At 31.4% G+C, this 53,746-nt stretch overlaps 2 protein-coding genes and 1 pseudogene across 5 annotated transcripts; 2 read left to right on the top strand and 1 right to left on the bottom strand.

Annotated features, from left to right (window-relative positions):
• The first annotated feature begins 3,714 nt into the window (after positions 1-3,714).
• LOC114758074 (ABC transporter B family member 2) lies at positions 3,715-12,415 on the top strand. Of its 2 annotated transcripts, XM_028947091.1 has the most exons (12): positions 3,715-4,025; positions 4,122-4,176; positions 4,279-4,454; positions 6,315-6,515; positions 6,670-6,929; positions 7,798-8,338; positions 8,810-9,189; positions 9,497-9,906; positions 10,217-10,458; positions 10,544-10,791; positions 10,889-11,301; positions 11,714-12,415. In XM_028947091.1, the coding sequence occupies exons 1-12, from the start codon at positions 3,765-3,767 to the stop codon at positions 12,250-12,252; spliced, it is 3,726 nt and encodes a 1,241-aa protein (XP_028802924.1). In that variant the 5' UTR covers positions 3,715-3,764; the 3' UTR covers positions 12,253-12,415. The 2 variants fall into 2 exon arrangements, with proteins under 2 accessions (XP_028802924.1, XP_028802926.1); XM_028947093.1 differs by lacking the exon at positions 4,122-4,176 and having other exon boundaries at positions 3,792-4,025.
• A 14,091-nt stretch (positions 12,416-26,506) lies between these two features.
• Positions 26,507-28,776, top strand: LOC114758083 (transcription factor MYB39-like; annotated as a pseudogene).
• A 3,802-nt stretch (positions 28,777-32,578) lies between these two features.
• Positions 32,579-37,216, bottom strand: LOC114758072 (inositol-tetrakisphosphate 1-kinase 1-like). Of its 3 annotated transcripts, XM_028947088.1 has the most exons (3): positions 35,681-37,216; positions 33,904-34,261; positions 32,579-33,033 (listed from the first exon to the last, which is right to left on the bottom strand). In XM_028947088.1, the coding sequence occupies exon 1, from the start codon at positions 37,001-37,003 to the stop codon at positions 35,894-35,896; it is 1,110 nt and encodes a 369-aa protein (XP_028802921.1). In that variant the 5' UTR covers positions 37,004-37,216; the 3' UTR covers positions 32,579-33,033; positions 33,904-34,261; positions 35,681-35,893. The 3 variants fall into 3 exon arrangements, with proteins under 3 accessions (XP_028802921.1, XP_028802920.1, XP_028802922.1); XM_028947087.1 differs by having other exon boundaries at positions 32,579-34,261; XM_028947089.1 differs by lacking the exon at positions 33,904-34,261.
• Positions 37,217-53,746: the final 16,530 nt, after the last annotated feature.

The raw sequence follows: 53,746 nt of genomic DNA, 5'->3' as shown, positions 1-53,746 counted from the left end.
GAAAAAATAATGAATTAAGATTCGAATCCCAAAAAAATACTCATATTTAGTGTTTAAAAATGCTTCAAACAAATAAACAAATATGGTATGAAAAAACTTTCATTTAGTAGCTCAAAAATATAAGGAGGAAAAAAAAAAAAATTTTCTTGCTTCAAAGGAAGGGGCATAGACGGATGTTTCGGCGGAGTCTACCATAAAGGTTGAGAACTGCTTATGGAACAAAGGAAATTTGAATATTTGGGTGATTTAGGTGGAAACAAATAATTAGTTTATCAAGAATAATGCAACAAAGAGCTTAAATTTTTTTAAAGAAAATTTTAGTTCTTTCATTATTGGATATTAAAAAAAAAAAAAGCATATATACTGCATTTGTCTTTTTTGAATTTAGGGTTTACTTAGGTAGGTTTTATTGCAAAAAAAAAAATCTGTATTCCTCTCTACCTTATTTATAACAACTTACTTTCTTTGGTTTATATGCTAACCCATTTTTTGGGAAATCATGTTGAATTGGTACCACACAAATTAATGTAAATATATAAATATTCAAAGCATATTTAACTTAATGACACACTTGACGTTTGTTCTTCGTACTCGTGACAGCTTTTTGAGAGTTATCAACCAAAACACGTGGGGATGCCTATTACTGTGTTAGTCGGTGGGTACTTGTTTTTCAAATGTATCGTCCCTACTCATCCATCGCATTAATGGGTTATGATTTTTTGTTTAAAGATTTTATTGGTCATAAAGATTTGAGCGGAAATACTAGTTTTTTTTTTTTGTGGGATGAAGTCCCATATAATACTGGTATTTTATGTGTATAAAAATAAGACTAATAACATTTTTATTTTTTTAAATTTGATTTCATTTTGAAATTCCTAAAATTTTAAACCAACAGTTTTAGTTCATAAAATTTGACTTTATTTTGGTCTGATTTTAGATTTTTGGTCTTTGAAACAAAAAATAAAATCAAAATGAAAATAAATTTCAGGGATTAAAATCATTGATTTCAAATTTTAGAGATCAGAAATTAAAGATATTATTAACTCATAAAAATCTATTAAATTCTTTTTACTGATAAACTTTTCATTGATTTCCCCTTTTAATATATAGCTTGAAATTCCATGCCCCTCCATGATAATTGATCCAGAGATAAATTAATAAAAAAATAAATTATATTATTCATGTATCACTAAAAGGTGTTTAATCTTCTTAAATTAAGAAAAGACAAGCATATTAAATACATATACTCATACAAGATACCTTTTCATCTCATTATAAAGAAAAACTTTTACAGGGCTATGGGGTTATGCCACGGGACTTTTTTTTTTTTTGGGGGTGTAAATATGCTGTTAGCTTTTAATTATGAGGAAAACAGATTTTATATTTTATATTATTACCTATTATCTGGAAGCCCAACTAATCATTTAAATATCATTCCGAAGTGGCTACACTAATCTGAACATGATCCTAAAATGTGGAGTATCATAAATGACCGGGGCAATGATATTCTTTTTTTTTCTGGATATAGAAAAAGTTTAGATGAGTTGAGTCCTAAAAGCTTACTAAGACCAACATATACTTCCAAATTAAAAAAATGCTAATAAAAATACTTACAGCTGGGCAAGTGATATTTAGGTCTTGAAAAATAAATTTAGCGACAACCATATTGTAAGCTACTAAGCTGTCAAGAATAAAAGTTTCAGTTGGGAATCTATAAAAATAACCTGTCAAACTTAGAAATGTGTGCTTTATAATTGAGATTGCTGTGTAAATGGATGTTTAAAATTCATTTTTTATAAAAATTATTAAAAACCATTATTATTATTAAATTATGCTCTCCTAGTATCTAACAGAAGAGCTGATAATTAATTTGTAGATACTAAAAAATTAATTAAATTAATTATTTTCTTAAAAATCTGAGTTAATCTTCTTAAAATATTTTTTAATTAGTTGCGTTAAAATTATTATTCAATAAAACTCCTTAATATATCCAATCAATGTGAATAGTTTGAAAAAGATATAAATTGGAGATACAAAATAAGTTGAGATTTTATTATATTTAAAAAGAAAAGAAATCATTGAAGTAATTTTTTACATTTAGGTCGAGAGAATATACAAAATAGCCACTCTAGTTCCTATTATAAGTCACATTAACAATTAAGCCATTAACGGTCTTAACTTGATAAAATTTGTCAAATTTGTATTTACTAAAAAGGTCTCTGTCTATTTTTTTTTTAAAAAATCAAATTCACTTCTTTCTATCCAATAGAACTTGAATAGGAATAAAATGAAAAAAATAATTAATAACCATCCAAATAACTTATATTGGATATTAAAATTTTTGCCCAGTGACTTATAGCAGCTGCCGGGGTGGTAAACAATGAAATGTGTATTTTCGGTTTTTACTAAAAGAATTTCAGAAGAATTTGTAAAATTTAAATGGGAAAACTAATTTGGAGGTTCTTATAATTTTCATTGATTTTGAATTAGATCCTTGGGTTTTTTTATCTTTTTATTGGATCCTTAAACTTTTCACTGTTAAATCCCCTGCTGTTAAATAAGTAGTAACACTGTTATAAGTTTTTGTTAAGAAGCAGTGATAGACCTCTAAAATATCCCCTCCCCTTCTGTTCATGCCACTACGCCTCAACCCTTCCGCTCATGTTGGAACTTAATTAGAGACAGAAGGACCCAACCCCAACATCTCTGTGTGTGAGGAGTGAGATAAAAAAAAGTGACAAAAGTATGAGAGCCTCCTTTGTTTTAATACTAAAAAAACAGAGTAAGCTGAACCGCCCACTAGCAAAACAAGGCTACTGCTAATGATCTAACTACTATTGCAATCTCCCACACCTTCAAGAATTAATTAATATTTCCTGAAATCTTCACTATATATATGAATGTATATATAATATTATATTATGTGATTGTGAAATTTGTCATTTCCATCGAACCATTAACGTGCATATGGCTAGAGTACTCAATGGTGGACCTGAGCTTGCTTTTGATTTCCCAATAGCAATTATATATATTAAAAGCTCAAGTAGGCTTCTCAACATTTTTCATGCTTCGCCTAGGAAATCAATAAACACTGTACATACTCTAATTAAGTTCCACTATGGTGGAATGCTAGGGTCGAGTTGCAGTGAAAGGGCCGAGTCACAGTTGCAGGAACTGATGAGTGTGGGGATGTTGTTAGAAAACTTTTGTGGGTGACCCTCATTGTGTCACCTGGGCAAGGGATGACTCAAGCATCAAAATGCACCAAACAAGGTCAAGCTGAATGGTGAGGGAGATGTTTCGGAGTTGTATCGCTGCACTTTAAACGGAAATTTTTAACAAAGTTAATTCTTATTTAACGGCAAGGGCTAACAGATTTGACAATTAAAAGTTTAAAGACTCAATAAAAAGAAAAAAAGTTGAAGGAATTAAATCAAAATCAATAAAAACTACAAGGACTTCTAAATTAGTTTTTCCAATTTAAATTGGTTTTGTAAGTAACAGGGCAATCAAACTTGGATGCCTCGTTGACACGCACACCTGTGTTAATAAATACTCCCATCTCCTTTTCCGAGCTCAATGTGACATGTCAACCTCATTCTTGTGAGTTGTGACATGTCCACGTCACATGCTAAACTTCCTTCAACACAATCATAAAACCCGCCTCTGATCTTCTTCTTCGTCTCATCAAAATCACTCCTCCATCTCTATCCTGCATTAAAGTTTTGTCCTTCTTTTCTCTCCCATTCTCAGGCCAAAAGAAAATGTCAGACCGGACCACATTATCCGGTGTCTCACCGGAGGGAAAGAAGAACGAAGGAGGGAAAACGGAGAGAAAAGTTCCCCTGTTTAAGTTGTTCTCTTTCGCTGACTCCTATGATTATGTTTTAATGGCCATTGGATCTGTCGGTGCATGTGTTCATGGCGCTTCTGTTCCTGTTTTCTTCGTCTTCTTCGGAAAGATGATCAATATCATAGGTCTGGCTTACCTCTTTCCTCGACAAGCTTCTCATCAAGTTGCCAAGGTTTGATTATCTGAAAGCATTCTTTTCTCCGTACTTTCTCTGTTCCTCTCTAGCTTCTGCAAGTTTTAATAACTGTAGTAACCTGAAATTCTGCAGTACTCCTTGGATTTTGTTTATCTGAGTATAGCAATCTTGTTTTCGTCTTGGACAGGTAAATTAAACGAACTTGATTTATGTGATCTTAAATGAAAAACCCTCTTGAAAATTATTGTTTGATTCAGTTAAAAATCTCATCCTCTGTTTGTATATACAGAGGTGGCATGTTGGATGCACACTGGAGAACGACAAACAGCGAAGATGAGAATGGCTTATTTAAGATCAATGTTGAATCAAGATATAAGTTTATTTGATACAGAGGCGTCAACCGGGGAGGTTATTTCTGCAATTTCCGGTGAGATCCTCGTTGTTCAAGATGCTCTGTCTGAGAAGGTATCACTTGCATTAATGGCTTCCTCTTCCTTCTGCATTAAAACAGGGGAAAGAAAATATCGGAACACTAATGAACAAAGGCGATGGTTTTCTTTTTTTTCCCCGTCTTCTTCTGCTCCACTTTCAACAGTTGACCTCGTGTTTTTTTAATGAAAGCTTCGTTTTCAAAGGATTAATGGTTGCTTTCTGGGCGAGTTTCACAAGAAAAGAACTGTGTTTCTCTGACGCAAACTTTATGTCTCCTGTGTTAATGGAGCAGTGTGAATTCAATGCAATGGCAGTGACAGTATTGTTGGTTGGTTTTTAAGGTTCAGCTTTCAAGTCCAGCTGGATCACATGGCCTTAGACTCAGATATTTAAATTCACAAACTTCACTTGGTTTAATTTTGATCCAAGCATATTCTGAAATATCGTATATTCTTTTTTTGGCCAATGAAATATGGCATATTCAAGTGTTTGTAATAAAAATATTACTCCATCCTATCCTAAATTTAAAACCCATATTTTAGTATAAATTACACTATAAAATAAGTATTACATTAAAGACTATGAGAGTATTTGGTTAAGCATCTAAAACCTAAAAATAATGTTCAGCAAAAAAAAAAAAAAGCCTAAGAATATTGTCCTAAAACTTTTGAGCGATTCAAATTGTTGAGTTCTCATGCTCATACATTGTGATGAATAAACTACCATATTACTTTTCCAATTCTTAACATAAAACTTAATTGGTGAGATATTGATCTTATATGTAAAACTTATTTTATATGTTATCAGTTTTTTTCAAATTAATTCCATTGATATTTTCTTAACAATAATCAAGTAGAAGAAGGAGAAAAGAAATTAAAAAAGATACTTAGGGTGTTTTAGAAAAACATATCATGTTAATTAATTTAACTAATATCCTTAATATACTCAGATTAGTTAATTATATCTTAAATTAAAAACGAAAGGAGTGCTAGTTTTGAAACACATTACTCCTCCCCTATTAAGGTGCTAATTAAAAAGTTAGTTTTATTCTAAATATAATATTTTATTTATTTTATTTATCATATTTATTTTTTAAAAGTAATTTATTAAATTGTAAATTAATATATGATAAAATTACACATGAGTTTTTTTTTTAAAAAGATTAGTTTGTATTTGTTAAAATTAAGTAATTTATTTAACTTATTTAATTTATCTAAATTGATTTAGTGATTATTATTGATAAGATCAAATGCCTATCGGCATAGTCCTTAAGTTATTTTTTATTAATTTATTCTTAAAATTTTTAGTATTTTTTTTACCTGAAAAATTTGTAGCATCATTAATCAATTTCATATAGATCATATTCAAAATTAATAGAAGATATTTTTTTAAAAAAATTAAACCAGCTTGCTCACAAAAAAAAAATTTAAAAGCTAAATTATTCACTTTTTTAATTATTTGTGGGGACTATTATGCAATACTACCTCTAATCTAAATTTAAGACTAGTTGACAGTCCATATAAGACTATTGTACAATTTACTTTCTCTTTTAAATTTATAAAGTGTTCTAAAAAAATATTTTTATTGATTATAAAATATTTCTACTTAAATGTAGTTTTAATGTACATGATTGAATAAGGGTAGTTTAACAAAGTCAACACACATATTTGTTATCAATAATTAATTTAACTAATTTCTTTAATATTTTTTAATTTATTATTCAGCTTTTATTTTAAAGACCGAAATTAGTATTATATTAACAATTTTATCAAAAGCACCCTCACTCATCCTGGTTTGGTCCTCTCTCTCTCTCTCTCTCTCTGGCGGTTAATAACTGCCATTTCAAAGGCGCGAAAAAGAAACCTTTGACGGTTTGCGTCGTTTTTATGGCAGGTAGGAAATTTCTTGCACTACATAAGCCGATTCGTGGTGGGATTTATCATTGGGTTTGTCAGAATATGGCAGATCAGTCTAGTCACACTTGCGATTGTTCCCTTGATTGCCATCGCCGGAGGCCTTTATGCTTATGTTACCGTCGGACTTATTGCCGAAGTCCGAAAAGCCTACGTTAGGGCTGGTGAAATCGCCGAAGAGGTTTATTCTCAAAAACCTCCACAAAATTACGTATCTCGTTATTGTGGCCTGTTCAAATCCAAAGTGAATTGTATGAAAGGATTAGTACGTAGCTTCTTTTGGGGCGAAGTAGGAGTCCAGTCAATTTAATTTACTTTGTTTTTGTGGGTTTCAGGTGATAGGAAATGTCAGAATGGTTCAGGCGTTTGCGGGAGAAGAGAGAGCGGTGAGATCATACAAAGCGGCACTTGTGAACACTTATAAGAATGGCCGAAAAGCAGGTTTGGCAAAGGGTCTTGGACTAGGTTCCATGCACTGTGTCCTGTTTCTGTCATGGGCCCTGCTTATTTGGTTCACTAGTGTTATTGTTCACAAGAACATCGCCAACGGAGGCGAGTCTTTTACTACCATGCTCAATGTTGTCATCTCTGGACTGTAAGCATTTTACCTTCTGTTTCATGGAGACCCAGCCATCTCATTTTCTTCCAATGTGCATAATAATCTAATGGACAGTACTTTTATCTTCTGTCCTTTTGATTTAATTTGACCTAAGTATAAATGCCACTCTTTGTCGACACAACCGACATGGACGGAGTTACATTGGAGGATCAAAATTTGGACTTTCGTCTTCAGTCTACCCCTAATTATCTATTTATTTGGCTCCCCGAATCATCATAGTTTCTTCTTAAATACACTGATCACTTCAATTTTCTCTCAAGTACTATTCAGGTCTACCGGCCCCTGCCAGGGTTTTTGAAGTGGTCTATGTTACTCAATAGAGCTGTAATTGTTTTACGTAGATCATACAGCGATGCATTTTATTTTGCTTTTGGCCAAGCAAAAGCTTTCTACTGTGTTTGTCATAGTATTGATGAGTTACTTGCAACCAAGGTTCATTGTCATTGCAGTTGAGTTAAGTACGTCCAAAATTTGCAACTGAAAATGTAGCAGATGAGTAGTTCTTGAAGTACTTGAACTATATTATTCCTATGATTCAACTTCCAACGATGTCATATTCCTTCCATTGTTAATTAATGCAGGACCTCCTGCTTTATTACATTATGCATTATTTGCTTGTTAAGAAGTACAACTCATTATATATTTTCTTTGATCAATATGTTGCTAGCAATTATCCTGCAAATATTAATTTATCCAACCTATAATTGACATTATATCCGTGTTTGTTGTAATGAGAGTTTCAGACAGTTCCTATCATTACATAGTCTTGCAATAGCCTCAATATGCTATGTAGCTGTTAAATTAGCTTGAATTCTTGTTTATAGGTCATGGTTTTGCTTCTTAGGTCGCTTGGGCAGGCAGCACCAGATATATCTGCATTCATCCGAGCTAAGGCAGCGGCTTATCCCATTTTTGAGATGATAGAAAGGGAAACAGTAAGCAAAATCAGCTCAAAAACTGGTCGCAAATCAAGTAAATTGGATGGTCACATCCAACTTAAAGATGTCTGTTTCAGTTATCCATCTCGTCCTGATATAGTTATTTTCAACAAACTCTGTCTTGACATTCCACCTGCCAAAATTTTAGCTTTAGTAGGAGGAAGTGGGTCAGGAAAGAGCACTATTATATCACTGATTGAGCGCTTCTATGAACCCCTTTCTGGACAAATACTATTAGATGGGAATGATATTCGGGAACTCGATCTTAAATGGCTAAGAAGCCAAATTGGGCTGGTTAATCAAGAACCTGCCCTTTTTACCACTAGCATTAGAGAAAATATACTGTATGGAAAAAATGATGCTACTCTTGAAGAACTTCAACATGCCGTGAAGCTTTCAGATGCTGAGTCTTTCATTAACAATCTTCCTGAAAGGTTGGAAACTCAGGTAAGATTGATCATATAATTTATACATCCTTAACGTTTTAATGTTAAATAACATTTAGAAGTTTTTTTTGGTCCATAACGTAATGCCATATCGCCCGGCGTAGTTCTTGGTTCATCAGCATTTCTTCTTTCGAGGCATGTGGCCTTGAAGGAAGAGGGAACTAAAGGAATTTATTTTATTGAAATTTGAAAATCAAGTTGGTATATTAAAAGATTTAGGAATCTATTCGATGTCTATAGCATCTATTTGGAGAAATCTGAAGTGATTAATATTTCAGTTCGATGAAAGAAATTGCAGGGTGCAGACTGGAAAATATAAATGAACGTCAAAACTACAGATTGATGTGTAATAAGCGTAGATAATGCTTAAATTGTTAAACAAGTTTAAAGAATGGTCTTCATGACTCTAAAATTGTGAAACTTGATGGATGCGTTACTTCAAGAGGTAAGACTAAATAAGTGTATTTGGCAGGTTGGTGAGAGAGGGATACAACTTTCAGGTGGACAAAAACAAAGGATTGCAATATCTCGTGCCATTTTGAAGAACCCATCAATCCTTTTATTGGATGAAGCTACCAGTGCTCTGGATGCGGAATCTGAGAAGAGTGTACAAGAAGCTCTTGATCGCGTCATGGTTGGTAGAACAACTGTCATAGTGGCACACAGACTTTCTACAATTAGGAATGCAGATATGATTGCTGTTGTTCAGGGAGGGAGAATTGTAGAAATTGGTAACCATGAGGAGCTTATTTCTAACCCAAATGGCGCTTACGCATCTCTTGTTCAACTCCAGGAGAAAGCTTCTTCGCAAGGTCACCAGCCAGAGGGTTCTGCTCCCAATGTGGCAGCAAGGTACGTTATTCCCACTGGGGCACTTAAAAAGTTTGCATCTACCACAATTGCAATTAACATAATTGACGTATCTTTATCTTATCAACATGATTCAGCATATGATCTATGATTTATTGGCATCCTTCTATTTAAAGGTTATTGGCTTAATGTTATGCTTATTTGTGACAAGAATTGATTGATCCCAAAAATTTAAGCTCTTGAGAATTCACACACATTCCCTTCCACCACTTTCTACATGATCTATTACAGTTACAAATCCTCTAGCATCTAATTTATGACTATAAACTTCTCATCCTCATTGCATAAGGTACTCAAGAGAATTCTCGTGTACAACGAGCCTTAGCGGTAGTTTTCGGTCAGATGAAGAATCTTTAGGTCGCGTTTGTGCTGATGAAGTGGAAAGTGAAGACAAGTCAAGTCATGTTTCTGTAAAAAGGCTGTATTCAATGGTTGCACCTGACTGGTTTTATGGGGTTTTTGGCACCTTCGGTGCATTTATTGCTGGAGCTCAAATGCCACTTTTTGCTCTTGGAATCTCTCATGCTCTTGTGTCATACTATATGGACTGGGATACAACACGTCACGAGGTTAAAAAAATCACTTTCCTATTCTGTGGGGCAGCAATAGTGACTGTTATTGCCCATGCCATTGAGCATCTTTCTTTTGGAATCATGGGCGAGCGACTTACTCTTCGTGTACGAGAAATGATATTTTCTGGTAATGTGATTGACTGATGATCATTTGTCCCATCCATCGTCAACTTGTCTTAATTTAAAATGTTTCCTTTGAACTTCCATATGATGTTACAAAGCATTTGACCATAGCAGAGAATTTGCCGGGAATGATTTGTTAAACATTCTGATGTTTTATATATCTTAAGGCTTGGCTTGAACAGTGTTCATGACCAAACTCGATGATGAATTTGTTTTCTTTAAATTTCAAGTCTTAAAATTCCACATAGCTTTCGCAGATTCAAATTCAGTGGTCTCCTTATTTCATCTAACTCCATCCATTTATCTGGCTGCAGCTATTTTGAAAAATGAAATTGGCTGGTTTGATGACACAAACAACACAAGTTCTATGCTATCATCTCGTTTAGAGGCAGATGCAACTTTATTCCGAACTATAGTTGTTGACCGGTCTACAATTCTCTTACAGAATGTTGGTCTGGTTGTTGCCTCGTTTATTATTGCCTTCATGTTGAACTGGAGATTAACACTAGTTGTCTTGGCCACATACCCTTTGATCATTAGTGGTCACATCAGCGAGGTTTTCTCTTGTACCCAGTTTTCAAGGTTATGTCAGAAGAAACTAGCACATGTGTTTTGAGTCTTGATAACTTCCATTATTTCAGAAACTTTTTATGAAAGGCTATGGTGGCAACTTGAGCACTGCATATCTGAAAGCCAACAGGCTGGCTGGGGAAGCTGTCAGTAACATGCGTACTGTTACTGCATTTTGTTCTGAAGAAAAGGTCCTAAAACTTTATGCTGATGAGCTCGTCCAGCCTTCTAAGCTTTCATTTAAACGGGGACAAATTGCTGGCATATTCTATGGCATTTCGCAGTTCTTCATTTTCTCTTCTTATGGCCTTGCCTTGTGGTATATACTTTAGCATCATTCTTTCTTCGCTATGTTGTTAGATGATTTATTGAATGGTGGTTACTTTTGTGCTGAAGTTGACTTCCACTTTCATCAGGTATGGTTCAGTTTTGATGGAAAAGGAGCTGTCTAGCTTCAAATCCGTCATGAAGTCATTTATGGTTCTAATCGTAACTGCATTGGGCATGGGGGAGACATTGGCGTTGGCTCCGGACCTTTTGAAAGGGAACCAAATGGTCACCTCAGTTTTTGAAGTGATGGATAGAAAGTCAGGAATAGTGGCCGATGCCGGAGAAGAGCTTAAGATAGTTGAGGGAACAATCGAGCTAAAAAGCATCCATTTCAGTTACCCTTCAAGGCCTGATGTAGTAATTTTTGAAGATTTTAATCTGAAAGTGCCTTCAGGCAAGAGTATTGCCTTAGTGGGACAAAGCGGTTCTGGGAAAAGCTCTATCATCTCCCTTATACTCAGATTTTATGATCCATCGTCTGGGAGAGTGATGATTGATGGTAAGATTTTTGGCCAGGCCAGGCTTTATTGATTCTTAAATTTATTGCCTATAGGGGAAGGAAAAATTAAAATGAGAAAGAGTAAAATGGTCAAGGCCTATCACGCATTTGGGAAGTGGAGCATGCACAATTATATTCTATTAATCAAGAGAAGCACTTGATTACATTTTCAATATTGTCTTGATAGTCGAAATGGAGATGCAATTTTTAAATTATATTGCTTTCTCAGAAATTGTTTGGTAGACTATGGGCTCTCAAAAAATTAGTAAACCTATTATCACTAAGAGACAATTAGACATATAATCACATCAGCATATGTTTCAGTGTTATCTCCCTACAACTACATTTGTTCATTAGGTTCACATAAAAATTTCACTCGCGATCTAGGCTAACAACATATCAAATTCTGCAGGAAAAGACATCAGGAGACTCCATTTGAAGTCTTTAAGGAAGCATATTGGTCTGGTGCAACAAGAACCCGCTCTTTTTGCAACATCAATCTATGAAAACATTCTCTATGGAAAGGAAGGAGCTTCTGACTCAGAGGTAATTGAAGCAGCTAAGCTTGCCAATGCGCACAGTTTCATCAGTTCTCTTCCGGATGGTTACACTACCAAAGTTGGCGAACGAGGCGTACAACTCTCTGGTGGCCAGAGACAAAGGGTAGCCATAGCCAGAGCTATTCTAAAGAACCCAGAAATCTTGCTACTAGATGAAGCCACTAGTGCACTTGATGTGGAATCTGAGCGTGTGGTGCAACAAGCTCTGGACAGATTGATGCAGAACAGGACAACAATTATGGTGGCACACAGGCTATCCACAATAAGAAATGCAGATGAAATCTCAGTTTTGCAGAACGGGAAGATAATAGAGCAAGGGACTCATTCAAGTCTTATAGAGAACAAAAATGGAGCATATTTTAAATTAATCAATCTGCAACAATGCCAGTGACTATAAAATATTAAAAATATACAACAGAATGGCCTACAAAAGCTTTACTGTAATTTTGCATTATTTCCTGTCCTCATAAAGATGGGTATCTGTCTCTGTATGTAGGAGATAAATGTTAGAAGTTTTAAAAATATAAAAGGGCTATTTATGTTTCAGTTCTTCACTCCTTCCTTCCCTGTATTACCTCTGGTAATAGTAAAAGAAAATAGGAGAAATTAGGAACTAAGTGCACAAGGGATTAATTGAAGAGGGCTTGATTTTCACTCTTTATAAGCTAATGACATGCAAAGCAAATGGTATCAGTTGGGTTTTGATTGTGTTATTGGAAGGAAAATTGCCTAGGCGAACACGCATTATATGGTTAGATATTGCCTGTTTGAATTTTAGATTTTTTTTTTACCTTCTTTTAAAATAAAGAAATAGGTCTTTTTTCTTTTTCTTTTTCTTTTTTGAGATATCTTAATCTAGACATGGATGAATGATCTTTAAGGGACTGGGCAAGTAAAATAATTGAGATTCATGTAAGCTGATATTGCAATATCAAATTAGATGAGAGTATGTAAAAAAACATAAATCCAAATTGGTCCCTTCTGATAATAAACGTCTTGCATTATACATTTATACCTCATAAAATTATATTAACTACGCTGTATGTGTTCTCATGTTTATCGTAAAATATTTTGCTTAAACAAAATTATGGTTTAAAATACTCCTCCAGTCCTTAATATATAACATATTTCTTATATTTATCAATTCTTTTTCTAAACTACTCCTATTAAATAATTAAATACCACAATAATACTTATTACTCATTAATAATACACATATATATTTTATAAAGTGAGTAAGTATTTATTACTCATTAATTCCACATATACATCAATTCTACTGCATTATATTTTTAATAAAATAATTTAAAACATTTTTAAATGAATATTTTCGTACAAATACCCATTCAAGGTGATTGGATTTTTTTACGTCGGAAGATTAGCATAATAAAATATTAATCATATTATCTATTTTCTTTGTAACTAGAAAAACATAATCTTCTATTTATATTTTGCCCACTCAAACAGACAAAAACTCCTACCGAAAGAAAAACGGAAAAATTAATTCTTTTTTTCATAAATAGGGAAATTAAAAACGAACAACGGAATAGAAGCAAAACATTAAACTAAGTTACACCCTTTCTCACTAACCAAAAAAAAAAAAATTAAAGAAGTTAGACTGAGGCTGTGTTTGGGTGACACTCCAAACATCTACCCAAAAACCAAAACCATGGTTTTGGAAAAAAACAAAAAAAATTTGCTTTTGGAGAAAAAAAGAAGAGTGTGAGAGCCTATAGGATATGTATCTTGTTATTTTTTTTATAAACATATTTTTTATAAACATATTTAATCTTATATTTTATAAATATATATACATATTAATTATTTATTAATTATATTATCTTATGTATTATTAATTATGTTAATAAAAAAATATATTATTAACAATTTTATTCCTTCAAATTAAAATATATCATAAAATCTATTTTTTCTGTAATTATCATATTAACTTATGTCTTTTTTTTAGTAATTTGTATATATAAAAAATGCTTCTGATAACAACTATCAAAACACTCTCATTTCTCAAAATCACTTTTTCATAAAATCTATTCTTCCAGAATCTATTCTCCAGAATCACTTTTCCAAACCACGGTTTGGTTTCATCCAAACACACCCTCAGCAGATTTTTAACCACGTTGGACTAGAACGTTGGAGGCGAATTAATCAGAGTCTAAATTTTTTTGAAATATCAGTTTTTTAAAGAAGTTTTAACTGAGAGTATTTTGAAAAACATATACCATATTTATGATTATTATCTAACTTAACTAATTTTTTTAATTTAATTAAAATAGTTAAATACCTCCTATATTAAAGACCAAATGTGAATTACTAGTACTCGTAGATTTTATCTTGTATTCAAAATGTATCATTTATCTAAATAGATTCATGAATGGATTCGCCTCGTTGAAGAAACCAAAAAACTAGCTACTAGAATGTTCTTCAGTTTCCAATATGATATCCAGTTCTAAATTTTTGACAAAGTAACTATCAAAACTTCTGAATTTGAGGCGTAGATTTAGTTAGTGTAGTGTGTGATAAGTTATTTCAATCTTATTGGTTGAGCGTCTTCAACTTAATTATTTGATATTATTTTAGATGGTAGTTGACTGTACATTGTAGCTAATTAATCCCGTTTCATCAGGCTATTCCATGGGGCTTTTTGTGGGATAATTATTCCAAGGCTTTTTAAATACTCCTCTAGTCATATTTATAGGATAGAGAGAGAATCAATTTTTTTGTCTTATTTACAGGGTAGAGAGAGAATTTTCATATAAATATATAGTTTTACTCTTTATTTAATATTGTGTTGACTTTATTATAATAAGGTATAATGTATACTAAATAAAGATAAAATCAAAAGGTTGTTAAATTTTAAATGAGAATTAATAAAATTTAAGGTTATTATAGTAAGACATGTTCGAAATGACTTATGCATATAACAAGAGTAGTATATACTCCTCACAGTTCTAAATATAAGAGTTAGTTAATAGCTTTAAATATAAGATTTTAATCTATTTTATCTCTTAAATTCATAATGTGTTTTCAAAAATATCTTTATTAACTGTATGGTATTTCCATCTAAATATAGTTTTATTGTACACAATTGAATGAGGATAATTTAAGAAAATCAACAATATTTGTTCGAATAATTTTTTTAATCTCTTAAAATTAGTTATCTAGCTCTTACAGAGGAGCTAGTATTCCACAGTCAATTGCGCCTAATCCACAGTCGCCTAAACAATATATATAGTGCCTGGCGGCTATGTTGATGATTAAACATGAGATAATATTAATTGAAAATTACGTTCGAATTAGATTTTCTTCGATTTCCGTACGATGAACTACCCCTGGAATCTGTCACAATAAGCATATACATGTTTGCCATAAACCCCACAAAGATTATACTATTTGAAAACAAACAAGTAGAGTATCCCATCAGTCCATTAATTAATTAGATAATGCTCATCCTATTTTAAATATAAAACTTATTTTATAGTGTAACTAAATAAAAAACTCACTTTATAGTGTAGATTATACTATAAATAAATTTTATATTTAGGACCGGAAGAATATTTTTTGAGAGATTTTTTGAGTAGATTTTATTCTGTCCGTAAATTTTTCGGAATGTAATGATTAATTTAATTCGTTTGTTAGACTAATCTCATTCGAATGATGTAATCCATGTCTTATGAAAGTCAAAGGAGGCAGGCGAGATGAAAAAGAGAATTTTTCGAAGTCTGAAATTGACCTAATTGAGACTAAAATGAAGGTATCAGTGTACAAATTTAAAGATGCAAAGTTTATAATCAAGAAAATTAGCTATTGCTGCATATTATGGCTGACGGGCTCCTTCAAAAAAAAAAAAATTGTTTGCTATGTATTGAGTATCTTTCTATTGAAGATAATCTTATTTAAGCTACCAGTACTAAATGTAAGCATATCTCCAAACAAGATTTAAATATTGATTCGTCATGGTATAAGTGACTATGTCCTTTCGCTAGACCCAATTCTATTAATGCATAAGATCAAAGTTGCTTCCAAACCATGTTAATGCTACCTCCTATTCTTAATATAAAAGTTAATTAAGTAATTTGAGTAAATTAAAAAAGTTATTAAGTTAGTTACTTGTTATAAATAGGTATTATCTTTCTTAAAATGTCCTTGCTAATCATATATATTAGCTAGCTAGAATTATAATTTAATGAAACATTTAACATGTGTAATTATTACAATGACTACCTTAAAAAAATGGATAAATATAAAAAAAAAAGTGAATTAGAGTCTCATATTTAGGACTAACTTAAAAATCAAACTAGCTCTTATATTAAGTACTATAGATAATATTATTTAGCCCATTCATACTCCATAAACAAGCGGCTATCCGTTTCAACATTATCTTTACAAACAAAACATACTCCTCCGGTCCTAAATATAAGACTCTTTCTGTAGTGTAATTTACACTACAGAAAGGGTCTTATATTACACTACAAAAGGGGTCTTATATTTTGGACTAAAAAAAAAATACTATCTCCATTCATCAATATAAGAGTTAGTTGAAGATTTATTTTGGTTTTAAATATAAAACTTCAAATCACTTTGTATCCAATATTTATCTATTTTGCCCCTAACTAATCTTATAGTGATTACATATATTAAGAAGTTTTCATCAATGGATATAGTTTTCAAAGCATATTATTGATAATGATATTTTAAGAAAAACATCATTTATTTATTATAAATAATTAACTTAACTAATTTTTTTAATATCTACATATTAATTATTTAATTCTTATATTAAGCAGTAAAATAGTATAACACTTTGGATTTTGTAGATTTAATATTTATTCAATAATTCCTTTAAAATGAAAGTCAAAAGTAACAATTAGGTTAGGTTTTGTTTGGTTCAGAGGAGGGGAGGGGAGGTCAATTGAAAGAAGGGGAGAGAAGGGGAAGGAAGGGGTTTTGTTTGGTTGGAAGGGAGAGGAGGAGAGGGGAGATTTCTTGTTTGGTTTATAAGAGGAGGGAAGGGAAGGTAATTATAAATTGATAAATATGTCCTTATCTCTATATTTAGACTACTTTATTCTTTTATTACAATATTTATATCAAAATTATTATTTCTTAATTTATCAATTTCAAAAAAATCAATTACCTCAGTTACATGTGATAAAAAATTATTATAAACTAAAAAAAAATAAAATATGATAAAAAGTTTAACATTCTATCTCATTAATTTTATAATTATAATACACACGCATGTGTATTAATATATGTGATATGTATATATTATATAATTATAATACACATGTTATGACATATATATATATTAATATATATGCATGTGTGTAGTCTATCTGAGATCATAATACACACATAATATATAATTATAATACACACACATTATGATATGTATATATTATATAATTATAATACACCACCCTCTATTAATGTGTACTTATCATATTATATTACAAAAAAAATTACTACCATGATAGAAATATTATATTATCATTATCAACTATCATTAGTGGTTGAAAAGAGAAAGAAGTGAGAAAAGGGTTTCTAATAAGAGGGGTAAACTTGAAATATTGAAAAACTAGTATGGGTAGTTTAGTCAATATTAAACATAATATTTTTCTTTCCTTCAAAAAACTCCAAATTTAGAGGGGAGCAAAAGGAAGTAAGGGGAGCATTAAAAGACAAATTGCTTCCCTTCCCTCCTCTCTATTTTTCCAAACCAAACACACTTATCTCATCCCTTCCCCTCCCCTCTCCTCAACAATCCTCCAACCAAACAAAACCTTAAGGAAGATGACGGGCAAAAGATCGTAAAAATTATAAAATCCAAAATCAGAATTTGTTATAACATGTTAACAGATTTTAATAATAATTGAATAGCAAATAATAATATATTTTCGTGAAATTTCCTGATTTTGGATTTTATAATTTTCACGATCTTTTTCAGTCATTTTTCCATTAGATTATATATGATTAAATTATTAATGTCCTTGACGATACACTCCATTGAGTCATTTCTGCACTCTTTATCACACAATTTTAACGTAAAGTTTGCTGGGTTTCATTAATAAATCCTCGCAGAGTTTCTATTGTGTTACCCAAACCCAGATATAAGGTGTGATTTTTTTTTTATGTTACTTTGGTGCAATTCTAGAAAAAAAAATTTTTGCTTTCCTTTTCAAGTTCTTCATAGTACATTATTAGGCAAGAGCATTGTTAGCGTTGTTGCATAAATTGAGAAAGATGAAAATATGTTTACAAGCATCATTTGAGATAAACACTTTTGCCGAGAAAGTTTCTTGGGTAGTGGCACTGTATCGTTAGTGACCCTTAAATTAGGGTTTGATCCTAGCCACTTACAAATCAAAATAAAATAAACCCATCCTTTTTATGAGATATAAATAATTGAATTACTTAAATTAAGAAATTGATACAAAACTCAAAAGTTTATATATGTTGGAAAGTAGTCTAGTTTTTATTATTTGATACAAATGATGACATCTTTAATAATCCAATAAATTATTGGGGGGGGGGGGGGGAACAACCCCATACAAAACCAAAATGTGCATAATCTTTAAGCATATAAGCATCTGCCTAAAACACATTGGTAATGTGTTTTTCCATGTCCAATTGATATTTGTGGTAAAAAGAAGGATTATCTGAAATTTGTTTTTGAAAACATTCAAGAAGACATCCTACATCTCCAAATTTCATATGTTTTCGTCTTTTTTTCATTAAGTAATTCCTTGCATCTGTTATGGTATAACCAAGATTTTCTTGACTACCAGCGTATGTACTCATTAAGTCAAAAGCTTTTTGGGGTTCAAGCCCCGCTTTTTCTGCAAGATCCACTTCACAAGCTCGTACTTCTGATAAATTTCTTTGTGATGGTAATAAGTGCTTTGTTTCTTCTGTATGAAGGGGGTGATTATGTTCTTCAACAAACTTAGTGACTCTGAACTTTTGATCAACATGAGATACTATTATTTTTGCCTTACAATTAGTTCTTGTCTCCGGCTAGTATCTAGAAGAGGTTGTCATTCTTTTGTCTTTTTTTCGAACACCTTTTTTACAACATACATATCTATATGTAATAAAAGAGCCATCTTTCCTACTCTTAGTTCCATTATATTTCCTAACTCCAAACCCAATTTTATTTCCATGTTCATTCTAGAAGTTCCATGCTTCGTCCAAGCTTTTGAACTCCCTTCCTATCTGGAGTTTAAGTTCTTCTTCTATTAGCTAGTCGTTCCTATATGCAATAAAACATTGTAATTTTAAAAATATTATCTTGCAATATATATGTGTGTATAAGCCTAAACAAGAATTCCTTTTTTTTTTTTTACTAATTACACATATTTCAATAAAATATGGTTATTCTTCAAATATTAATTCCAATACATATATAACTATTAAACAAATATTATATATGTAATTAAAGAAACAACTAGAAAGTATAGACAGATTCAAAACCAACCTATGATTAGAATGTCAAGCTCCTCCTTCAATCCGAAACTTTTCTCAAAGAATAGAAACTTTCGAAAATTCTTGTAATGCTTTCAGTTCGGACACCTTCAATCTGAAAGCTTTTTTTTTTTAATTTGATGTTTTCTCCCAACTTTCAATCGCAGAAACTCTTTTTCCTCTAAAAGTTGGCATCAAGCGTGTTAGAGACTCTTCAATTAAGTTAATGTTAAGAAAATAATTTTATTTACTTAATTACGTTATCTTTGAGATTTCATTCTTGATATATAATTTTTCTTCTAATCATAATTTCCCAATGAAAATAAAAGAAATATTTTTGCCATCAATGATTCATGATTCTGTATCTAGTCAGGGATCACAATTTTTGAAAAACTACAACTGAATGAATAAAACAATGGAGCCTTGCCTTCTATTAATTAAAACGCTGCGTTTGGGTGATAAGCACTTGGTGCTCATCACACTGCTTAGCAGAGAAACTGGGTACATAATCAACCACTACATTAACTTCTTTGGGGAAAAAAATTGTAGATTCTTCATTAAGAAAATTCATAATCAAAATATCGCATTTCAATCCGCAAAACGCGCAATTCTTAGACAAACAGAAACAATCAACAAGAACTATATTATCAAATTCAATGACGAATAAAAACTTTTCCAACATTAGCAACAATCATTAAGTGCACTTTTTCAGTTTATAGTTAAATTTTCACATTTTTTAGAAGTCGAAATATATAATAACCATTTTATCGTAGTATAAATTTTTTATGATATGTTTCGATCGTGTGGTGATTTTTCATTTCTAATTTATAACTTTTTTTGTTAGGTACATTTTCCTTTATGTCGTGTCTTTGTGTAGCTCCGCAGAATCAATAATACACAAATAATTCATTGGCCAAGATCTTTTGAAACCAACTACGAACCAGATGTTTATATATTTTAGAGGACCAATTTTCTTTTACGTTCAGCATACATTTTTTATTGCATTTTTAAAATATTATATGTTTCATTTTGTATTTTTAGAATTTTTTTATAGAGTAGTAAACGTCAAGTTAAACGTATTAAGTATAATGCTTATTAAAAATGTAATCAACATTAGACTTTCTGTAATATGCAGAAACCTTTGTCTAATAATTAATAGGACATAATGAAAATTAAATGGGCATATTCTTCAAAGGGTCCATTGAAACCTCTCAAATTTTCAAAGCTCATTGTCTTGACAATCACCTAATCAGCACGCATCATAACAAATCAACAATACCTAACTTTTTCATTAGGCTATACTCATACATATTTGCTATGTTAACTACTTTACAACCTCTATCTTAGAATATCCGTCACTTCAGAGTTTTTTTTATAAAAATAATTATCCATTTATTAATAACAATAATATTAATTTATATAATAGCTTTTAAATTATGCAAATAAAATTATAGATATTTTGAAACAAAGGTTGAATTCACTAAATTGTAAATTTCGTGCTTGTATAAAGTTTGAGATGAGTCACGCACTATTAACAAATTCTGGATTAAACTATAATGTAAATACTACCTCCTGTTCTTAATATAAAAGTTAGTTGACTAAGTTAAATAGATTAAGAAAACTAGTTATGTTAGTTATTTGTAATAAATAGGTATTGTCTTTTTTAAAATATCCTTACTGATTAAGTGTATTAGCTAGAACTAATATTATTACAAAGACTATCGTGAAAAAAATGAATAAATATAAAAGATAAAATAGATTGAGATCTTATATTTAGGATCAAAATAAAAGTCAAACGAGTTTTTATATTAAGGACAGAAGGTAGTAGATTATTAAAGGGAATGATTAATAATTTTTACAACATTAAAATAAGATGCTTATCTAAGTGACCAAAATTAAGATCACTACATTTTTTAATAGACTAATATTTTCAATAAAGCCGATAATACAAGGACCCAGCCTGCCAAAAAAGGCGGGCTCGGGTTGGGATTTTGCCAGTCAACACCATTTTTGGCCCGCTCCGCCACAGGCTAGCCTTTTTTTTTTTTTATATACTCTTTTTCATGAAATTTTCATTATATTATATAATATAGCTGGAGGATTTTGACCCTCAAATTCCACATGGACATTACCTCATTCATATCATTGCATATGTAATTAATCACTTTATATATGTGTGTAGTTATATAAACTATAAAAGGCATCATCGTCTATCTTTTATTTTTCATCTATTTATTGTTACTATAGACACTGTTATAAGATTAAATAAACATGTGATGCTTGTATATATACACACATGTAAAAGATTTAGTTAATTAATTTGAATAAGAAAACTAGTTAAATTAATCATTTATAAAGAAAATGTGTTAGTTTTTCTAAAATATTTTTTTAATTATAAATTAATCTTTATATTATTTTATTACAACTCACTACTCAAGTTCAAGACCTCAAGTCTAATTTCAACATTTCAAACTAAGTCTAATTCATACCAATAGTAATAGTTTTTTTTTAAAAAAAACATTTAGGCGGGCTGGCGGACTAGCCCGCCACCTGGTGCCTTGGCGGGCTCAGGCTGCAAAATGCCAGTCTGCCAAGGTGCGGGCTACTTCAGCCTGCACTATTTTTAGTCTACACCACAACAGGCTAGCCTGTATCTGCACTGCCAACCCATTTACCAGCTTTAATTTTCAGGCAGCATAATGTATGAATTTTTTTTTTGCCAACAAGAAAATGTATGAATTCAAAGTATATAATTTACTGGAAGACATTATCTAATGGCTTTCAAACTCTCCAAATTCTTATCATGATCGAATGAGGCATATAGGTGCAAACAATCATTTTCAAAAATATATATGTGTGTGTGCAATTACATGCAACTAATCATAGGTTCTTTTCAATTTTAGGAAACCAAGTTCAATAAGTAATTGAAATTAATATCTTCTAATTAAAAAGCATTTGATGGACTTCATATTTCGCTTCTTTTCAATCCTAGCTACCATATCTTTTTCCTTGTGCTTTGTTGATTATATTAATGCATGGTTGGTTATCCAAATAGGCATAAAATGGAACAAAAGATGAGGTAAGAAGTTTGAAAACTGCCAGCAAATCTCACCGTCCTATATTTTCCCATGGACCAGTCTCATCCTATGATGTCACCCTCGTTTAGAAAGAGCATAAATATACTAAAACCTCGACCTCTAATTTTTTTCTCGTTTTAATATGCAGAGGTCAAAACCAAACGCTACTCCTATAAAATGTCAAACCTTTGATTTCCTGTTAAAACCTTAATTAACGTGTCGAACTGTCCTTTCTCGGATCCTATAATACTGTCACCTGTCTGCCTTTTTCTAAATATTTTATTCTCTTTTGAAGATAATATGCACATGTGTTTATGTTATATATAGACATGTACTGCGCTATATTATTTTGAATAATAAATCAAATGGTTTAATTAAAAATTTCACCTTGACTTGGGCAAATTCTGAAGTTTCCACACCTTGTGCCTGAAGTTTCTGAATGATGTTCATTTTTACTTTTACTATTGATCAGTTTGGTAGATGTTTGGTTATACCAATATGAACTACAGAATGTGAAAAGGAATAACCGGATCACAGTACGAAAGCATAGTGTGTTAAAGTATTTATATATAATTAACTACATATATATTTTAACTCTTCTCAATAAAACTACGTTATTGCACACTTCTTGTTTTGGACTTTTAATTTGTTCATTACAGTTTAGTTATTTTACCCATTTTCCGCACTCTATATATACACATTGACCTGCAGCTGACAGGAAATTCAAAACCGCCGCGGTTAGTTAACTATAGCATGTGAAACCGAGTGGTGATTTGTTTATTTATAGAGATAACAATGAAAATAAATAGATTTTTTTTGCCATGAAAATAAATGGATTGAGGCATATATTATAAAAGATATATTAAGTGCGTCCATATATATATATTGATTTATTTAGAGGACACTCGATGTGATCATCTTAATTACCACTGAATCTCTTGGTCGAGAGTTTAATTAGATTATTTTTTTCAAAAAAGAAGATAATATAATCTCTTAGGCCATCCAGGGACAACCGGAGAAGGTCAATAAATCAAGGACATACTAAAAATGTAATCTAATGGAACCGTACGAGGAAAAAAATTGATATTAGTGTGTCCCATGTACAATTATACGTAGAGTATGAAAAGTAAATTATTTATAACTAATAAATAATGTAATTATAGAAAATATATGCAAATGTACTTGATTTACAAGGCATCAAATAAAATTCAACGTAACCCTCAAATATTATTGTACTACCTCTAAATAGAAGTTAGGTAGGATTAGATTTGGTTTTAAATATAAGACTTTAATTTATTTTATCTCTCATTGATACAAAACAACAGGAGTGCAGCGAAGGGATGCCAAAAATGGTCTAACAGCGCCGCGATTGTGAGTAGTTTTGAATTTAATTGGTTGCTCAAAGAAGAGAGTTTAGGCACAATAAAGGAGATGAAAACCTGACTCTACTATCAAAATTGATGCAGAACGAGAAGAAAAGCAAAAAATTAATGAGAAAACAAGAAAAATTAGAAAGAAAACGGAGACAAAGAAAAGAAAGGCGAGAGAGAAAATAGTTGTGTTCTGAAATTCATTATCAAAATATGATGTTTAAATGACACCCTAAAAATGTTTTTAACCTAACTAAATATCATAATTAAAATAATAAAGAAAATATGAAAATGAGGAGTGGAAGTGTTAAAGTAACAGCGCACTACTAAACTAAATAATTAATTAAAATGAAAACTAATAAAATGGAAATAAAATAAAATAATTGAAATATCTGCATCACTCGAATTTATCATTTTTAAAATTAATTTACCTATTTATAATCTAATATTATATGAGTGTATTTTAGTGAGATGATGTCATATCTATTATAATTAACTGATTTATTTATTATTTTAATTTATTCTAATTAATTAATTCACTCTTTAATTCTTAAGAATTAAAGGTTGTATCAACCGGCCGAAAAATGAACACATATATACAGAATAACTTAAAATCTTAACCAGCCAATTTCTTTTAGACCCAAAAGAAAAATCAACTGTCACTAATCAGGAAGAAATGGGTCAAATACTCGTGGCTTTTATTACTTCTGCTGGAAGCATCTAAAAGATAAACCTCGAAGACCTAACGTTAAAATCCAAAATGTGAATGACTTTCGTGTTATTCCACAGATCATGTCATGGTCGATATATATAAAACCAACATTATTGCAGCAATCTCCATGGCGTGACACTTGTTGATCAACTTGCAATATCCCTATTTTGTGCTAAATATATTAGTGTTTGACCCATTTAGCATGTAATTAACTATGAATTAATAAGAAACACTCCTTTGACGACGTTCCAGAAATGGTCATAATGAATATATATATGAATGTATTTAGGTAAAAAGACGAGCCAACCATAGAATGAGGACACAGAGGAGCAGTTGTAGACTTCAATAATCTGGTTGTGCGTATATATAAATAACAATCTATTTTAGTCTGCCATATAACAAGAAGATGACAAAGTTGATGACACCACTGATGAGGATCCAAATATAGTACATCGGAGAACTCGTAATCGTCGGCAGCATCCTGTGTTAATTCGCAGCAACTTATAATTCATGACTTTTCATTACGTTCGTCATTAATTCCAGCATATTAATTAAGCTTCATCTATTTATTCCCTTTCATGAGTATATTGATTAATGATTAATGTGTTTGCAAATTTGGGGACTGAATTTTGCAGAACCTAAAAGGAAAAAATAGCGGTGTCCTTGCTGGTTGTTATAACATACTCCTTCCTAAATATAAAATCTATTTTATAATATAATTTATACTATAAAATAAGTTTTATATTTCAAACGAAAGAGTATAAAACATGCCTTATTACCAGCTACTAACTATATATACAGAAGTTCAATAAATATGATGATGTGCCAAAGCTGCTATATACACACACACACTACCTCCGGTCCTTAACATAATAACTCGTTTAATTTTTATTTTGATTTTAAATATAAGACTCTAATCCACTTTGCCTTTCATATTCACTTGACTGGTAAGGATATTTTATGAAAAATAACACATGTTTATTACTGATAATTAATTTAACTTATTTCTTTAATCTATTTAAACTAATCAATTAACTCTTATATTTATGACCGATATAATATATAATAACCTTATCATCATGAAAATTGCAGTTATATTAGATTCGGCCAGGAGTAACCCATATATAAGTTCACTGTCTAAATCGCTCTGAAGAAGTACTGCAGTTTAATCAATCAAGAAGCCCTAAACCTAAATTAGATAGCAAACCAGAAGCTAGATAGCTTTTCTTCTCATGAGACGTAGGCAGTACATTATTGTTTCTGCATGGGAAAAATAAAAACCGTATAGTAATTTTTCAGTTTTAAATTTTAGCTGATTGCATCCAATGCTTGAAGACTAAAAAAGTGTTTAGCAACCCTTAAAAATATTTCTAAGAAGCACTTTTCTGTAAAATAAGACAAACTCCTTCATATATTTACTTCGAAAATCATAAAAACATTTTTAAAATCATGATTTAATTTCTATCCAAACCTCCTAACTCGTTTATATACCAATACCTAGGTAGCTACGTTCATGGCTATGCTATTTTCCCTGGTCACCTGAGCAGCCTCAAAACTCAAAAGCTGATCAGTTTGTTACAGTCCCTCATGTGCCTCGATGGTATCGAAAATCTAAAATGGTTGAACCAATGAGTCAAATTAAGCCACGTTAATAGTTTTACTGTAACTAAACTCGTAGAAAATATGTATAAATGCATGAACTTTGAGAAAGTTCCACGCAACTTACCTTCTACTTTAACGACACTCGCACTACCTAATCTGCCCTTTTTCATATAACAATATATTATTATTTTAATAATCTCTCCATAATAATTCATCCCCTTTATGACTAATAAAATATAATTAATTAATATAATCCCTCTTTACGTTGCTTCTTTCACTTTGCCTGCTGTTTCTCTCTCGCTTCTGTGTTTCATTCCATGCATCTATAAAAGCCACCATCTGCTAGCTGTGTCAGTTGAGGCCTTTTCTAACTCGGATTTGTCCTCTGAGAGAAAATATATCTGTTGTACATCTGAGTTCTTTCGTCTTGGAATTATACAATTTTAAGTGTAATATGAGGGCTCCATGTTGTGAGGAGAGTAGGGGAGTAAAGAAAGGGCCATGGACGCCAGAAGAAGATCAGAAGCTTATGGACTATATCAGCAAGCATGGCCATGGAAGTTGGAGGACACTTCCAAAGCATGCTGGTCTCAATAGGTGTGGCAAAAGCTGCAGGCTGAGGTGGACTAATTATCTGAGGCCAGATATCAAGAGAGGTAAATTCTCTGAAGAAGAGGAACGGCTCATCATCAACCTCCACTCTGTTCTGGGAAACAAGTAAGTATCTTTGTTTGAGGTATTTATATTTGGATGAAGGATATAAAAGAGACCGAGTAATTAAGGTTTTATTGAAAACTTGCTCTTGCCTGAGTTATGAAAGGAGACCGTAATTAATCATGGAGAATTAGAAACTAATTACTTTCTGAAACCTTTCCAAGTCTTAATATCTTTCATGCTTTTATATTCCTTCAATCTTAATCGATTAGTTATCGTGAAGAAGCTAAGGGTTTATCTGAACAAAGTAAAGGTGCCTGGATTTCAATATAATTCTTTTCCTACTAGATAAGATGTCCTACAGTTTCGTTGAAATATCTGTACCTGAAAGCGTACAAGATTGCAGAATTTATATAGAGCTAATAATTAAAAAAAAAAGATTCAATTATTTGACACTTTTTTTTTTTGGTTATATAGGTGGTCAAAGATTGCAGGCCATCTTCCTGGGAGAACTGATAATGAAATAAAGAACTGCTGGAACACCCATATAAGGAAGAAGCTGCTTGCAGATGGGTATTGACCCAGAAACTCACAAACCCAGAACTGACTTCAATCAACTCATCAATCTCTATCACTTGCTTGGAATCTCATCAAACAATATGGGTCCATGGGGCAGCAATAATCCTCTGGCTTCACAACTAGATCTCACTACTCAGCTAACCAAAATCCAGCTTCTGCAAAACCTGCTGCAAATTGTTAATTCAAACCCTTGCCTCTTAGGTAATAATAATCATACCCTCAACCCACTTCAACTGCAATCCTTAATGAATGGGACTTCCGGAGGTCAAGAAAATGCAAACCCAGATGGTTTAGTATTCCCTCAAGCACAAGAAGGATCTGGTTTAGAAGGTTTTGGTTTTAATAATGGTAGCAACATTTGTAATATTATTCCACATCAGAGCCAGTCGGAAATGACAATACCTGCTCTAGTCTCAGCGTCTCCGGTGACCGGATCAGCCGTCAAGCAAACGGACGGTAGCTGCAATACAGCTCAACCGTCCACTGATCAGTCACCTAACTCCTCTACAATGTTTGAGAGCTGGGAGAAGCTCCTGGATGATGAAATAACTGGTTCTGACTGGAAGGAGATTCTCGAGTATGTTGTCTTCTAATTAACTTCGTCCTATTTCCTTTTTGTTTCAATAACCACAACATGAGGGAAAACAAATGAGAAAATGAGCAAAGGATTAGTTTAGTTTATACGATGATATAATAATATCTATAATAGGTAGTGACATGACTTAGCCACTTAGGTTCATTCTTAATTCTTAAAGGATAAGACTAAAGCATAGTTAATGTTTTGGCGTTTGTTCATATCAATTAAACATATGATACTAGGAGTCATTCCTTTGTTACAATCTGATGTTTCAATCTTGTTGAGGAAAAATAACAAGTGATAATTTTCCTGCAAGAAAAATCATGTCTAGATTTTATTATTCATAATCTTAAACACATTAAGCTGATAATATATCCTTGAGATTGTATCAAGCGGGGAGGACATATGACTTGTTTTTTGGAACATTGCAATTTGTCATTTTCGTTTGTTCTGTTTTCTAGACCTTGGCGCTTTTGCAGACAATTTGATTAGTTACGTTGTACTTTTCAGATTATCATCAACTTTGGCGTCGCCTGTCTCGTGGTAGAGATATTGAATGACTGCCTTTTCTGGGGATCATACCATGAAACACACACAAGATCTAATGCATAGAATTGTTTCATTCAAGCTATTTTTCCTTCCTTTTTCTCTTGGTTTTGATAATTTTTATTCGTTAAAATAATAGGAAGCTTATAATAAATTCGTATTTTAATTTCTGTACAAAACAGAAGATATCCATGTCGTTCATAAGACCGACTATTTCAGATTTCCTTCGATTTTATGTTGTTTCAAGAGACACACTTGTATCTAGTATAGGTTTGGTTATGTTTGTCTTTTTTCCATCTTTTGTGATGAATTCAGAATCCCAAGAATTTCTTCAGTTTCTGTTTAGGTTATTCTCGCGTATATGCCATTTCTGGTTCAACAAACATAGTCTAATTGAATATAATTAAAGAGACTGAGATATGGAAAGAGACAGAAATGTGTTACTGTCAAATCTGAATTTTAATGAAATAGAATATAATGTTCGCGTCCACTAGTTTAGTCAAGGAGAACAAAATCAGTTTATTTAGTTGCACGAGTATAATTCTTTTGGAAAAATTTCACTGTAGGACCGCAGAAGACAATTAATTTCAAAGAGCCTTCAAAACTTTTTGAAACTTCACTGCAGGACCAAAAGGGCAAACTGATATTAATTCCACAAAGAAAATGACGCTATTGCCCCTCATAATACTTATTGCAGGGTGACATGTAAATGGACTAATTTCAGTTGTAAATAAAGGTATATATGTTGCAAATTGACTAGTCCCACTTGCAAATGGGTTCTCTCACACTTATTTATTCACAGGAACCTTTTTCAGGTGAATGAGGTGATATGTAAATGGACTAATTCTAATTGTAAATAAATGTATGTATGTTGCAAATTGACTAATCCCACTTGCAAATGGGCGTTCCCACACTTGTTCACTTACGGAGACTTTTTTCAGGTGAAGGAAGTGACATGTAAATGGACTAATTCCAGTTATAAATAAATATATGTATGTTGCAAATTGTCTAGTCCCACTTGCAAATGGGCTGTTCCACGCTTGTTCACTCAGACACATTCTTCAGGTGAAGAAGGTAATATGTAAATGGACTAATTTTAATTGTAAATATATCTATGCATGTTGTAAATTATCTAACCTCACTTGCAAATGGGTTCTCCCATACTTGTTCACATGAGGGGCAATAGGGTCATTTTCTTTGTGGAATTAATATCAGTTTGCCCCCTTGATCCTGCAGTGAAATTTCAGAAAGTTTTGGAGACTCTTTGAAATTAATTCTGTACTGCAGTCCTTGAACGAAATTTTTCCAATTCTTTTTTCCCCCAAAATAATAGGGTGCACATACTAAAATGACTTTTTTAAATCAATAATCTAATCAAGGGTTTTTCTTTCGAGGCTTAGAATGCAAAAGGTTTTCATCTCTCTTAACAAGTATAATTTAATCAATAAGAATAATTTTCAATACAAATAATTAAAAAAAAAGTATGTTATAATATATATTTATTATAAGTAACTAAATTTTATAGAGTTGCTGAAATAGAATTTAGTGGCTTTGTTAAGATCATTTGGAATAAAGCATCCACTTCAAGTTGTTAAGGATTTGGGTGCATAGAGTTTGTTATATTCAAGTTTAAACTATCAAATTAACCTCAAGTGAATTTCCATGAAGGAAAACTATTCCTGCGATCCTATTTATATGCAAGACCCTTTTATAATGGTTTTTAATATAACACTCTTCTAAACAAGGACTTTTATAGTCCCACATGATGGTGTAACAATTAACAAATAACGATTATTAATAAAATAAACATTTTTAAAAACTAATACAAATAAATAAAGCGAGCATCCCAAAATAAATCATATCTATCAATTCTGATCATTATTATTTATAAGCCACTAACTTTCTACAAAAAATTATATGTTGATAGATTAATAAGATATCTATGAACTATTTGTAAAAATTCCATTCCAAAACGCCAAGCAAAGTTCCCTCAACTCACCCTTGTTTTCCTTTTTTTTTTCTCAAACCATAATCAAGGGTAATTTTAAAAAATCACAAATTTTAACATCAAATCAATTTTAACTAAATTATGGAAGGAGTATATTGTTTCCTTGTTATAATTATTTCAGTTTTATAGTTCTTATTGTTGAATATTTTTCTTTCTCACTAATTTTTTTGATGCTTTTTTAAAGGTGGCAATGCGGCTTATAGAAAGAACCAATCTGAATAAGGTAGAATAGAAGTACTCCGTTCCATTATAAATATAGGATTTTAATTATATACTCCTCCAGTCCTTAATATAAGATCCATTTAACTAATTTGATTAGATTAAGAAAGTTAGGTAAGTTAGTTAATTATAAGAAATGTGACACATTTTTCCTAAAATACTATAGTTATCTTTCTTAATACCTCTCTTCCTCGTCCTCTTGATTATGATTGAAGGAATGTCTATAGGGATAATTTAGAGAAAATTGATAAATATGAGAAATGGGTCTTATATTTAGGACCAAAACCAACTCAAGAATTGGGTCCTATATTAAGGACCGGAGGAGTAGTTAATTTGGTCCATAAAATCCCCACCTTTCCAACAAAAATTAGTCCAATAGAGATTCAATCCACACACTACCAACACAGGCATACAAAGCTTCTTGCTGACATGAATAATCATACTTCTGGAAACTTGTCCTCACTCAGAAAACCATTAAAAATTCCACTTCCCTCAACTTTTCTCGTAAGTAAAAAACAACCACATTAAATGCTCATGCATCCTGTGCAGAATGCATTTGCCGCTTATAACTAGGCCATTCTCAAAATATGAAGGTCCACAAAACCAACAAGGCAAAATCATTCTTAGTTACAAGCTTACAAATCATTCTGCATCTGGTGAGGCTAAATCCATTGTGATAATCTCCCCAAACAAAAAATCTTAATCAATAGATATTAAAGAAAGAACAAGAGCGAGCAGAGATGATCGCCAATTGACTCCTGAACATGCCAGTCCAACAAGACAGATCACGCTTTAAAAGGAATTTTAAGCGAAATAGGCATTGAATAAAGATGAATAATTGCAAGCCTCTGTCAAGTAAAAATATATTCACCATCATTTAACATGCTAGGAAAGAGTTTCACAGCATTCAAAGAATCACGAAAATCAGCCTTTGACAAAATTGCCCTAGACAAGGATAAATCTATATCAATCCAAACACTTATAACACCATGTCTAAAAATCCTAGTATCCTACGAATCTCTGATTTTCCTTATTGATACAATAAAAGAAAACAGAAGAGGATGGCGACAGGTGTGCTTATCTTACAATGAGCATTCACCTAATGGTATCTCAGACGTGGGCATACTTCTTCACAAGTGGTAGGACCCTTCAACAGGCCCCCCGAACAAATTTAGAGAAAAGCTAATAGCCAACAAGAAGCAGAAGAAGCTTTCCGCTAGAAGTCCAGACTCAAGCGGCTAAAATATTGATTCGACGTATGGATTTACAAGCACATTTTAACATCATAAGCCACTTCTTTCAAGAGAAAAACAAGGCAACTGATACATGAAATTGGGCAAGTATCATGCATCAAAGGGAAAAAGCATGGCTAATAAATAAGAAGCATGTCCTGAAGATCATTGATGAAATCACACATCAGAAAATCACATGTACACAGTTATGTTACCAACTGTCTCTAGCCGGAGAAAACCAAGTAGAAAAGATATGAAGAGTGAATTTCAATTCAGACAAAGGAGCATGTGCAACAACCACATTGTCAGATCTCAAGTACATACATCAGGAAGTACAAGAATTAATACTACCTCCAGTCCTAATTATAAGACCTCCTTAGACCGGAGGTAGTAATAAACTAAATGAAACACAATTGAAACAAGCAAATTTTCTGAGAATTTCATCATGATAGAATATCTACAGTAAACAGTGGATTAAATTCAGAAAAATATCACATAACAACAATTTTTTTTAATCACATTTCCATGGCCCAAAGAGTCAAAGGAAGTGTAGGTGCACGTGGAAAAGGAACCTTAACATGTGTAAAAATCAGCAGAGAAAAGAAAAATGTAAAATGTAAAAGATACAGACCAAATATTGAAGATATTTAATGCTTTCAACATATATCCTTGTAAAGGATTTCAATAGATACCTCACAAATTAGAATGCTGGTGATAAAGAACCACGTAAGACTCCTACAAATTCTGGAATTGATGCATGTAGAAATAATAGATTAACTGTAATAGCACGACATGGTAGAGAGGTGGGAAGGAGTTAGTGACTTTTAGTTAGAACAATAGTTGTAAAGCTGTAAGTACCCTCGAGTACAGAGAGTAGTTGGGGGAAAGAGAATGAAAAATGAATGTGAAATGACACTTGTATTCCTACTTAAAAAAGGAATAGAAATGCTGAGTAATAATGAAAGTGACATAACAGATATTGCTCAAAAATAAAACTTCTCGTTCTCCATGCTTGCCAGTTTCCTCTCCAATGAGGTTATGCCGACTTTATAAATAAGGAGGTACTAGGAGAGCTGATAAATGAACCTTTGTGAAGCCTCTGCAAAATGGTGATCTGGGACACAAGAAAGCATATACACATGAATACAAAAGTAGTCGCATACAAGACATACAAATGCAGCACAACTAGAAGTGGGTTCAAAGTCAATGAAACCAATGTGCATCAGCAGATTTGGCAACCAAACTTCAAGTTTCCTGTAGAGTATTCTACATGCGTTTTTTATCTTCTTGCTTTTACCAATACAAGTCTACATCTCATTATCTATCTATTGTTCTATTCGTAGTCTATTAAACTGCTAAGTTTCATACTGCAGCACAGGAAATGAACCATGCTATCATTTAACAAAAAATGAATAAACATACTGATGCTAAGAATACAAGTAGTTGCAGGGGAAAGATAAACTTGTTTTCCCCTATCCCAAGTTCCTCAACAGAAAAATCTCAAAAGAAAATAATTTGAAGCAGCTTGCATGAAATCAGAAACCAAGTTTCACCTTCTATTTCCTTACAAAAGCTAAATACATGTTTTTGTATTACAATATGGGTTTCCAAGTATGGTTCCACACCCCTACAGTCAGATGGCTGGAGAGTGGGATTGGAGGGAAAGATGCCATCTATTTTGTTCTCTTAACATCAGGTAAACCTCGTCATATTAAACTTTAAAACTAAAACCAGGGTGACCCATCAATCAAAAATTATATATATCTCAATATATAGGACCTTGCACATTTCAAACACAGCATTGTCGTGCTCAAAACCTTTGCCTTTATGAAAAAACAGCAAAAACCCTCTGCAGCCCTAAGCTATTTTATCCAATAACATTCTGTGAGTAAGCAGAGTGCAACAGCATACCAGCTCTCTAAAACAGCTATGTTCTCCATTTTCTCTGTTTCTTATTCATTTCCCTCTCATCTCTTTTATTTACCTTCTTATCTGCTCTTCTCAGGTTTCAATGATTCCCATCTAATACAATTCTGCTTCATTTTTCTCAGTCAGTTAGTCAGAAGCACCACCCAGTTTATATTCAGACAAGAATGCGTTGAATGCTTAAGGCTGAGGAAGATAAGGGAATTTGTGAGTTCAGTTTCTGCTCATCTAGTAAGATGATAAGAAATCAGCATTTTAGATGAACCTGGTGGTGATGAGTTGTTTAAGTCATCCATATAGGTAATTGTTGGTTCTTCATGCACTTGAACTTTATATTATAGTATAATTATATATGCATGATAGACATTCAACGTTGCAACATGCACACCAGGTGTCATGGCTCCAGAAACCCTATTCTGCAACAATGCACCTCACACATCATCAACAATGATATGAGAAAGTCGTAAATAGACTAAACAAAAAGTATGATATCAAATGAGTATAAAATTTATGCCAGGATAAGAATCATTGTCTTGGAAAAAATTTTTAACAGCAGATACGCAGCATTTAAAATTTGTCACTTTAATGCTTTGTCGGAATCTGGTTGCTTTTGAGATGTCATATCCCCATGTCAAACTTCTATAAAGGTCTTCAATGGTGATCCAGGAGGCAACAAACAATAGATATACAGATTTAAGAGGCTACGCATAAGACTAACATGTGCAGGGTATTGACACCCAAATTCAAAGTCAATCCAATAATTGTGCACAAGCATTGTTTACAATTAAGCCTCCCCACAGCAAAAAAGAGAAAACCCTAAAAGGAAAAAATGTATATTTTTGGCATGTCCCGATTATGTTTTTGTCGGCTTTTGTCTGTCACAGGGATGTCATACTTCCATAAAGGTCACAAATAGTTATTCAAGATGCGACAAACCATAGATATGCAGATATTAGAGGCTAAACACAAGGCAAACGCATGCAGGATATGCAGACCAGCCTGAAGAATAACATAGTATACAATTAAGACTCTCAAAACATCCCCCATAACTGAAAAGACATATCTTACACGTCATAAGAGAGTTTACTTTGATTGCACTCTTCTACTCTGTTTTCAACTAAAATTTACTCTACTATTTGGAGTAATCTGTTGAGCCACTGAAAGTTTAGTCTACAAACTTTTCATACTGTGACCTGAGGCTAAGAAAATAAATCATACACTATCCAAAAAAATAATGCGCATGAGCTCACTTATGCTAAAAAAAAATGCAATCAAAGAAGAATATTCTTGGTCCTTTTTTCAATTATGTTCCTTAATTATCTTCAAGCATTCATGGATGAAATAAGAATCAAATTTCAATTTCTACTTGTTTAACAGAAGTTAAATCAAACATTGATATATATTATCTCAGCTCTCTCTCTCTCTCTCTCTGTGTGTGACCTGATATCTATCAGTCCTCAGATTGTACCACATCTTAAAGAATTGGTATCGGTGATTCAAATGATTTTTGTGGAGTGAAGAATAGATTATACTAGTCCTTATCTTGTTTGTATCAACTTTAAGACATGGTTACTATCATATTACCAATTAGGGAGCTCTCGGATCAGATTTGGCCCAGGTAGACCCTTCATGTAGATATTAGTTATATCAATGTAAGAAATCATAAACATAATAAATGCAAACAAAGCAAGAAATCTAAAATGAGAATAGAATTGATCAGCTGAAAATAAAAACCATTAAGTTTACTAGCAAAGGAACAAAAGAAGACAGATTCTAACAAGAACTTAAGCCTCAACATACAACTTTTCTAAACCTTCGGGGTATTTGAGAAGCACCTATCTCCAGCAATGATGGATGGAATATACATGTTAAGAAGTTAATCTAGCCACAAACAAGCTACTCATTTCACCACTGTACCAACTGCTTTTTAAACCGAATGTTGTGCTCATGTCTATCAACCAATTGGTGCATGGCCATCATGCAAATTCAGGTTACCCAAAATCACCAACTGATCATAATGACAGAATGAGGCCCCTTGATACAATTTATCAGACTTGAAGAGAACCCTCATTCTCCTCCCTGCTAAGAGCTGAAACTTGAAGGCTTCCGTCATCCCCATCACCACATGTATTGCTTAATATTTTTCTGATCACCTGACAACTATCCATGCCAGTATTCACTGTGCTGTCAATCTCATCCGGACTCTCTACCTCTTCCTTATGTTTCATGAACATTATATCACAGAAAAAGTCTGTCAACACAGTCTCGTAGTCGGGCATCTTGGCATACCCAGGGAAGTAGTTAATGTCGACGATGAGATACCGATTCACATTTCTAGAGTCCCGAATCACATCGAAGTTAAAAAGGTTCAACTTCAATGCGTGCCTCAAACCCCGAGCTATCTCGGTAATGAAGTTCAGCGGAGGCATCGCTGTGTTGTCCAACCGCATCATCTTGTAATACCTATCATCTATCCTCTCATTAGTGGCCAAATTCGAAACCTGAGAGAAAGACAACAAGTCTCCTGAAACCGCCAACTTATCCTCTGAGACATCCGGCAAAGACTTCCTCTTGACGCATTTAACGTACTGTCCCACCACATACACTTTAAAAATGACTCCTCCATGGTTCACAAACTCCTGCAACACTATGGGTGGCTTCAGCTTGTTCAAGCTATCATGGTTATAAACAAGCGCCATTTTGTGAGACTTGGCGCTCCCGTCAGCCACCAAAGGCTTCGCAATCACCGGAAACTTCAACGTCTCCCACGCCTGCCGATCAAACAGCGTTTCACTGTCGTATATGACAATCTGCTTAGGAATCCCGAAGGTATCGGCCCCGTCCTCAATTGTCAACTCGGACACCACCTGCAGCATGGAAATCCGGTTATGGAGTCTCTCAATCGCCTCAGGCGAGTCGAGAATCAGCGCATTAGGGTACTCTCCCTTGAACTCGCGCAACTGCCTCTTCCAATTGTCGCCGTACAATTTGTGAAGAACACAATCGAAGGGACCCTGATCCAACAGCGAGCGCTCTGTATCGACCCGTACGAGGTCCACACCACGAGATTTAGCGAGGGCTACAAACGAGTCCTGAATAAAGCTATTCTGCTTCTTAGATGCGAGGGCATACCCCACGCGTAATCTCCTTTCCGCCATTGATCGAAGTGCTCACGAAGAAGACAGCAACAAAATCGGGTTTGACAAGAGAATGCAAATTAAGGAATGCGAAAACACTCGTTTGCGAGTGAACAAATCACATTCCCGAGAGAATCCGCGAGAGGCAACGGCTTTAATCCAGGTTCTTACCTCAGCCAGGAGCTCCTCGGATGAAGGGGAAATTTACAGGAGAAGTGACAGAGGAAGGGAGAGAGAGAGAAAGATAGATAGGACTAGGAGAAAGATAAAGAAAGAGAACAAGGGGATATATATACATACACAGCTTGGACTAGGGTTGTAGAGGGAGGGGATGATAAAGTGACAGATGGGGGTTGGGAGGAAAGGAGTGAAGGAGAGTACACGTGGCAGCTTGATGGGATGTGGGAGGCGGGAGAAACATGAGGGGGGGTGAGGGAGTGCTAAAACGACAGGGCGTCAGGGGGTTGGTAAGTGGGAAAAGGGAGCAGTCAAAGGGCGTGACAAAATATGAGGTCGTTTAGGTTGGAGTGAGGGGATAGTGTAATTTAATAATTTATTGCCAGGAATAGGAGGGATTGAGGTTTTTTTTTTTTTTAAATTTTTGACTCTGGTCCTTTGCACTTTTTCAGTAAAGCGTCGCCAGCCTTTTCACTTATCATACACGGATTTGAATATCCACACGCATATTTCCACATGATCCCAACAATTTTTGTTTTCTCATCATTTTATCATTTTTATCTGTTATCACTCGTAGCATGCAAGGACGAGGTGGGGCCGGGCTGAAGTCGGGCCCACCCTGAGTAGCGTACCCAATTAATATACCAAGCACCTCTCTTAAAAATTTTTGGATATAAAATTTTGAGTTTGAATTTTTGATAATAAAAAAATATATATAACACATATTTGGGTTATGGTAATTAATAAAATGATGGCAAAACTTGATGCAACTTAAGTGGGTGTTTGAATTATTCTTAAAAAAAATCACTTATGTTTTATGAGGCAAAGCTTTTTTTTTTATATATTTTGATGTGTTTGGATTAGTTATTCGGAATTAATTTCTTGATTTGGGTGAAAATATATATTATGAAAAGCCAATCCAAACTCTTTGTAAGTTTTGTGAATAAATAAAATCTTGTTTTTAAAGGAAAAAAATGTCTGATCTAACTTGATTCAATTTAAATTATTTAGTGTCTAGTTAAGGTAAATTATCAAAAATTGATTGGTATTATCCAAAAACGCAAAATGCAACCAAATGAATGGATGTGTTGTTTATAATTTATAAGTAATATGACTTCTCATAATTTTATATCACATTAATAATATAATGATATTGTCATAAATATATAATGTATATAATTAAATGTGATCATCTAATACTTTATATAACTCATCCAATTATTTATATTTTATAAATAGCACACATTATTATGAGTTTACTATTGTCCAAGATGGATGTACAGACATAATTATTCGTGGATCGAACGTATACAGTGAACGGGGGCGGTAGGAGGGAACCAAATTTTGAAAAAATAAAGTATGCAATAATTCATTTTTACTAGAGAAAATGACCATAATAATACGTTGAATTTCAAAACGATAAATAGGTGATGTTGACTATTCTTATAAAGGTATTAATTATTGATTATTCTTGTGTAGATTTTAACATGTTAAAATCACCATTAAATAGCTTTCTACGTGAATATAATGAATAATTTTCTATTCATATTGTCGGATAGTCTTATATCATTATCACGTAATGGCCCATCCATACGTTCATAAATGAAGTATTATGAAATGCGTCTAAGATAAAGACACGATAAATTAATTCTGAGAGAGGAAAAGGACATACAATTAAGCAAAATGATTGTTTCTCACTGCATCATCCCCTTCTGTGGAAAATATCTATGCCGTGTACATGGTGCATATAATGTGCTACAAACTTTCGACGCACCATATATACATACAATACAAAAAAACATGGTTTTAGCGACGGAATTTTGAATTTAGCGACGGAATTAGCGATGGATTAGCGACAGAACAGATTAGCGACGGAATTTTTTCCGTCACTAATTCCTCTGTCGCTAATTGATTAGCGACGAAAATTCAATTCCGTCGCTAATTAGATTTTTTAAAAAATAAAATAAAATACCACGTGGCACCTCTACCAATTGCCACGTCGCTAATTTGTGACGGAACAAATTCCGTCGCAATTCCGTCGCTAATTTGTTATGGAATTTGTTTCCGTCGCTAATTCGCTGTTTTTTTATAGTGATATATACATTCATTTAACTAATACATATGGTATAGATAATATTTAGCACAAGTATATATGATACTGGGGTATTCGTATAATAAAATGTATAATAAATTGTAATATTTATAAGTTACAAATAGTATGATTAATTAGCCAATTCAATGTAATGCATGGGAAATGCATGAACTCTTTGACTATGAGATGTATAAGTATTTGTTATATTTTGTGATAAATTTAGACTTTTTATATATCCATGTGCCATCTCATCCTATCCCATCATGCATATATAAATTCTTGTTGTATTTTAATTTGGTTATTCATATATACTCTTCTTGTCCTGTTTATAAGATATATATATATATATGTGGAGGAGTATTTTTTTTATCATTAATACAAGTCACTTTATTAAATTTATTATGTAAGTACACAATTTTGCTTATAATTTATTATATTGTAAACTATTTTTTATTTGAAAAGCGTGTGTGTATGAACAAAGTTATAAAATTACTCCTCCGGTCCTTAATATAGGACCCTTTGACTATTTTGATTAAATTAAGGATGGTAGTTAAGTTAGGTAATAAATATAGATATCCCAAAATACCCTCGGTTTACACTTCTAAAAAGAAACTGACATTTGAAAAAAATTCAAGTCTGGTTAACTCGCCTCCTCCCGTACCAACGTCGTCCAAATTCTCCTGGCTCACGCACCGTCCAATCATAATATCATATAGGATGTGATAGTTTCTTGTGAACTTTGGACCGATTCTCCATATTAAGAAACTTCTGCCTAAGTATCCAAACGTACTATGAATTAATCTGAAAGTTCGAAAACTTTAATTTAAAAACCAATTTTTTTTTAAAAAAAAAGAGTAATTGAAGTACGAGATCTTATAAATTTCTATCGCTATTTGTTAATGGCAATGTTCCCCCCTTGTCCGTAACAATTTTCAAAAGGTGTGAAAATACTTCTCATCCACAAACCTGATCAGAACTGGTTGATTAATTTAAATAAATTTAAAAAATTTGTTAAGTTAGTTATTTATAATAAAGAGGTGTTATCTTTCCTAAAATACTATTGCTAGTAATATGTATTAGCTAGAACTATTATTTAACAGAATTTTTAACACGTGCAACTACTACAATGACTATTTTGTAAAAAAATACTATCCCCGATCTTTAATATAAGAGCTAGTTGACTAATTTGAGTAGATTAAGAAAATTAGCTAAATTAGTTATTTGTAATAAATAGATGTTATTTTTCTGAAAATATCATTACTAATCATGTGCATTAGCGAGAACTACCATTATTAATGAATAATGAGTATTATTGTGGTATTTAATTATCTAATAGGGGTAATTTAGGAAAGAATGAAAAAATATGAGAAAGGGGTCCTATATTTAGGACCAAGATCAACCTTCTAATTGGGTCCTATATTAAGGACCGGAGGAGTATTAAATTTTAAGATAGAATTTATGAAATTTAAGATTTTTTTTAATTTTGATAAAACATACTACTTTTAGTCTTTAATACAAGATCTAAATAAATAGTTTGCTAATATTAAAGAAATTAATTAAGTTAGTTATTCATAATAAATGAGTGTATATATGTAATAAAATAAATTAGAGTATTATATTCTAAAATAATTAAATTATCAACTAACTTTTATATTTAGTCATGAATGCGGTATCAGAAGTGCAACCACTGGGCAGTATATGATGACATGGAAACAACATAATGAATGACCACAGATTTGTCTTGGACACGCCGTTTTTCTGTTGTACACTCAACGTACAGTTAGGCATTTATTATAAGTAAGACAGTTATAAACAGGGAGGTGGGAGGCAAGCGAAAAAAAGGGCGTTTGTTTCGCAAAGGTTGAAACTTGAAAGAATCAGATAAGAGTTATACATGGAGTTAGGCTAGAGAAGAAATCGGCGGAAGGGAAAAAGAGAACCAAAAAAACAAAAAACAAAAAATAAAAAGAAGAGGACGTTTGAGGATGATGAAGGGACAAATAATACTAAAAGTAGGTGGCGTCTGTCCTGCGTGCTTTAGCAGAGATCCTACGTTAGCATATGCGAATATATATACTCTTTCGATGTTTAATATTAGACCCATTTAACTAATTTGATTAGATTAAGAAAGTTAGGTAAGTTAGTTAATTATAAGAAATGTGACATGTTTTTCCTAAAATACCATAATCATCTTTTTAATATCTCATCTTTCTTTCTACTTGATTATGGTTGAGGAAGTATCCATAGGGGTAATTTAGAGAAAATTGATAAATATGAGAAATAGGTCTTATATTTAAGACCACAACTAACTCAACAATTAGGTCCTATATTAAGAACCGGAGGCGTATATATACACACACGCACGCGGAGCATACGGTTGAGACGAAAGCGCTAGCATACCCTACCTGGATGTCAACTTGCTTTTTCTGTGTGTGTGTACGTATCTTCTCGTGCTCATACTCATCCCTCTCTCCTGCAACATGTTTGTATTCTCACCAAGTTTCAACATCTATCGCTCTTCTCTTCTCAGCTGGCCTCCATTAAAGTCACGATCACTTGGACCATTCTCGGTCTTTCCGCCTTTATTTAATCCATATCGTTCGTTCGTTCCATAAGTCTTTGATGTAAAAACTTTTCATGCATATAAACTTGTAGGGTTTGAGATAAGTTTCATTGTTCATGGAATATTCACACTACATATTCTTAATGGGGTTTATGCATATGATAAGTTTGTATATGAGAGTAAAGCTCAAATCTTGAGAGAAAGAGCAGTCCTTTTTGAGATTTACAGTAAGTAAAATTCATTGGAAGCTAAACATGCGTGGATTTCTCTAGACTAAAAAATTCATTTATGGTGAATATCTTGATATTTACAACTTTCTTGGATTAAGCATTATGTTCACAAGTAGCCCTTTTTGAAATTTATATTGACGTGTACAGTTGTCATCTATCAAACTAAAAAGAAATCTATCATTCGATGTGTGTTCATTTAAAAAAAATATGGCTAGACAATAAACGCATGGATAGCATGTGAAAACACTATAAGAAAGTCAAATAATTAGCTAATTATAGCGACATAATCTGCAACATTAGGTTTTATATATAGGAAAATCCCAAAAAAAAAATCTTAAATTTTGAAATTAAAAAACAATCTTGTTTACTGCATTTTAATAACAATTGAGTGAACTAACTACATGTGAATAGCAAATAACAACACATTTTTATAGTAATTTTGAATTGATATTTTGAAATTTAAACGGGTATTTTTTTAAGATTTTTTCTTTTATACATATCATTTTATAAATTAGTTAAATTAGCTAATTTAGAAAAAATGATAAAGAGATAAAGTATTTTTTATAAAAGGATAATTTATTAAAATCTAAGTGCAATGAGACATAAACTATTGGAAGCTTTTACATGATAAAATTTAATAAAAGTATAAGCGCCCAATAAGAAACTGAAAAGAAAACAAAAACAAGAACAACGGCATGAACACTAAAATAAATAAGAAGAGAAGAGCTCAGAACGGTACAACTCGAACCACGAGACTGCAAGATAAAAGGCCATTACGAGCAGAGGGTGAGGCGACCACATGCAAAATAAAAACATCAAGGTCACTTGCAAACCACCTCGAACGATCATATTGGCCTTGAGAGATAAAAGTAAATTGAGATCTTATAGGCATGGTAATAGTAGTACTCAAAAGAAGAGGGAGTGGGGTGCGAGTGAAAGAAAATGAGGGAGGAAGGGAGGGAGGGGGATTATTGAAGGCAGCGTGTCCCTCAAGATCAAGTGGGAGTCCCCACTGATGCCCTTTTGAATTTGAGATTCTACACTATTTTCCCTTTTTCTCCTTTTCAATTTGTGACTTGTTAAAAACGTGACTTACTATATATATATATATACACACACACCTTTTTTTTTGGGTGAATTATATATGTATATTCCTTACTATAGTATATGTTATTATATTCATATCATAAAAAAAAATTAAAATTGTTTACAGACATATATTCATGATGGCCACATTGTAATAGGAACAAGTTTCAGTGCTCATAACCTTAATGACCACTCTAAACTTATCAGATCTGAATCATTTATATCTTATTTGGATGGTTCAAATTCAATTTCTTTTTTTTATTTATTGAAAATAATTATTTTAATATGTATAGAATCTAAAATAGAGATAATCTCTTAACTATCATTTTTTCAAAAAATAGTTTTTTCTATTTAAAAATAATTAATTATGAATTTTAAATCCCGTTTAAATCGGATATAGACAGTCTAGATCTGATGAGCTTAAGATGCTTACCACGATGATGAGTGTTACTGCAATAATAGATTTTACATGTGTTTTCAATTTTTCTCTCTATCCTACCCTTCTCCATTTAGGCAAACAAATATAAAAATAAAAAACACGCACACGCGCGCACATCCCTCCTCCATAGAAAAAGATGACCCACGCACAAGCCCACCACTCATTCATAGTACTACTCCTCCGGTTCTAAATATAAGATCTTTATACACATTATATAAAGGTCTTATATTTAGGATCGGAGGAGTACCATTTAAGGGTTTAATCCCATTAGACAGATTATGAGATGGTATTAAACTATAAAATCTTGCAAGGTTTTTTTGTTTGGGTAGTAATAAAATCTTGTAAGTTAATTGCAAATGAAGTTTTTACAACTTTCGAGTTACCTTGCTTTATTTAATAAAATGTAGATTTAGACCAATGAGTTTCTAATGATAATATTTACATGATTTTGTTTTCTTAAAATGTTAGTCCCATCTTATGCTTGAAAAATAATAACCACAAATCTAGAAAATGTATTAATTTTTATTGTATTTAAATCTAAATTATTTGAATTTATTATTATATATGTATAGATAATCCCGCTATCTTAGGACAGGTTATTTGTCTTTTTTTTTTTAAATTTATTGTTGAAGAGGTATCAACTTTTCGCCCTACCATCTTATATTAATTTTTTATAATAAGACAAAATGTAACAAAAAATAAAATAAGAGTTCTCCAAAGTAGAAAGAGAATAAGACAAGAATTTATTTTAACCAGACACCATACCCCGTTCGATGCATGGTTGACTCATTGGTAGAGAACAATAATTAGAAGGGATAATTTCATGTTAGTACTAGATTGTTTTAATGTCCATATTTTATAAAAATGTATTGGAATGAAAAATATTATTTTATGAATTTATGAAATAAAGCATTGATATGGAATTGGGGAAAAAAAAAGAAGTTAGACATAACTTCTTCAAATGCAGGGGTACTTATCCTACCAAAGACTTGAGTTTCATAATAATTTGCCAAAGAAAGAAAGTTCCACCCTCATTCCAAGAAAATTTCATCCCTAAAAAATATTCATTTATACGTTCAGTCTGCACACACAAAAAATTCGTTTATTACAATGTATGTTAAAAAATATATTTGTATCATTTATTGATCAGAATAAATTGTACAGATTCACAAAGTATATTGAAATGTACTTCACTGTAATAAAGAGGATGAATGCCAAAAAAAATCTTATGACGTAAAAAATTTTTTGTTAATATGAGATATCGTGTATTTCATTTGAAGTCCCTTTTTTTTTTTTTGCAAATATACTTGTTGTATGGGGGAACATTATTATATCATGCAGAACATTACTTCCTTTTTTTGCACATATACTCTTCGTTTTTGTATATTTAGAGACAGAGTTGTTTTTTTTTAATAAAAAAGGATGTAGGGACTAATATTTATTCTTAAAATCTAAAATTAGTCATCTTTAAAAAACCATGTTGAAAGATGAAGTGATTGTGAATCACTTTCTAGAATAATAAAAAGAAGATATCTTGAATCACTATATGGACTAATTCAGAAAACTATATAATTATAAAGACTTACACTCTTTTTAATATCTTGAAAAATGAAGAGGGCCTAAAATCATTTTTTAGTAGTATGATGGAAACGAAAAGACCTTGAATTATGCAACTTGCATTCTCTTCAATATCTTGAAAAATGAACAGATCATAAATAACTTTCTAAAACAATGAAAATGAAGATATTTTAAATTAAATCGCTTAGTAGAATAATTCTTTTTTTTTAACTTTGCAAAATTATGCAAAGCTAATCTATTTAATAAATAAATAAATTTCTTAATTGAGTATTTTTTTTTTACCGGAACTTAGTTGAGTGATTTAAGATTTTAAAAATCGAACCTTAATAATTAAAATGCCCGAGTAGTCACCACTTTTCTTTTATTTTGTTTGGAAGAAAAACTAATAGTTATCGTGCCATTAATAATTATTAATAATTAATAATTAATGAATAGGGAAAAAAAACCAAAATGATCATGGGGTAAATGACATTTAGGACTCATTTTTAATTCGTCTATTCTGCCCACTTTTCCGAAGGATTTAGTTGGCTTGTGAGTATCTCTTCCTCTATCGCCAATCACATAATTGGCTGAAGAACTTCATAACACAAATTTCATTTCATGTAAGTATCAGGCACGCTCCCCCCTTGTTTGCTTCCTTCTCATCCTCGTACATTCCAATGTTTCCAATATTACCATACTTTTGTAGGGCCCCCTTTTTTTTAGCACAATAACAGTGAAGATTGAGACAGAGAGGTGAGAGAGATCGAGAAGGAAGAAGACTCCAAAAGAGGGTTTAAAAAAAAAAAGAAAAAAAGAAGGGAAGCGAAGAGCAGAAACGTCAAACCTGCTGTGACACCATCAACATAATCTCCATAACCGGAAAAAATGGGAAGAGAAATCGAAAGGTGAAAACTTTGAAAGGGATGATTATGTGCATTCAGACATGGAATATCAAAAGATCAAAATGAGCAAATGTAAGATATGTTAAAACAAGCACAGGTCTACCTTATTAATGAACATATTGCAACGAAAAAAAAAAATCAGAAAAAGGAAAGTTACTTTGGTACCTCACCAAAAACCCTGGATATATAATTTTTTTCCTAGCTAGTGAAGAATCTAGAGGTCTCAAATGTCTTGTTCCTATTACAAGAAAATAACTACATGCTTCCTATTGTTGCTTCTTGATCTACACCTCAAACTACTTTCTAAAAGGGCCTGACCCTACAAATTCAAACTGATGAAGATACTATTGAAGAAGAGAAGAGCGAGGGACATCACCTGCCATATTGCTAGCACGGCTGTTCTAGCAAAATCTACAGCAGGCTAGCATATTTATATCATAAGACCCACACTGAAATTGAACAATCTTAACCAAATAATTAAATGTTCAAGTAAATCCGATGAACAAACATCTCAATTACTAAAATCGAAAAGTCTAATCAGAACAATTAAATGGCCAAATAATAAAATGCAATGAATACACACAACTTGATCATGCATTAGTGATTAAATGGCCAAACAAAGCACAACTACTTAAGCAGCATATAGCCTTCTATTCAATGACTCATGATAAGAAATGACATAAACATTTTAGGTGGTGGTTTCTTTGGCATCTTATTGGCTGTTGGTTGTTGACGTGAGCTTCTTTTTTCAATCTTGGTGCATGCATCTATATTGGTAGTTTTATCTTACAATTATGGATACTCTTCCTGAAACCTGAGCCAAATACGTAAGTGATTACTCTATAATATATATAACATTTTAGTGTGTTTTTTTTTTAATATTACAATAATGAATGAAAGTGCAAATACAAGCACCAACAATTAAATGAGATAAGCTAATTGATGAGGACTATGTGGACCAATCATAGAACAGCCACAAGGTTTATAGGTTATATTGATGATTGATAGATAAGCTAAGGGGGGAATTTTAATCAACTTGTTTCCCAAAAATAGAATATGATTTTATAGTGAAAAGAGTAGGCTAAGTACTTTGCATAAATTAAGCTTAATTAATTAACGTATTAGTAAATGTGATCATCACAAGTTGTATCCTTAATATTACTTCCGGTTCTAATTATAAGACCCAGGTGACTATTTGAGGAGATTAAGAAACAAAGTTAAGTTAGTTATTTGTAAAATAGGTATTATCTTTCCTAAAACATCTTTACTAATAAACTATATTAGCTAGAACTACAATTATTAGAAGGACTATTTTAGAAAAAATACATAAATATGGGATACAAAGTGGATTAGGGTCTTATATTTAGGACCAAAATAAAGTCAAATAAGGTCTTATATTAAGGACCGAAGGTAGTACATGTTTGGAAGCAAATTTAAAGCGATAAGGTATCAAGTCCGAACAAATAATACATTTAAAAAATGATGATGATCACCATATACTGGATTTGGATATCAAATTTTGCACATTAAAGCAAAAGCAACACTTATTATTGCTCTTATTATACGTAACTACAATGGGCAAATTTAGATTTTTGAAGTGGTCCTCTACCTTCCCTTAAAGAAGCATCAACTACGTTTATAAACAACCTTTTTTCCCTATAAATTACATATAATATGTTATGCTCTGTGCAATTTCAAATATAAGAGCTAATCAATAAGATCTTAATTCATTTGTATTATAAATTTATAATTATTTTTTTAAAGAGTCCTATTAATTACACATATTAAAAATAATTTTCACAAGGATATTTTCAAAAGAAAATGATTAAATATAGTATTTTAAGAAACCAACGCACATGTATTACTGAATTAGTTAACTCTACGTTATTCAGGCATTGACATTATTTTAAATTAAAAAAAAAAACTTTTCTGTGATCTCAGGTCAATTAATTAGAAATATGGTATTTCTAAGTAAATGGGCCGTGTTGTTTGTCTTGCGGTTTAGTTTCGACATTTCTGTGCTGTCCATTTAACTGGCGAAGAAGTTTATGGACATTGACAAAGCTTTTGATCCAATTGGGCCGACACAAGGTGAAAAAGCGAAGAGTCCCTAATTAACCTCGCATATAATTCTTAATTATTCAATTAATTAATTAACTCAAAAGCGCTTGTTTACACTTATATATAATATAATACCCGCAAAGTTGGACCAAATAACGTACTCCTCCTGTCCTTATATATGATCTAATTGTTGAGTTGATTTTAATCATAAATATATATATAAGACATATTTTTTATATTTATCATTTTTTTAAATTACTCTTATTAATACTCCCTCAATTATAATCAAATAGGAAGAAGATGAAGAATATTAAGAAAGATGACTATGGTATTTTAAAAAACATATGTCATACTCCTCCGGTCCTTAATATAAGATCCATTTAACTAATTTGATTAGATTAAGGAAGTTAGGTAAGTTAGTTAATTATAAGAAATGTGACACGTTTTTCCTAAAATACCATAATCATCTTTCTTAATACCCCCTCTTCCTCTTCTACTTGATTATGGTTGAGAGAGTATCCATAGGGGTAATTTAGAGAAAATTGACAAATATGATAAATGGGTCTTATATTTAGGATCAAAACCAACTCAACAATTGGGTCCTATATTAAGGACCGGAAGAGTATTTTTTATAATTAACTTACCTAACTTCCTTAATTTAATCAAATTAGTTAAATATGTCTTACATTAAGGATTAAATAAGTATATTGAGTTTTATTTGCATCCAAGCAATTCAATGTTAACTAACAATGTTACGTGGTTAAATATAATTTTAAATTCATAAAAATTAATGTCCATCCTTTTGATTAGTTTAGAATTGTATGCTATATGTCAGCGTCAAATTACAAGAATAAAATATTTAGAATTACCATAATCTTGAATAGCTGCAATTTAACCTCGTTTTAATTTTTATTTTTAAGATTTGAAATAAGTGATTTTTGGTCATTAAAACCTTGTTGCAAAGACCAATATCATTGTTCCAAGTCTAAAATTTTTTTTAGACGGACCAAATTGAAATCATATTTCAGGAATTAAAACTAGCATTAATCCTAATATTTATTATAAAATTTTTTTATGGCAACACGCATCTTTTTTTTTTGTGTGATGATGATGATGATTAGAGGCTTATTTACTAATATTAGGTGGCAAGGACATACTATCTCTGGTCTTTGATATAAAAACTAATCGACTAATTTGAATAAATTAAGAAAATTTGTTATGCTAGTTACTTGTAATAAATATACGTTATCTTCTTTAAAATATTTTTACTAATTATATATATTAACTAGAATTACTATTTAATAAAACATTTAACATGTACAGTTATTACAATGACTAACTTGAAAAATAGATAATTATAAAAGATAAAATAAACTAAAATCTTATATTCATAATTAAATTAAAAATTAAACTAGTTTTAATATTAAAACACGAGATAGTATAATAAATGACATCACAGTTAAGATTAGAGGCTTTGGTAAGGGACAAAACATCGCGTGTACGTTGACAATTTTTTTTGTTTTTTTGGGGGGGGGGGGGTGGGGGGAAGACATTGCGTGTATGAATGGCAAATCATAGCCCATTGCCCGGCAAGCACACATAATTCCATTCACGTCTATCCATTGTTAAAAAGCGTCTCAAAGTGGTAGGGACAACGAAATTCATTATTTGAATGTGAATTCTTTAGATTAAAAAAATTATTACATTTGTCTCTTTTTATAAAATTATACCATTTACTTTTTTTTCTTGAGTCGAGAAAGTATGTTAAAATCAATTAAATATAAAATGTCTTTATAATATTTTAAAACTATTTTTAATTTAGGAGGTGTTTGACATCACATAAAAGTACTTCTAAAAAGTATTTTTTCATAAATCGAAATAAATTCCTCTACATATTTACTTCGTATATCGTAAAATTATTTTTAAAATCATGGTTTGGTTTTCATTCAAACACTCTTTTAATTAATAAAGACATTATTTAATTTAAGTTAAAAAAGAAGTAGGCAAGATCATTTTTGAAAAATGAGTTTTACTGAAAATCTTGTATTAAAGGCAAATGAGCAAGAGAGAAGGGAAGGTGGTGGAAAATTAAGGATTTCTTCGAATAAGATGATCTGTTTATTATAGGCGTGAAATTAGGACCAATTGTAGCAGGATGAACTATGAAAGTATGAATTATGAGAAGGAGAACTACAAGAATTGTAGAGTAGTTATCACTTTCAAGTAACATGATTGATTTATACCTTAATTCATAAATAATTTGTTCAGAAAAGGGCCCTTCTTTATGATTGCTTTTCCCCTCTAAATAGAGGGACTATATTGCATTGAGTTTTTTTTTTTTACCCGTTACTGAGTTAAAATTTAAAAATTAAGCTACAATTAAATTAAAACTATATAAACTAAAAGATTATTTTTCTTTATTTTATTTAGTGATTTTCATTGTTAGGGTGTCGCCATTTTCCTCCTTCCATGTTTATTGTCTAACACAAACATAAGTCCCCCAATAGCAACTTCACCTGTTACATTTAGATGACATCTTTAATATTGATATGTTTGTGTATATGAATATATTTATATTATATATATAAAAAAATTCTAACACAGCCATCATAAAATCTGGGAGATATAATATTTTTAGCATGATCAAGACTTAAATACTTCTTTTGATAATAAATACAAGGATTTATTAGAGAATTTACTTCAGATATAAATGTAAAATTTTAATTTATTTTGTCTTTTAAATTTAAAAAATATTTTTCAATTATTCTTATAATTCTATGTATTACACAATGTGAGAAATAATTAAAAAAATATTTTAGAAAAACCAATGTACATCTATTATAAAATAACTTAACTAATTTTTAATATATATAAATTATCAAAGTCTTATATTTAAAATTAAAAAGAGTCTTACAACCCACATATTCAATAATTTTTTTTTTATTTGACCTCACTATAAGGTGTTTAGATTAACTTTCTAAAAATAATTTTACAGAGTTTGAAATAAACTAACTTATTTAAATATATATATATTTTAATGCTTTCTAGAGTTTACATACAGCCCGACCTTCTGTAGTTTGATGTTTCTTTTTCTTTTATTAGCAATCATTTTGCTGGCCGCAGAACAAATACCAATCACCTAAACAATTATTTAATCGGCTAATAATTATTGACCTCAATAATTATCCAAGACGGGACCCCACAGAAGATATTGGTTCTCTGAATTCATCCCCCATGTACAAAAGTGCCCTTTACCTTGCCTCGTCACATCTATTTTTATGTCTCATGAAAATGACAACCAGGTTTCCACATTTACGTAAAGAAAAGCATCACTATATTAGCTCTGATTCTTAATTAAAAAAAAAATAGTAAGAGAGTTAGATTTGATATCATACTCTTCCGATGCTTAATATAAGACCCATTCTTGAGTTGGTTTTGGTCCTACATATAAGACCCATTTTTCATATTTATCAATTTTTTCTAAATTCCCCTATAGATACTCTCTCACCCATAATCAAGTAGAAGAGGGAGAGGGGGTATTAAGAAAGATGATTATGGTATTTTGGGAAAAATGTGTCACTTTTCTTATAATTAACTAACTACCTAACTTCCTAATCTAATCTTAAATTAGTTAATGTGTTTTATATATAAGGACCGGAGAAGTATATATATAACCTAAGTATTTTTTTGAAATTATTTTTATTAATTGTAAGGAGTTTTCATCAATTCCAATCATATACTACTATAAGATCTAGTTTGACTTTTATTTTGATTCTAAATATAAGACCACAATCCATTTTATCTCTCATATTTATTTATTTATTTCTAAAATAATCCTTGTATTAACGGTATTTATAACTAATACACTTAATTAGTAAGGATATTTTAGAAAAAAATAACACTTATTTATTAACAATAACTAACTTAACTAATTTTTCTAATCTAATCAAATTAGTCAATTAATTCTTATATTAAGAAATGAAAGTAGTAATATACATGATTAAAAAGGATAATTTAATAAGACTAATACACATTTATAACACAACCAATTTAATTAATTTTTTTTTCATAATGCAAATTAGTTATTCAACTTGTATATTAAGGACCGTAGCATGAGATTGCCCCTAACATGTATTTCTTTTTTATCACCATAATATATTACTAAAATATGCATTAACATTGTTTTAAAAAAAATTCTAACTATATACGAACGTTTGTTCATGACAGTGTGAAAAAGATAATAAAAAATTATTTAGCCCAAGTAAAAAAATTAGTACATGAAAATAAGTCTCTCATATTTTATTTAATATCTGCTAGTTTTACTTTTAATTTTACTTGTAAATAAGAAAATATAATTTATAAATTTAACTTATAAAGAGCACAACATAACTTGTAAATAGGACGTTTTGATTTGTAAATAATAAATCCTCTTTTGAGATCTACTAAAAGGAAGGGTTTGGATTTCTAACATTGTCCCAATGTTTAAGGAGGCATATTCAGAATCAAGTAAAACATATAATTTGAAACTAATTCTCATATGATTAATACTCTAACCCAGTTAATGACCTAAGCACATCTATGGTCCAAATGGGTAGTGTGCTTGAATGCGACTCATTAGTTTTCTTACTCTTTGACATTTAGGCGAGCCTAGCCCTTTATCTAAAAAAATTTTTCATAAAAAAAAATACAACTAATTCATTTTATGTAACTTAAGACTACCTTCAATTTTTAATATAAGAACTGGCTTAGGAATTGAATTTAATCATAAATATTGTATTTAAAATCATTTTATTTATCAGTTTCTTAAACTAATATAACTGATTTATAAACTAGTATATAATTTAATATTATATATAAATATTTTAGAGAGATTATACTACATTTATTATAAATAAATAATTTATTTTATTTTTGTAATTTATCTAAATTAATTAAATATCTCTTATATTAAATATTGGATGTAGTATAATTCTTTGCTAGATCGATAAGCAATGTGAAGTAGAAATTAACGAGCTAATTTAAATTAGAGTTAAAATTGGGTGACCCATGAGGCCATGGCTAGTAAGCGCCACGGCAACCGTATTATTTGTTATCTCATTATTTCTCATTACGCAGATGTATTGAACCAGATACGGGAGAAGAAGACTCTTGTGTGTCTTGTTTTTGGATTTTTTTCTCCAAGTTCTCCTAGTTCATCACAAAAGGCAAACTCTTCAACTCTTGAAGAATTTCAGAGGAATTTTATTACAAAATTTACTAGAATAAAAATTAATATCTTTAATGATTAAATGGCGCAACAACATACATTTTCACGGATCAGGAGAATAAATCATATAGATTATGTTTTCTTTATTATAAATTTTATACTACCTCCTGTTGTTAATATAATTTTTTTTTAATTTTTAATTTAGTCTTAAATATAAAATCTCAATCTACTTTGTCTCTCATATTTATTCTTTTTTTAAAATAATCTTTATAATAGTTGCACATATTAAATGCTTCATTAAATAATACTTAATTAAAAGAGTATTTTAAGAAAAGCAACACATATTTACCGCAAATAACTAATTTAACTAATTTTTTAATTTATTCAAATTAATCAATTAATTTTTATATTAAGTAGTGAAAGTAGTAGTTTACTTCGTAATTATTTT

Source organism: Neltuma alba, unplaced genomic scaffold (assembly GCF_004799145.2).
Source record: "Neltuma alba isolate B1F8T4 unplaced genomic scaffold, ASM479914v2 tig00010663_pilon, whole genome shotgun sequence".
Classification (NCBI taxonomy): domain Eukaryota; kingdom Viridiplantae; phylum Streptophyta; class Magnoliopsida; order Fabales; family Fabaceae; genus Neltuma; species Neltuma alba.
The sequence above is the reverse complement of the archived record's forward strand: the minus strand, read 5'-3'. Positions and strand labels throughout refer to the sequence as shown.

Bases quoted from the DNA above. Each gene is read 5' to 3' on its own strand.
- LOC114758072 (XM_028947087.1), bottom strand. From the start codon at position 37,003: ATGGCGGAAAGGAGATTACGCGTGGGGTATGCCCTCGCATCTAAGAAG.
- LOC114758074 (XM_028947091.1), top strand. From the start codon at position 3,765: ATGTCAGACCGGACCACATTATCCGGTGTCTCACCGGAGGGAAAGAAG. The intron at 4,026-4,121 runs GTTTGATTATCT...GAAATTCTGCAG, and splicing joins CTTCTCATCAAGTTGCCAAG to TACTCCTTGGATTTTGTTTA. The intron at 6,516-6,669 runs GTTTATTCTCAA...TGTGGGTTTCAG, and splicing joins CTGGTGAAATCGCCGAAGAG to GTGATAGGAAATGTCAGAAT.